The sequence below is a fragment of the Furipterus horrens genome, unplaced genomic scaffold, assembly GCF_987537825.1.
Source record: "Furipterus horrens unplaced genomic scaffold, mFurHor1.1.pri manual_scaffold_9, whole genome shotgun sequence".
NCBI classification, from domain to species: Eukaryota; Metazoa; Chordata; class Mammalia; order Chiroptera; family Furipteridae; genus Furipterus; species Furipterus horrens.
The window spans coordinates 93,278,735-93,336,500 of NW_028327179.1; the positions used below are offsets into that span (position 1 = coordinate 93,278,735).

At 45.3% G+C, this 57,766-nt stretch overlaps 1 protein-coding gene across 1 annotated transcript; it reads right to left on the reverse strand.

Moving 5' to 3' along the window:
• Positions 1-1,842: 1,842 nt before the first annotated feature.
• On the reverse strand, positions 1,843-43,170 carry ATP6V0A4 (ATPase H+ transporting V0 subunit a4). Its single transcript, XM_090287565.1, has 20 exons — positions 43,027-43,170; positions 41,581-41,659; positions 41,200-41,294; positions 37,737-37,862; positions 37,240-37,334; positions 35,923-36,049; positions 34,316-34,398; positions 33,410-33,503; positions 30,828-31,040; positions 27,852-28,002; positions 26,849-26,988; positions 24,544-24,701; positions 21,006-21,099; positions 16,582-16,700; positions 13,547-13,763; positions 10,308-10,409; positions 8,363-8,473; positions 5,510-5,627; positions 5,186-5,357; positions 1,843-4,166 (listed from the first exon to the last, which is right to left on the reverse strand). Exons 1-20 carry the CDS (start codon positions 43,141-43,143, stop codon positions 4,073-4,075), a joined length of 2,505 nt encoding a protein of 834 aa, XP_090143691.1. The 5' UTR covers positions 43,144-43,170; the 3' UTR covers positions 1,843-4,072.
• Between the last annotated feature and the right edge of the window lie 14,596 nt (positions 43,171-57,766).

The following is a 57,766-nucleotide window of genomic DNA, read 5'->3' on the forward strand; positions in this document are numbered from 1 at the left end:
AAATGCCTTCTAACCTAGAAGAGGATGGATGGATGGATGGATGGAGATCAGATCAATTTAAGAAAATAGGGAATAACATATGGAAGCCTGATTCACAACCCTATCAGTTCCTTAAAAACTGCAATGGGAAAGTAACCCATGACCTACCTTCAAAAAAATCTAATAAAGAACCGATACATTGGGAACCTACTCTGAAACTCAAAGCTCAGATGGAGCTCAAACTTCATTAAAATAAATTCTAGGGGACTGGCAAACATTTTCTAGTCCTTTTTGTTTTTAGCCAGAAATAATTGGGCCACTACAGAGTTTTTAAAACCAAACTTGTGTGTATGATGTAATTTGTTTTGCAATATCATCAATAAGAAGAAAGAAAGTTTTGCTCTGGCTGGTGTAGCTCAGCTGATTGAGCACCAGCCTACAAACCAAAGGATCTCTGGTTCAATTCCCAGTCAGGGCACATGCCTGGGTTTCAGGCCAGGTCCCCAGTGGGAGACATGCGAGAGGCAACCACACAGTGATGTTTCTCTCCCTTTCTCCCTCCCTTCCCCTCTTTCTAAAAATAAATAAAATCTTTATAAAAAGAGAGAGAGAAAGTTTCAAACTCCATTTGCCTTCAGCCAGGCACTCACGGTCCATCTGACCCAGCACCTCAGATCAGGAGAAATAAATCAAGAGCCACGTTGCCTGTTAGAATTTCTTACCTCTGTATGTTTCTTGGAAATTTTTTTTCAGTTTGGGGCTCTTTTGCTTCCCTTTTACAGCGGCCAAATCTCATGCAGAAGTTGGACCACCGATGGCTTCTGGACTTTCCTTCCCGAGAAACCTGGCCCCCAGGTCTTCCGCTCCCCTTTTGGCTCAGTTCCGTGAACAGGATTACTTAAGGAACCCCTTTGTATCCGGGACAAGTGAGTGACAACCAGGTCACGCCCCCTGCGCTCAGTCAGCCCCTTCACCCATCCCTTCATAAAGGGGAAACTACATCTCTTATGAACAGAAAGAGGTTGCCAGACCTTGGAGGATGCTGATATTTCTGAAAGCACAGGGGTCTAGGCCAGACACAGAGGGAAGTGCTGTCTTTTCCAACCGTTACTTGCAGCATCACTGCTTAGGATTAAAGGGCAAAAGGCTGGAGAGCCATCTAAGCGGAGCATATTTTCACACAGTTGTTGAGAAGAGTAGTAATAAGCCGAGAACGTTGACACTGTCCAGTGACCTTGGCAGTGTGGGGTCAAGGTCACTGATGGAGTGCCTTGCCCATGCCCAGTGCTTTGCAACCCCCTTTCACAGCCCAGAGGCGGCACTCACTACCCCCACTTTGGCAATAAAGGGAACAAGTGCATTTCCAGCCTGAGGGCCCACACAGCAAAGCACCGGCGTTGGAACTCAAGGATCGACATCTTCAGATTCCAAATGTCATTCTTAGGCTCAGCCCGTTTTAATCATTAAATGAATATTTGTTGAGTATATAACTCTGCCTTAAGTTGTGCTGGACAAGACATGACATGGACATGGAAGGTGACAGGGACGTCCCCTTGGGTATGAGCAATGACACTTCCATAAACACCAGTCACCCCAATACACACAGCAGCAGGTGGGGCTGAAATGAAGAGACCCGACCAAAGGGCTCTTATATTTTGTCAGGTCTTTTAGAATCTTATTTATATCAGGAAGTGCTTTGTAAAATGTAAAGATATAATTATAAATAAATAAATAAATATATATATATATATATATATATATATATATATATATATGAACTAGACTTCATTCTACCAGGATAGTTACCATAGATTGGAATTAACCTGGACAAAGGTCATTCAGACTAAACACTTGACGAAACAATCCTTTTTTAAATTAAGTTTATTGGGGTAACATTGGTAAATAACACATTTAGGTATACAAGTCCATAATATCATCTGTATATTGCATTGTATGCTCACCCCACCCCCCAAGTCGTTTCCTTCCACCACCACATATTTGACCCTCTTTGCCATCTTCATCCTCCGCCACTGCTACCCTCTAACCCTCTGGTCACCACCATACTGCTGTCTGTATCCATGAGTTAGTTTATTGGTTGCTTTCCATTTTATATCCAACATGAGTGAAATCATGTGGTTCTTGTTCTTTTCCATCTGACTTATTTCACTTAGCATGACACTCTCAAGACAACCATGTTGTCATGGCACTATTTCGTCATTTTTTATGGCTGAGTAGTATTCCATTGTGTATATATGTACCACATCTTCTTTATCCAATCATCCATTAAAGGACCCTTCTGTTGTTCCCTTGTCTTGGCCATTGTGAATAATACTGCAATAAATATAGGGGTGCATTTATCTTTGTGAATAAATGTTTTCAATATTTTGGGAGAAATACCCAGATGAGGGATTGCTGGGTCATGTGGTAGTTCTAGTCTTAATTTTCTGAGGAACTTTCATACTGTTTTCCCTAGTGGCTGCCCCAATTTGCATTCCCACCAGCAGGGCGCGAGGGTTCCCTTTTCTCCACATCTTCCCCAACACATTTCTTGTCTTATTGGTAATAGCCATTCCAACAGGTATGATCTGGTATCTCATTGTGGTTTTGATTTGCATTTCCCTTATAACTAGTGATGCTGTGCATCTTTTCATATATCTGTTGACCATTTGTATGTCTTCTTGGGAGAAGAGTCTGTTCAGGTCCTCAGTCCAGTTTTTAATTGGATTATTTCTTGTTGTTGAGTTTTATGATATTTTTATACATTTTAGATATTACCCCCTTTGAAGATATTGTTTACAAATATCTTCTCCCATTTGGTTGTTTGTCTTTCTGTTTTGTTGAATTTTTTTTTTTTTTTTTTTTTTTTTTTTTTTTTGCTGTGCAGAAGCTTTTTAGTTCAATGTAGTCCCATTCATTTATTTTTGCTTTTATTTCCCTTGCCTTTGGGCTTAAGTTCACAATAACACCTCTGAGACCAAGGTCCATATGTTTAGTACCTACGTTTTTTTTCTATGTATTCCATTGTTCCAGATCTTACATTCAAATCCCTAATCCATTTTGAGTTAATTCTTGGGTATGGTGTCAGATAGCAGTCTGGTTTCATTCTTTTGCATGTGGCTTCCTAATTTTCCCAGCAATATTTATTGAAGAGGCTTTTCTTTCTCCACTGTAGGAGTCTGACTCCTTGTCACTTCTGTTCTGTTATTCTGTGTGTCTATTTGGAACAATCTTATTCTATACCTGGCTCTTAGGAGTTTGCTAGTTCAGGTGCCCTAAGAAATTACTTTGGGCTGACTGACCCAGAGAGTGTCAGGGCAGACTGTCTGGCAGCCTCCTTTCTGGCTCCCCATCTCACAGAACTTGTCCAAGCCTACAAATCACCTTCTCCAGTTACTCCAGCATAATGTGCTTTCCGAGTAACTGAAGTCGCTGACAATGTCATGTTGTCCCACTTCATTTCACAGGATTTAGCAATGCAGAGAGCCTCATGGGGGCCAACCCTTATTATGTGTTCTACCTCACCCGGAGAGAAAAATCTATGAGAAAGTTCCTGAACTTGTAAGCTGAGCCTCAGATGAGGAAAAAGGGGCTTTGAGGAAGCAGGAAATGAAGGAATCAAATAAACATAATCCTTCTTTGGGAATAGTTTGTATAACTCTACTGTTTAACTGTGCCCTGAAATTATCAATACTAAATTCTATAGAAAACAAAATGTTGCCAAATAAGTAAATAAATTCTATGGAATAATTTCAAATAAAGACATCTTAAAGAAAAGTAAATGGCCCCAGGAGTTACTTTCTTAAATATAATACTTAAAATATTGCAAGAAAACATCAGTTTAGCAACCCCTCCCCAATTTCTCCATCATCTTAGTATTTAACAATTAAGTCTCCATATAAGGTTGAGATGATGTGCCAACATAGTCCCCCTATGACATGGGGAAGTCATACCAAATCCCAAGACTTGTAACTAAATAATACATGGCTTCCTGCCTCTGGCTAGCTGAGAACGATCATTCCGTTGACTGTCGTGTGGGGGCTGATGTTAAAGACAAGACCGATAGAGAAGGTGGTGTCAGCCATGGGACCTGCAGCTACTCCTCGGCTGTCCCATCCAGGATGTTTTTAAAGGAGAATGGAGAAAACTTGTACCCAGCCCCGACGTAGAACTTGTTCTGGAACTCCACCCTGTTTGGGGGGCAAAAAAAGGGGGGGATTACACACATGGCGAAAGGCTGGTGGTTGTAGGGAAGGAGCGTTTGTCAAATCAAGCTCAGAACCAGGGAGGCATGGGGGTTGGGATCCAAGCAGCTGCCCCAGGAACGCTCTGGGGCTTTTTACAGCCCTCTCTCGCCTCAGACCCTCAGACGGTCACCTTCCCCTCCGCTCCCCCTACTCCTGCAGGCCTCTGCTAGTGGCCTCACAGACCAGCATTACATCCCCGACCCCAGCGCCCACAAGCGAAGAAGCCCTCGCTGTGCCCCCTGCCCCAGTGCGCTAATGAGGAGAGCAGGGAGGATGCTGTGGCAGACCCACCAGAATCTTGGCTCACACATATGTTTATAACGTACAGAACAGATGTCATGTGTGATCATTTATGTTTATGACGTTGCCGAGTCACTTCCTAATGACATGGGCAGGGGACGCTGTGATGCTCAACCCAATACGAAACATATAAAGACTTTGTTTTACAAAGAGCAGGTGCAGGGAGATGGTAAAAGCTGAAGACAGGCTGTGTTGGGGACTCTTGTGTGAATGTGAAGGGCGTCCTGCGAGCAACTGCTCCCTTGGAGACACCCTCCTTCCGTTCCCACGTTCTGGAGCGCTCAGAAGCCTGTCCTATTGGCGTAACTCCTGCACTCCGAAACGAGGGCCAAAGGTCCCAGGTTCATTTAGCAGGCCTTCCGTGAGCCTGTATCAGATCTCTAAGTTTACCAATACTTGCAGGTGTCCCTTATTTTAAAGCCAATTGTAATACAACAAATGGAAATTTAAATGAGGAATACAAGGGAACTAACATTTATCATAGGGCAGATATTATGCATGTATACATATATGATATCATTGACAATTACGCCAACAGGTGCCTAAACTAAGGTGCCAGAAAGGTATGTTAGCTGCTCATGACACACAACAGGTCAGGATTCAGACCCCGTTGGCCGCCCAGCCTGGAGCACACAGAAGTCTCACAGCCCCGCCGTCCTCACCAGTGCAGCCGCAGGGCATGCAGGAAAGCGGAGAGGCCCTCCATGACCAGAAGGATGGCGACTGTCAGGACAGCAAATACAGCAAAGATGATAAAGACCCCGACGAGTCCTCCCCAGCCTCGCAGGCGAAGGCCGATATTCATCACCATGGTCCACAGCACTTCGGACAGTTCTGCAAGACGCAAGGGCAACACTGCAGGGTTTAGCTGGCAGATGCAGATGGTTCCCAAGAAAGGAGAGCCAGAGAGAACCCAGAGGAGGAGCTGCTCCCTACAATGACATGCTTCGGAGTGGGACCCCAGCCCTGATGGGGGGTTCACTCACCTGCGTGAGCCAGGCTGAGGGCCCAGAGCCGGAGGTAGGAGGCCGTGTTTGAGATGCAGCCCAGGCAGTACTCGATCGTGTGGATGGCCTGATGCACGAATATGTCTCCAAAGTTGAACTGAAAGAGGGAATTTAAGAAAAAAATTTTTTAATTTACTGATTTATTTAGATAGAAGAAGGGAGAGAAAGAAACATTGATTCATTGTTCCAGTTATTTATGCACTCATTGGTTGATACTTGTATGTGCCCTGACTGGGGATCGAACCCATAACCTTGACAGATCAGGATGATGCTCTAACTAACTGAGCTACCTGGCCAGGGCAAAAGGGAATTTTTTACTCTGTTCATTAAGTGCTTTCTGCACAAAAGGTAGTACAAATGATATACAGATGAATAAGACGTGGCCATCACTGTTAAGATATTTCCAGTTGAACTAGGGGAAAGTAAATATTAATATACTTATAGAAAGAGAATTACTAACACGAAGTAGTGCATGGTATATGTACAGTAACGTTTCCCAGAAATTGTTGAAAAGGTTCCAAAAGAAGAGAGCTTGGTTGGCAAGGGGAGCTGTCACAGTCATTGAGATTTGTGCCGGGCCATGAAGGATGGGGAGGGATTCAGAAGTCGAGAAGCAAGGTCATTTCTGGTGAGGAAATGACTCCTAGTAAGGAAGAGACAGATAGGTGGGAATGGCATGAAGGCAAGTTTTGGGGGGAAACTATTTGGCTGGACCTGGGAGCTTGCAAAGGTAACAAGTAAAAGAACAGAGGTGTTGACGTTTCAGGAGAGGCCAGCTAAGGACAGAGTTCAGAAAGTAGCCCGGAGTCCATGAGTAACCATACAAAGGATCTGGCCCTGGCTGGTGGCTCAGTGGATTGAGTGCAGGCCTGCGAACCAAAAGGTCACTGGTTCAATTCCCAGTTAGGGCACACGCCTGGGTTGTGGGCCAGGTCCCTGGTTGGGGGCATGTGAGAGGCAACTGATCAATGTTTCTCTCAAATATTTATGCTTCTCTCCCTTTCTCCCTCCCTTCCCCTCTCTACTAAAAATAAATAAAGTCTTAATAAAAAAATAGTAGCAGCAAAACATGCTCAGAAAAAAATGTCCGGGCTAGCAATGGACACCGAGGACCTTATCTGTGGGAGTGGGAGGTAGGAGGACTGAGAAGGTCAACAAGGAAAAGATCATAGGAAGAAGAGCTCTCGGCCCTGGGAAATATCTTCATTCAGAGATAAGAAGAAAAGAAACTGCAGATGAAAAGAAAAGTCACAGAACCAGGAGGAGCCATGTGGCAGCAGCCAAGGATGAAGAGACCCAGGAAGAAATGAGGGTGTGGTCAACCATGTCAGTTGCTATGGAGAAAAGACAAAAATCAATGCCTCTGAATTTCTCAATGAAAACAGCTAGGAGGGATGGAAGGGTGAGGTTAGGGAGAGATGGACAGAGCAGGTGGACAGAGCCAAGGAAAAGGCAGAATTAGTCCCACCCAAAGAGAGGCCCAGCTTTTTCCTGGCCCCCGGAAGGATTTCCCAAGTGAAAGAAATATCTTTGTTATTTTTGGTGAGGCCTCGGGACCCCAACTGGTCATTTACATGGGGGCCAGCCACCCCCGGAAAGACCAACCATGTGGTTAGAGAGTTGAGACTTGGAGGCACATGTGATCAGTCGAGTCTCCAGGACGGGGAGGGAGCTGGAGGTTGAGGACCAGCAGCTGGGCTGCCCTTGACCTGTCACGCCCACCTAACGAGACCCCAGTGACACTGCGGACACTGAAGTGCGGGAGAGCTTCCCGGGGTGCCAGGCTGCACACACATCACCGCACATCAAGAACACAGAAGCTTCTCGTTTGGAGCCCTCCCAGTGGACTCTGCCGGCGCGCCTCTCCCTCTGGCTGCTTCTGATTTGTGTGCTTTGCTACAATAAAACTGTAATGATAAGAAATGAGGCTGGTCTGGGGGAGGGGGGCGGATGGCTCAGATTTGTGGCTATTGGCAGAAAGAAGTCTTGGGCAGACTTGGCAGTCTCAAGAACTGTGTCCTTGACCTTGAGTTTGTTAACTCCCGGTGAGGAGAGAGGTGGGAGACGACTTTGAGAGGGAGGCAAGGTCAAGCCTATACCCACCTTTCAATGGGAGAACCATGCGTGACCGTACCTGGGGAGGAGTCTACACGTGAAGCCCAATGTTGCCCAAACAAGGGCAGCCGGTTCACGGCGGGGGTGGCAGGTGAACAGGGACCGGTGCACATTGAGGGCGTGAGAAGAATGCATGAGGGGGGTTGCATTGGACAGGCGGGGGCGTGGTGAGGCTCAGGACGTGTGGGTTGGATTCGCAAACATTCCAGCAGGTCTAACAAGCTTAGTGACATCAATAGCCACTAATACAGGTTACTCTCCATACCTGGAATCTTGTAGGGGCCCTGATTCGAAAACTCATATAAATGTCGCTGACAGCCAGTGGCCCAGTTCTGAGCTAAGGGGGCCTCAGCATCAATGGCCTCCTGTGTCACTAGATCTGAAGGCTGGCATTCACTTCATGCTCACAGAGGAGCAACATCATGGATATAAAATATTACAATGCTCCTACATTGGTTGGTAAGTAGCTGTTGTTCTGAGCCTGCAGGTGTCCCCCTCCCCCAGGATGTCCCCAAGTTCCCGTAACTCAGCTATTACAGGGCTTCCCCCAGAGAGTCCTTTTGACCCACCCAACCAGCTCTATTGCCTAAGTTCATTCTGATGGGCTGGTGCCCACGCCCTGGTGGCTCTCAAATATTTGATGGTCACTTCTGCCCAGATCTGCTTCTAGAATCTGTACCAATGGGAAGACTTCACAGGGTGTCAAGTCCCAAATACCTCTTCTTCGTGGTCGCCCTGGGCCCCGTGGACACCTGCTCTTCTGGGAGGGTTCAAATTGTCGCCTTCAATGTCTTCGGTGGCATGTTCTTGGATCATGGATGCCTGCAGCTGTCATCAAACAAGGAAATGAAGGGTTAAATTCATCCTCAGAATTAGAATCACAGCAATTCTACAGAAAATAAGGCTCTTCTTAAATATTAGCTACATACCGGACACTGTTCTAAACTCTTCCTACCTGATCTCATTTGGCCTTCATAACAATCTTTTTACGTAAGCACAGTCATCACCCCTTTCTACAGAGAGGTGAACTACAGCACAGAAAGGTCAAGGCATGTGCCCGAGAGCACACAGCTTGCAAGGAAGGCTCTTTAGCAGCAGAGCCGGGATTCAAACCCAAGCAGTCTGATTCTGGAACATGTGATTTTCTCCATGGTGTTCCAGAAGGTACCAAATGAATCATAGTCTTTCTAAAAATTTCTTTGATTTTAGAGAGAGAGGAAGGGAGAAAGAGAGAGAGAGAGAGAAACATTGATTCGTTGTTCCACTTACTTATGCAGTCATTGGTTGATTCTTGTATGTGCCCTAACTGGGGATCAAACCTGCAACCTTGACATACCAGGACAGTGCTCTAAGCAGCTGAGCTACCCAACCAGGGCTCGAGCAAATCAGCCTTTACAGTAAATCCATGCATATACAAGAGTGCCTTTGTATTTTAAAAAATGTATCTACACAGCAATAAAACCATCAGTCGCATCTCTGACATACTTAGCCTTGTGACCTCGACACCCAGGTTTCTATGAGCGAGACTAGGAGATCAGTGTCCACTATAGTGTGAATGTTCGAGTCTCTCTCCAAAATTTATGTTGAAATCTTAACCCCCCCAAAATGATAGTACTAGAAGGTGGGGCTTTTGGGAGGTGATTAGGTCACGAGGGTGGAGCCCTCAGGAATGGAATTAGTGCCCTTACAAATTACACCCCAGAGAGCTCCCCCACCCCTTCCACTGTGTGAGAACACAATAAGAAGGTATCATCTATGAATCAGGAGGGGGGCCCTCACCAGCAGGTGAACATGCTAGAGCTTTTAGACTTAGACTTCTCAGCCTCCAGGACTGTGAGCAATAAACTTCTGTTGTTTGAAAGCCACCCAGCCTGTGGTACTCTGTTATACCAGCCCAAACAGACTAAGACAATGACTTTTCCAACACAAACACACTTTTCTAAGTAAAAATATCCCTTTATAAAAATAGGTACTAAAAAATTCAAAGGGAGAAAAACCTAGGCGTAGTCACCATTCAGTTTGGCCTGGTTTTATCCCTGAGTTTCAACAGACTATTTCTTCCAGCTCACCGTGAAACTTAATGTCCCATTTCGTAAGTTGTTCCTGGAATGATTTCATGGATGGGGTATCGCAAATTTGGCATGGAAGTATCTATACCCTTCTTTCTTTAGTGAGTCTGCACCTAATAGTTGCAGGCCCCCATAGGCAAAGGTCAAAATGGAAGTCCACATGCCGTGTGTTTAAATATTTAAAAGTTATTAGTTAAACCAACATTGCACCTGTGATATTGCATGTTAGGGGTCAGTGCTTATTTTTATTAAGAGCGGTAAAGGTGTTAAGCACTGAACGTGGCCACCTTCCTGAACCCCTCCCTAGGGGATTGTAGGGTTGTGAGGAAGTTTCCCATCTAGACTTTTTAAGATTAGACAGGGCTTTGTGCCTGTGGACAAGCTAGCACCTCACTCGGAGGCAAGTTAATTCCTCAAAAGCCTCTCCAGATTAGTGCCTTAATCATAAAACACGTTTATAAAACTAAAATTTGTTTAGCATCATATCTCTGAAAACCCCTAGGAAAGGACAGGATAAGGTGAGCTGTTAACAAGAATCAGACGTTAATCCTGTTAAAATTTGAATGTTGTGTTGTGACGTATATTGTTCTTACCTGGGATTTCCGGTGATTGGCTCTAAGAATAAATGGCTTGATCAGGAGCATCCACGGAACGGAAATCAAAGCCAGGACAACAAAGAAACTCTGGACTTCTTGCTGCAAGACCGAAATGGCCAGATCTTGTCATTTGAAGGTAGCCTCACAAACATACGTTATATAATAAAAATGCTAAAATAAATAGAGGTCATTTCCGTTGCATTTTGAGAGATCTAAAGCATTTCAGTGAATGCATTCACCCTCACACCCTGGAATATTGCAACTGCAGACAGAGAAATGTCATCCCAGTGGTGCCCAGTGTCTGCTACTGGTGGGCAGCGGGGACTCACTCTCCTTGTCCCTTACTCTCTGACTAGCCCCTCGTACCCCTGTACCGTACGGCACCAGTCACCTGAACAAGAGACCCATCATAAGAACAACTGTATTCATCTCTGGTCCTTTAACTCTGGTCCACGGGCACAGCTAGTCCCTGGTCCTGGGAAAAGGTGTGACAGCCCCCAGGACTCCACTGCTCACTTGGGTCACTTTCAATGAACATGGAGGACCTTTCTATTCCCAGTAGGAGACAACCACCTCAGCCCTCTCGCTTTCCTCTCTTTCGGAAGAAACAGTTTTCCCTGTTATTAACCAACGGTATCCCACAGATTTAACTTTTAGAAAAGATTATGTATTATGTATGTTAATTTTTATTTCCCTAAGGTCTACCATGAACATGTGCTACTTTCGTATGATCATTGTTTAAGTAAAAAATGTTAACTAGTTTGAATTATTAAAAAAAAATTTTTTTCAATGACAGTTTACAGTGAATATTATTTTGTATTAGTTGCAGGTGTAGAGCATAGTGGTCAGAAAATCACATACTGTACAAAGTGACCCCCTGATTTTTCCAGTCCCCGCTGGCACCACTCACAGTTATTACAGTATTACTGACTCTGTTCCCTGGGCTGCACTCCGCATCCCTGTGACTGTTTTGTAACTAACAATCTGCACTTCTTAATCCCGCCACCTTTCCCACCCAGTTTCCCAACCTTCCTCCCAAATAGTTTGAATTTTTTAATAAATATATACTATACTGAACATTAAAAAGAAAAGCCATTGCTCACAAGCTCCCCCTGACTTGCATACTCATTATGGGTGAGTTGCCTAGTGGGTTCTGGGAAATCTATGTTGAACTCTTTCTTTTGTTCTTTCTTTTTTCTCTCTCTCTCTCTCTCTCTCTCTCACTCTCTCTCTCTCTCTCACACAGACACACAGACACACACACACAGACACACACACACACACACTTAACTTGGTCTCTGTGCCTCTGTGAAATGCAGGAGCCATCCGTTTAATCATCTCTGCTACATATTTCCTTTCGCACCCTCACGCCCCCACCGTTTTCCACCCCTCATAACCCCACCCCGCCTGCAGTCACCCCGTTTCAGAACTGCTACTGTCCACAGAACCACGAAGCTTCGGAGGGCTTGGTCAGAGCCATTGAAAAGAAGTGGTAACCCGGCGCTTGGAGTAAAAGGAACAAAACTATTCCTGAGCCTTCCCATTTCTTTAGCTGTCCGGCCAGGCTCTGAGTGAGACCGTTTATTACCCCAATGATAACAAGCTTTACCCTGATAACAGTGGGAACATCGTATCTGCTCAACCTTCCACACACACACATCCTGACTCTTAAATGCTCAAAAGAGAACGGGGACCCCAGAAATCCATTGTAAACCACGCGGTGCACAGAGCAACTGGAGATTTGTACCATCTGTTGCTCTTCTTCTCAGTTATTCGAACAGGCCAGTGAGACGGCCGGGGCAGTGCCGGGAAGGGGCTGGATTTATCAATGGACATGGTCTCTTCCAGCTGCGCGACCCCACAATGAGGTTACAGAAACTTCAAACTGTAAAGATAGTTCATCTTCCTACTAGGACTTGGGGAAACCAGCTAACTTCCAATAATGTTTTTAATGGAAAAAGCTGCAAACACCATTCACGATGCCATGCTCACTGCGTATTCCAGCCTAAGCAAGGACCTCAGTCTTCGTGAAAACGGTTATTAGCACATAAAATATGTCTGTGAATTTCAGCGTTTTGCCTAAAAGGGAAGACTTGTTTGGAAAATCCAAGGAAACTTTCACTTAGACTTGGGCAGTGAGTAAATGAACCTTCCAAACGCATTCATTTAGTGCTAACAGCTCAGAGTGGTGCAAGGTTACCATTGCGACGTAATAAACAGGGAGGAGACCACAAGGGGGCTTTCAGAAGTCTAGGTCTTCTCAGGTTATTATCTGAAATAGCTTCTTATTTTTTCATAAAAAGATGGCCTATCACAAGGCATTATCTTCCTTCGTATTTGCTGCTTCTGTGGGGAAGGAGAATACAACCAGGAATGACACGCATGAGGACGTGCATGGCCATGGGAGGAACAGGGCTTGAACTAGGACACTCAGGATGAGCAGTCACTGTCAAGTGCAGGTACACCACCATCACCTGGCATTGGAAAACTCGCCCGAGAGCTTGACCCAGAGGCATCAGGACCTATACACGGGTGCCTAGTGAAAAATCTACCTTCAAGCAATATTATCGGGTTCATCGCTGGGAGAGGCCAGAGGAGAACTATTTGTGTTGCCAAAGAATTACTCACTGGGTGATATTTATATCCAGCCCGCATGGGACATTAATGCTTCTTAAGCATCAAGTATTAAGTTGAGAATGAAGCCGAAAGAAATGGAAGGAATCAGAATGGCAACAGAGTCTAACTGTTGGGCAGTACTGTCCACGAAAGGAGAACCCAAAGGAAAATAAAAAAGCACTTCCAAAAGGCCACTCCAGTGTTTTCCAGAAACTCACTACCCAGAGGGACTCCACTTCTTGATCCTATCTCCCTTTCCTTACTTGTGAACCTTCACTGGAGTTTACTTTTAGAATAAAAGATTATTAAATATTAGCATGCTCCGTAGAGCATTCATGGTTCCAAGCCAGCAGTTTGAAGGACCGGTTTTCCTTTCTTCACAAAGGACAAGCCCATTTGCAACCCCACAGCAATAACCCCTCTCGTGTAGTAAGAACAGTCCTGTACACTCACCTAAGAAAAGCCTTCTGAAATTTAAAAAGCCTAACATTGGGTGCTTAGCTCCCCAGGCTGGGTGCAAAGATGGCCCAGTCTTGCAAATAACTGCTCTCTGCAATATTCAACAGTAGGAGAGATCTGTCATAATCAAGTGTGTAAAAGAATAAAGAAACCCGTACTACCTGATGTTTGTACAGGGGGGCGTTCGAGGCGTCGTTATAGTTGAACATAAACATGTTGATGAAGTGAATGAGGATGCTGGGGGCTTGCTGGGACACATGGACATCGTAGTGGCACCATTTGAAAATGATCATGAACACCAGGTAGCCAAAGAGACACAGCATAAAAATCATCTCCGGGATAAATTGCAGAAGGATGTTGAGCATATTTCTGAAGTATCTGGGGGTTGGAAAACACACACACACACACACACACACACACACACACATAAGATAGAACATTGAGAAAAAAATATGAGTAACTAATTATCCTCCCCAAAGCACAAGATGTTAACTGCATCCACTCCCCTTCATGCATGGAAGGAAAGGAAAGGGCTTTTGCGCAAAAGATTTGGAGAGAACCAAGGTCTAGAAGGTCAAGTCTGAGGCAAAGGTCATGCCCACACAGACAGTTGGTGACTTGTCCAAGGCTTGAAATGCAGGGCCTGCTCACATCACCCCACTCAAAGCACACAGACGTATAAGGGAAACGTGGAAGCTTCCCTCCTACGAACGCCGTAAGAGAGGGGTCAGCGAACTATGGCCCTTGGGCTACATCGAGCCCATCACCCATTCTTGTTCAGCCTGCAAGTTAAAAATAGTTTTCAAGCCCTGGCTGCTGTGGCTCAGTGGATTGAGCGTCGGCCTGCGAGCCAAGTGTCGCTGGTTCGATTCCCAGTCAGGGCACATTACTAGGTTGCAAGTCAGGTCCCCAGTTGTGGGCGCAAGTGAGAGGCAACCACACAGTTAAAAAAAAAAAAAAAAAAAAAAAAAAATATATATATATATATATATATATATATATAAAATAAAAATTAAAAAAATAAAAATAAAAATAGTTTTCATATGTTAAAATGGCTGGTGGGAAAATCAAGAGAATAATATTATATGACACATGAAAATTATATAAAATTGACATTTCAGCACTCATAAATAAAAGCTTTTTTTGAACATAACCACCCTCATCCCCTTACGTATTGTCAATGGCCGCTTTCACGTTACAACACCAGAATGGAGTAGTTGTGACCACAGACCATCTGGCCCAAAAACCTAAAATATTTACTACCTGGCCCTTTACAGACAAGGTGTGCGAACTCCAGCTCTAAGACACAGAGTCTCACAAGGCTAAGTTGGGGGCCCCCGAGTTAAAATGGCAGAAAGGGCCTCCATACTCATTGTTAACTGCAAGAGCTATAAAAGGAGATGCTATGAAAACAAAACAAAAAGACAGGATGACCAGAGATATTTGAGGCCAGCCTGACACATAATGATGCCAGATAAGGTCTAGTCCAGAAAATACTTTCTGGTAGTCTCTCTCGTTGGATTTCAACAAGACTTCCTGACAGGCAGTAGTACCAGGTGCTCATCATTTGTTTGCTCACTCAATAGCTCCCATTTTTCAGCAGAAGTGCACTTCTTCGGCCTTTCAGTTCAGAGGTCACCATGTGACTGGCTCTGGCCAATGAAATGGGAACAGAAGTGGAAGGTGTTACTCTGGGATAGAAGCTTAAGGGTCAGTGTGGCCCTGGCTGGTGTGGCTCAGTTGGCTGGAGCACCATCTCAGACACCAGAAAGTTATGGGCTCAATTCCAGTCAGAGCACATGCCTGGATTGTGGGTTTGATCTCCAGTCAGGGTGTGTGTGAGAGGTAACCGATCAATGCCTCTCTCGCACATTGATGTTTCTCTCCTCTCTTTCTCCCTTCCTCTCTCTCTAAAATCACTCAATATATATATAGTTGAAAAGAGTCAGTGTGGAACTGATCACTCTCTTTCTTCCATGGCAACTGGCAGTGTTCCAGCTGGTGGCTGCCCATCTGCCCAGGTCCCAGTGTGAGGATGACTGGAAGAGAGCCCCCAGGGGGCCCACAAAAAGAAAACCTTCTCAGCGACATTACGCGACATGTTCATGGTCACACGGCTATGAAGAGTTGGAACCAGTACTTAAAACTTCAGATTCCAAAGCCTGTGTCACTTCTGTGGCCACACGCTGCCCTCACTCAGTCCCAGACTATACACAGCAGTGCCTACAAGCTCCTGAGCCCATAGAGGTGCCTCTGAGCGGGAACTTCGGAAGCTGTTTTCAAATATTATACTTGCAGTGGAAATAAGTTGGAGAAGCTTTACAGAGATGGTTATTTTTTAAATTAATTTTATAGAGAGAGTAAGAAAAAAGTGAGTTGGTTGATTCTTGTATGTGCCCTGACCAGGGAATAAACTCTCAACCTTGGTGTATTGGGACAATGTTCTAACCAACTGAAGCTGAGCTACCTGGCCAGGGCCAGAGATGATCCTTTATATATATTTATATATATACTTTATATATATATATTTATATACACACACACATATATATATACATACACACACACACAAACATATATATATATTAGAGAGAGGGGAAGGGAGGAAGAAAAAGAGGGAAACATCGATGAGAGAGAAACACAGATCAGTTGCCTTTTGTCTGTACCCCAACCGAGGCATGTACCCTGACCAGGAATTGAACCAGCCACCTTTCACTTTGCGGAAAGATGCTCAACCAGCTGGGCCGTACTGGTCAGGGCACGGAGATGGTTCTTGATAGGAGAAAAGGAATAGGCGGAACAACATAAGAGCTGAAGAAGTGAGAGGGTGCTCCTGGAAGGAAGAAATTACAACAGAGGGAATTCAGAGTGTGAGGGCACTTTGGCCAAAATGCACTATGTCCCCACCTGCCCACTGGTGGGCGCTAAGCCCTGATATACATGAACAAGAGCCCTTCAGGTTGGGGGACAACCCAGATATTTCTGAGGTGCACTCAGCTTTGAGAGATTTAGCTGAGCAGAAAGAGAGGTGCCATTTTGGGCCACCAGCTTGTCCTGGCTCAAGCCAAGAGACACAGGGAAGCAATCCCGCAGGAAGGAACCTCACACAGAGGGGCACGGACCCAGCCAAGGGCCCCTTCACAGCTGATTGCCGACGGGGTCAGACCAGCAGGCAGCACATCCGTCGTAAACTCACATGTGATTGAAAAGGCTGAGAATGACGCCAAAAGTCATCTGGACGATTCCCAGGATCACCGACATCTTCATTTTATAGGAGTTCAAGAATGTCAGTTTGTTTGAAGCCAAGTTCCAAATCTGGGCGGGAAAGGCGAAGAAATGCATGAGAATCTAGAAGTTCCCCTGAGAACAGGACCTGTGGGAGCCAGTTTCCAATTTCAGTCCCGTTCCACTCACACATTTTTGGTTCAGAAAATGACCAAGCCCCTTAAAAACGCAACTCTGATGGCGAAGGTGTCAGAACCATTAGTGCCGCCAGCAAATTATCAAGTGGCTGAAAGGACACTGGGGAGGGAAATCCGACATAATGTTTCCCTTGCTGTAAGTGAAATTCTTAAATGTCATGGAGATCCCAAACTTGCCTCAGTTCCCTTAATCAAGGGGTAGATCTCTGGCCTGTGAATTCATCCAGTCCCTTCTTAATGATAAACACCATGTTTTACTTCGAAGTTCTACACTATAGCGCTTCACATCAGAAAGCATTTTCCAGGCCCTTCTCAAGAAGCCACCCCAGCAGCAAATATTTATTAGCACTGCTTTCTATGAGGTCCCTGTTTGTCAAAGTTGCGCCTGCCTGCCCACCAGAGAGCAACACAGAGTGAAAGCCCTCAAAGTGCGTGGGGGCTGGTCAGGGTCTCATGCTGGTTAATGACCTCATGTTCTTTCCAATTTCCACCTTCACGCAAATGATTCAAGTCCTCGCTACTACTGCTGATGTCTCTAGAACTTCAGGCACATCCCACGCTGCCTGCTAGACACATTGCCAGGGTTTGCCATAGGGCATCTCAAGGGTAACAAAGCCACAAAGCTCCTCTCCCCTCCCCTCCTAAAATGACTCAGGGTTGACATTCACCTGGGCACAGTCTCAGTGCAGCCACCTGCCCTCTCCCCTCTGCACACAGGGGCAGGGACCATATCTCACTCATTCTTCTTTTTGAAATTTTGTTAATCTATTGATTTGAGAGAGAGAGAGAGAACGAGGAAAGGGTGTGGGGGGGGGGGGAGAAAGAGAGAAAAAACATCAATTTGTTGTTCCACTTATTTATGTGTTCATTGGTTGGTTCTTATATGTGCCCTGACCAGGGATCAAACTGGTAACCTTGGCATATGGAGCACAGTGCTTTTTGTTTTTCAAATCGATTTTTTTTTTTTTTAGAGAGCGTGAGGGAGAGAGGAAGAAGAGAGGGGGAGAGGGAGAGAGAGAGAGAAATGGATTTGTTGTTCCACTTACTTATACATTCACTGGTTGATTCTTGTATGTGCCCTGATTGGGGATCGAACCCACAACCTTGGCATATCAGGACAGTGCTCTAACCAACTGAGCTACCCAGCCAGGGCTCACTGATTCTTTCTTTATAATGTCCCGAGTGGCTGACAGCTAGAGGAACACTAGGAGGCTGCTGGGAGGGGGAGGGACCCACACAGCAATGGCGCCCACATAGCAGAGGAACCTCCTCCATCCTCCCCATCAGCCTTGACATCTAAGCTGCGCCAGGCTTGACCCTCCACACTCTGCTCTTCCTTTGCCCACCTCGTTGGCCAACCACACAGGATCACTCACCAAGGTGAGGGCGGAGTAACAGCATGCTACAGCCCCAGCCAAACCTGATCAACTAAAAACATTCACGGTCAAGTACCCAGCACACACCAAGCTCCTGAAACGTATTTATCCCACTTAACTCTAACAAAAACCCTGAAACAGACAGAGCACCCCCACCCCCGCCCTTATCTGTGGTTTCACTTCTCCTGGTTTGAGTTGCCCCGGGTCAACTGTGGTCTGAAAATATTACATGGAACATTCCAGAAATAAAGAATTCATATGTTTTAAATTGTGCACCATTCTGAGCAATGTGATGAAATCTCCCACCGTCCCGTTCCGTCCCACCTGAGTGGCGAACCATCCCTGCGTCCAACGTCTCCACACTGTACACGCTCCCCATCCATGAGTCACTTAGCAACCGTTTTGGTCATCAGATCGACTGCCCTGGTACCACAGTGTTTGTGTTTCAGTCACCCTTATTTTACTTAATAACGACCCGAAGTGCAAGATAGCGATGCTGGCAATTAGAATATGTCAAAGAGAATCTATAAAGTGCTTCATTTAAGTAAAAAGGTGAGTATAGTACAATAAGATATTTTGAGAGAAAGACTATACCCGTGTAACTTTTATTACAGTACATTGTTACAATTGTTCTATTTTATTATTAGTTATTGTTCATCTTTTACCATACCTAATCTGTAAGTTAAACTTTATCATAGGTATGTATGTATAGGAAGAAACACAGTATACATAGATTCAGTACTATCCATGGTTTTAGGAACCCACTGGGGGAATCTTGGAACATGTCCCCGTGAATGAGGGAGGAAACTGTATAAATATTTCCATTTTACAGATAAAGGAATTTATCTTAATTTCCAGGAGATTAAGTTACTTAAACTCCTAGGAAGAAATAATATAATCGCAAGAGGAGCATTTACCTGATTTATGTACCAGACTCTATTCTGGGCATTTTACATGTAAAAATCATTTAATCTTCTGAGCAACCCTATGGGTTAGAGCTGTTATTATGTCTATTTCATAGCTGAAGAGACACACAGAGATGTTAACTTGCTCAAAATCACACTGCAAGGAATTAAAAGGCTGGGATTTAAACACAGGCTGCCTGATTCCAAAGTGTGAGCTTTTAGACATTGTCATGCTCATTACAAAATGTACACAAACACCTTTAGAAAGACCTCTCAGCTCTGGCAGCCAACTATTTCATGGTTTGATTCAAAATAAATGCTGCCCACTGTCCATAAATGCAGCTGTAGAAATTTACATTATATAAAAATCAAACCCTTTATTAATATATATACGTGCTCAATAGGCACAGAAATGTTCTGTTTAAGGGTTATCTCTGGGGAATAGGACTGCAGGAACAGAAGAGGTGGGAAAGACACCTCTTTCTTTTCATTTTTATAATATTTTGTATTATATGGATTTTTAATTACATGTATTTTTTTTTAAAGAGCAGAGATTTCCAGAAACCTACGTGTTACTTGGACAAAGACTGTTGTGAACATCCTACCCCCCTTTCAGCCTCATGTTTTCCTGTCTTTTCTGACTAGTGGGCAGATGACAAAATGGCAGGAAAGGACACACTCCACCCCGCTCAGTTCTGAAACGTAAAATGTGGGCGGATAGGACTTGCTGCTGAATTAGATGTGGGCTGTGTGAGGAAGAGTGAGGACAGCAGGAGCAGTGAGAGTCAAAGCAAGGTCAACCAGACCCTGAAACACACACACACACACACACACATACACACGCGCGCGCCTCCCCCACCCCCAACCCCTCTTCCACCTGCTCCCTAATCACGAAATTCCTGGGACCATAGAGAAGGCCTTTCTGTCTGCAAAAATAACAACGTGCATTTGTTTTCAGCACTTACAAACCAGCTTTCAAGGACTTTATCTCTTCAGATAAAACTTGGGCCACCAGTGCCCCTGGGCAGCAAGTTAAACAAATCCTGGGTAGGCCTTTCTGGGTTTATACGGAGCGAGAGGGCAGGCCCTGGTAGGACCCAGGAAAACAGGAGATGGACCCACGAGATAGGAGAGACCAGAGAACCAACGTGAGGGCCAGTACTGTTCTCCCAACTGTCAGCAGCTAGAACAGGTTTCAGGCTCTCTCCCACGAAGAGAGCGCTAAGGAGAAACACAGACCGCGTCTGCCAAGTTCAGCGCTAGCTCACTCGAGCTCATTCGGAGCCCAAGGCTGCCACCTGGTGGCGGAGAGCTCTGGGACATTCCGCGTGCGAGTCGTCTGGAAGCCCGTCCTATCTAAAGGCTGGGTGAGGAAGCACCTTTGGGTTGCTTGGCTCAAATCCCGTTGAGATCGATCTATAAAGAAATAAAGGGTGACGACCTTTTTTTTTTTTTTTCACTTGTATCAATGCTATGCAGTAAAATAAAACAAAAACAAAAGGGAATTTGTTTTTTTTCTAGGGAAAAAACAAAAAAGGATGTTACCCCACTGCAAGAAAACGCCCCAGTAGGGAACTTGATTAGGATGCTAAATTGCTGATCTAACACGCATCCTTCCCAGGCAACCCAGGGCCTCTTAAGGAAGTGGTCATTATTAACCAGAAGGGTGTACGTGATGGAGAAAGGGGCAGATGTCCGGGGAGCCACATGGAAAATGGCCCAGGGGCTGGGTAAAGGACTCGGTAGGACATTATTTGAACTCAATGCGTGGGTCACAGAAACCTTCAGTCCATGAAACTCTACCTCAGCATAAGATTGCTGATTTGCAGATCCTGGCCCTTTCTTCCCCTACGCCCAGAGATCTCCTCAGCAAGACATTTAACTAGGAAACGGTTTAGGCCAAGAGGACGTTGTTACCGGATCGATCCCGAACGGGTATGGGTTTCCAGAGTACACTCCCGGAATGGCGGGGTTCAGCTGTAGCAGCGGGTTTGTTTCCATCATTTCCACGCTACAGGGGGAGAAAGAAAACACAAAAACAGAGCTGGTGGTCATCCCAAGGCAGGAAGAAACAGTGCCATCGTCGCTTTCATCAAAGTCTCACTGTTGGTGTGGCTCATCCACGTGGCTCACTCAGTTATTCCACGAACGGGCACCGAGTCCCTACTGTGTGCCAAGGACTGTCCGCGGTGCTTAGCGAACCCCCAAGGAGTTCATAGCTGAGTTTTCAAATCGCTCTCAGCCTGATGGGGTGTATATAATAAATAAAGAAAAGTTACACTGCATCAGAAAAAAGGTAGGGGCGAGGATGAAGGAGCCTCCAGGAAATAAATCCCAGCCCAGGGCCAAGCCTGGGACATCTGTCCTTGGGAGCATGTGGGCTCATCCTGAAGGACTGAACTGGCTTCCACACAGGGACCCTGATCTCTGTGGAACTTGGCCCTCAACAGTTGGGGTCCACTGAATGTCTCTAAATCTCTGTCCCATTTTTACCTAGAAGCACAAAACAGAGTACACATCAATAGAGGGACCCCAAATGAAGACTTGAGAAGGCGAGGAGCAGAGTGCTGGCAAGTTTGACAGGCTGTCAGGAAATACATCCCCTCCCTTCTGCAGCGGAGGTGCCGAGGGTATTTGGTAACAGAAGGGAGACTTGGGGAGTCTGATCATGCCACCCAGGCCCTCACTGTGCAGTGCAAACAGCTGGCCCAAACCGGTCACCTTAGACACAGACCCCTGTCCTAACAACATGCCTCAGGGCAAACAGTTGGATTTAATCAGCAGAGAGACGTGATTGTGTGTCCACAAACCAGAAAGCCACCCCTGACGGGAGGGAACTGGCTTGGTAGCCACATCTAAGTCTGCTGTGGAGTATAAACAAGTTCACAGAACACGAACCTCAGACAAGGCAACCCTGTGACACGAGAGATCAGAACAAAAACAAGACCATTCCGCAACCATATCTGATATCAAAATACGGACATATCAATATAAGGACATTGTCCAAACCACAAAAATGACCAGAGATAACCTCTATCCTCTTAGTCAAATCCTCTAAGTCTATCCTTTCTGACACCCTCTTCTGAGATGCTCATGGTCCCCAGGGGGGTGCCATCTCCCTCACTGAGCCAATAAATCCAATACTGGATGATGACAGGCATGTGTCTGGTGCTGAATGTCTTTGTGACATTGTCCCTAGTCAATTGTCAGGGGAAGTGAGCCTAAGACCTAGCTTCTGGCTAATGACCAAAACCAGTTTGGCTGTCCTTGGCCACTCTGACGGATGCCTGCAGTTTTCTTTTGCCTCACTGTTAATGAGGTTCTGCTTTAGGCCATCGATCCCCAGGTGTGTGGCTGAGAATCCCTCAGACCGGGCTTGGCCTTGAAGAGCTTTGGATTGGGGCAGAGGTAACATGCACATGCCCAAAAGAACAGCATTCTGACCCACATTTGCAGTGACAACGGGCCAACTGACAGTCCTTTCATAATCACAATCTGGGGTAAATAAAATTTTGCGTTGGTAGTTCGGTGAAATTATGCTGATTTGACACGTTTCAAAAGTCCATCTCTGTGCTTATGAATTCCATTCTGAAGGGCAGACCTAAGTAATTTGTCTTTCAATTTTTTGAAGTTTTGTTCCTCTAGGTGTCTCTTCAGGATACTAATTGCAAAGCCAAAGAAACAAAATATCCAAAAAAGCAAAGAAAATCATATATATGTATGTATGTATGTGTATACACACACACACACACACACACACACACACATATGACTCTCTGTAATTCTATAAAATATTTTATTCTTTATTTTGTGGATCTATTTATTGTTTAACATTCCTGTCCTGTACCACAGGGAACTTGGACCCAGCAGAGCAATAACAGGGAATGCGCTGGAACTCCGTGGCCCACCCACTCTCTGGGCCTCCAGCAGCACCAAGCCCTTCAAATGCACTTGGGAAAGTTCAGTGTCAAAAAGAATCCAGATTGAATCTTTTCTACTGAAATATCCACTAATTGTTTATTCTTATTCTCTCCCCCATTGATGATGTGAGTAGGAATTTCAGGGAGCAGGTAAAACCCTTGAAGTACCCTGAAGAGAAATGTTAGTCCTACCCTGCTTGGGAGAGGAACTGTGGGAAGCAAGGTTGCAAAAACGTTTACACATCTCTGTCTCCGCCTTCTTCTGGTTCGTTCCTGTCCTATTTTCAGCTGGAAGTTCCAGAATGAGACATAGAAACCTCAAGCTGACCTGAAGAAGCTGGGCAGAGATGCGAGGAAACGTCACCTGTGATTTCTAGGCCTTGAGAATGAACCCTGAAGTTACTGTGGTTAGCATCTCCGGTGTGTGAAGCGGGCAGCCAAAGATCCCAGGGTCGTCACCATTTCTACTTGTGTCCTTTGCACTCCTCCACTGTTCCCTCTCCTCCACTGCCCTTCCTCCAAGTAACCTACCTCTCAGACTCAAAAGTCCCCTCCCCACCTCCCCCCTGCCACAAGCTTCCATTCCTGAAGTGAGGTGTTTCCATTCTAATGACTGTTCATCTGATTAGCTGCGCAGAAGACTCGGCCAATGCCTACGGAGAAGAAGTTTGTGGGGATGTGGAGAGCATCCAGGTCCCACTCTTACACAGCCAGCACATCTCGGGAGCCACCCCGCCCGCCCTTACAGCCTTACCAGTACCTGCCTCACTCCATCGCCCACGAGGCACATACAAGGGAACCGGGACTGCAAAACTGAACATCTCCTCCTTGGCTTTTAATGACCTGCCTGAGCAGTTAAAGAAAATACCCTTTTGGCGAGTATGGAGAGCCTTGCGTACTGGAAACCAATTAGTTCTATAGTTCAACACCTGCACCAGCCCTTCTTAGAGCAAAGTCCAAGTTCTATGTGCATGGATGTCAAGTAAATGGAAGTATGTACCGTACTCATGGACAGGAAGGATTAACATCATTAAAATGTCCATACCTCCCAAAGCAACCTATAGATTCAATGGAATCCCTGTCAAGATACCAAGGGCATTTTTTCACAAAACCACAATGAATAATCCTAAGTGCATGGGTACATCCCTTCACATTCTCTCCAGTTCCCTGCCAGAGTGTGGAGCATTTTATATGTCACCTTCTCCTCCAGGAAGCCCACTTCGATGACTGCTACTAGGATGCCCAGGTTACACCTGCCCGTCCTAGTTGTCACAATGCCTGGCACATGGCATGTGCTCCATGATATAGACTTAGTTGAGCTAAAGTTTAAAAACCTATTTCTATGCATGACAGTTGCCAGTAGTTACTGAGGACGTGGCACAAGGTTTCATGCTCAGCTGAGAACATGGAATTATTTGTTGACTTTGTAGGTGCACCTCCGAGCCAAGCCAGGCATAGACTCACCCAGCCATGAAAGCTGTCACTGAGGCCATCTGGATGGCCAGGGAACAACCCACCTCTGACTGTGAACTTACTTCCAGGTGCCATTTCTAAACATGGGTCGGACGCTCCAGGAAGAGCCGAAGATGTTGAAAGCCTTGGAGAAGCAGTCGTTGTAAATGAAGCCCGTGTAGATGGAGAAGATGCCCATGAGGAGGATGAGGTAGCGCCCATGGAAGAAGATGTTCCAGATCTGCCGTGAGGAGACAGAGGGGATGACGGTCAGTGAGCTCTGACCCAGACCCCAGGAGAGTGTGTGACAGGGTGTCTCCATAGCCAGGAACATGGGCCCTGTCCAGAGGGGACACGCGATGACACAGACATCAAAGTGAAGTGACCCAAATAGCAAGAGAGAACACACACCATGATTTTCCTGAGCTTCCACAGGTGAATCAGGAAAGTCCTAGACTAGTAGTTGCTACTGTAGAAGTAAAATATATAAGCTTCACATTCTTTTTCTTTAAATATGTTTATTGATTTTAAAGAAAGAAGAAGGGAGAGAGGGAGAGAAACACTGATATGAGAAACATCAATTGGTTGCCTCCCATACACGCTCTGACCAGGGATTGAACTGGAAGCTTTGGTATGTGCTCTTGCAGAGAACTGAACCCACAACCCTTTGGTATATGGGATGATACTCCAACCAACTGAGCCACACTGGGAAGAGCTTTCTTGGATTGAGTTTATAGAAAGAAAGAGAGAGAGAGAGAGAAAGAGAGAGAGAGAGAGAGAGAGAGAGAGAGAGAGATTGCTTTGTTTTTCTACTCATTCATGCATTCATTGGTTGATTCTTGTGTGTGCCCTGACTGGGGATTGAACCTGCAACCTTGATGCTCTAACCAACTGAGCTAGCCAGCCAGGGCCAACCTTGGTCTTTATGATCAAAACAGTTCTAAACCTCATATTCTTTAACTCAGCCTTGACTAGAAAATGTAACTCAAGCAGAAACTGAGGCCTCACCTATAAAAGAAGGGACTTGAAAACTGGGGGCTGTTGTCTCAAGTCCTTCCAGGCAGTAAGCACTGAGCTGGCCTCACAAGGCTACTAAATTTTATGGCAAGTCAAATCTATACTCATTTTGGGTCTTCATTATAAAATTGGGTTTCCCAGTCCATCCACTAAGAAGAGAATGTGCTTTCCCCTAATACTGGGTGATGCGCTGAGAACCGCTGAGTGTGACTTAAAGATTTCATATATTTATTACAGGAAATCACATCTATTAAAATGCATGTCGTGAAAAACTATATTGGTCATAGGTTGATTTATCACTAACCTGGCTTATAATTAACTCACTATGGCATCACTGAATTAGCTCTAGTTCAGTAAACCTGTAAAAAGAGATGGCAGGTAGTCTTAAAATTCAGAACATTGCTAAAGGCATGTTTCCACTTCATTAAATGTATTAACAGTGGCCATAAAGCGACGCTAGGTGATTAACTTGGACACAGTGTGGACTCCTGGCCTGTCTGAGCCTTCACATACATCACTCTGTGCAGGGACTTCAAGGAAGGCGTAGAGGCTTCAAGTGTACAAGTGAAAACACAGGATTCAAGATTTCTCAGTGCTTCATCAGGACACTGATCACAGGCTTGGGGGCAAAGGGCTCAGCCATGAAATATATATATATATATATATATTTGTAATATTTTAAGTAAAAAAAAAAAGGAGACTACAAATTAATATGCACTATTTGATCCCAACTTTTGAAATTTATATATTTTTGTATAAGCCCAGAAAAGAAACTGGAAAGATGATACAAAAACATTTTTCTCTACATAGATGGCTGTATTATCCCAATTATTTTTATTTTATTATTTTATTATTTTAAAAGATTTTATCTTTTTATTTATAGAGGGGGAGGAAGGGAGAAAGAGAGGGAGAGAAACTTCAATGTGTGATTGTCTCTTGCGCACCCCAAATTGGGGACCTGGAGAGCAACCCAGGCATGTGCCCTGACTGGGAATCGAACCAGCAACCCTTTGGTTTGCAGGCTGGCACTCAATCCACTGAACCACACCAGCCAGGGCCCCAATTTTCAAATGAGCACATATTGCTTTTATAATCAAAGAAAAAAGTCAATGTTACAAAAACAAAGGAGGGGAGGATCAACACCTTGCCAAGCAATATACAAAAAAAATGCTAAAAGAAACTGCACCAAACCATCAAAGGATATACCTTCGGCCAGAAGTTTTTATGTTGAGTTTTGGCCCTTTTTTACTTTCCATTTTCCCCTTACTTTTCACAAAAAACATGTTATTTCTGTGGTAAAGACAACACACACCTTTTAATATTTATGTATAATCTCAAGGAAATGAGGGGCTACATCTGATGGACACCCACCTCATTGTCTGTCTTCTGGGCGAGGAAGCGTCTCTCGTTGAGGACCATCCAGAGGGCTGCCAGCAGCATCACAGTCCCGTGACCACAGTCTCCAAACATCACAGCGAACAGGAAGGGGAAAGTGATGATGGTGTAGGGAGCTGCAGAGGTGAGGCCCACGACAGCCTGAGTTTTCCCAACAACCCCTTAGGCTCCCCATTAAAGATTCCTCTATCCGCTCCTCATGATATGCTGGCTCCCTTGTGTCTTTCCGATCCTGTCATCTCTCAACATCCACACCCCGGACACCGCTTAGCTCCCACGTACATTAGCTCATCACTGAGTAAACGTTATTATTCTCCACTTTACAGACGAGCTGAGTTTGGGAGCAGTTAAGTGACTTGCCCAAGATCACCAGGTTTAATGGGATTCAAAATCAGTTTTCTAAGTGCTTTCTATTTTCTTTCCACTACCGTCTTCTGTCAGTTTCCCTCCCGTGCACTTGTACCACATACCTCCAGCAGTCACTCACAGGACCCTCCACCTATGGGGCCCCTGCATTAGGGGTCATAAATTAGACTGGGACTCAGGCTGGGCAAGCACAGCACCATGAACGGCTTGGCTAATGGACATCTGGTCGACCCTTTTATTTTACAAACCAGGACACCAATATCAGTTTTTGTCACTAAGAATCCAGTCTTCTGGCTACAAGTTCTGTGTGTTCCCTCTCTCCCACACAACTAGGAGACTGAGAAGGTGCTTAGAGGTGACCCTCACTGAATTGTTAAGAAAACAAGAACCAAATCTGGCTGCCTGTGTAAGGGAGAACACGGAAAATCTTGACAAGGAACAAATCTTTCACTAACCACCTTTCCAGAAGACAACGCAGAGCATTCACAAACCAAAGATTTTAGGCAAGTCACCGTTTTAAGCAATTCACCTCCGAGGCTGCCACTGCAGGGGGAAATCTTGCCCAATTTTCATGTTCAAGCCGTTCGGGCGTGCAACGTATCAGGCCCTTTACCTGGGTTTATCTCCCGGTAATTGCCTACACCATAGGCATCTACAATATTCTGGAAGCCGGCTGTGAATTTATTGGTCCTGTTAAACGTGGGAGGAGCTGTTTTAGATTGCACCGCTGTCATGATGGGGGCCATGGAGGAGCCACTTAGTTCCTGCAAAAAAGAACATGGGACAAAGATGTCAGGAGGACAGCCCTGGGCTGGGCACCGGCCGGTGGATCACAGGGCCGACCCCTGCCATCACTTACCGGGTGAACGTGGGATAATTGCTGGACCCCTCTGAGACTCGTGATCTCTTCTGTAAAAGTTCATACCTTCCTAACACTTATCTAACTTACCTGACAGCAGAGTTGTCAAGAGAGGAGAGTTTCTCCGAACTCTGTGGCCATTCCCACTCTCCTGCTCCTGAAACGCATATTTACGCCTCAGCCCTGGGTCTCCACTCTTCATTTCTCTCCACTGACTCCCCTCAAGAGTTTATCCACTTTCCGAATTTCGTTTCAATCTTCCAAATGGCCCTGACATTCTCCCCAATTTCCTTTCTTTCTTCATTGCCTGCCTAGGCTTCCAGACTCCCCCGTCTGAGCGACCCCAGTAATCCAGGAGCCCAGACCTGAACAGCATTGACACGCCCTGAGGCCAGCCTGCTCCTTCGGCAGCCTGCATCTCCGGGTGCCTTAAACTTTGGAATTCGAAGACTTTTCCTTTCTCCTGATTGAATCAACCACTCTCCAAATCTTGCTAATTGTCCCTTTCAAATCCCGCTCCCTCCCATTGCCACAGCCACCAGCCAAGCCCTCCATCGCTTTCCTTTCCATTTACCTGACACGCCAGACCGTGCCTTCCTTATTAAAATGAAACGAACCAGAAGCACAACTGTAGTCACGTTACCCCCCTATTTGGAAATGCTCAAAGCCTTCCTATTACCTAAGAATGAAACCAGAATTCTTTTGCCTTGTAACCAAGACTTATTTTTATTTTAAAGATTTTATTTATTTATTTTTAGAGAGAGGGGAAGGTAGGGAGAAGAACGTCAATGTGTAGTTGCTTCTCAGGCGCCCCCAACTGGGGACCTGGCCCGCAACCCAGGCATGTGTCCTGACTGGGAATTGAACCAGCGACCCTTTGGTTCACAGGCCAGCGTTCAATCCACTGAGCCACACCCACCAGGGCCAAATTAAGACTTCTTTACACCACTGATTCAATCCTCCATTCACACCGGCACCCCTACTGCTTCTCCATGGAAATCAGTCACCTCCACAAAGCCACCTCCCTTGTTTGCTGACCCAAGTGACCTTCTTGGTCACTCCAAACTCCAACAGCATTTACCACCTGCACCCTCAGTGGGACTTAGCGCCAGCTCACTGCGTGCTCCTGCCTGTGCCACCTGGCAGGCATCACAAGCCCCACGCTAGAGATCAGGGAAGGAAGGCATAGAGAGGTTAAGTAACCTCCCCAAGAAGAGGTCTTCCTTCACTCCATGACTCTGTATCTTTCCTGTGTGTGGTTGTGACCTCCTTGAGATCGCAGACTATGGCTTCCTCCTTTTTTTTTCTAAGATGCCCCACAGTGGCAGCAGACATGATATGATTATAACCTAAAATTTTATGTATTGATTTGGGAGAGAGGGGGGAAGGAAGAAAGGGAGAGAGGGAGAAAGAGAGAGAGAAACATCGATTTGCTGTTCCACTTACTCATGCACTCATTGGTTGATTCTTGTATGTGCCCTGACCAGGGATCAAACCTGCAACCTTGGCATATCGGGATGACACTAACCAGCTGCGCTACCCGGCCATGGCTCTAAGTATTATATTGTTCTGCTTATTGGTGATCATAATAGCCATCCCCCTATATCTGTCTCCTCATCTCCTATCCACATAGGGCCTTCTACTCCTATCTGGGGAAATACTTTGATTATTTCAGAGGATGAAAATGCCCTAAGCAGCCTTGTAGCAGTTGATTACAGATGACACTGTTCAGTTAAATCCTTGCATTAGGACAACTCCTCCCCATGGTCCTATGGTCCTCTCCACAAAATGGATCATGTCACCCAACACGGGAATAAAATCAGCTCCCTGACACCGCCATTAGTCCTTCGGGACCTGCCCAGCAGCCTCTCCCTGGCCTTCTCCCCATCCCTGACACCGTCACGCCCTCTCTCGAGCCGCTGGTCTGCATGTGGGCCTGCTCTGCACACTCCTCCCACCTCTCTTCAGACACCTTTCCTCGGTTCAGCTCATGTGTCACCTCCTCCAGGAAGGCCTCTGCCCTTCCCAGTCTAAGTGAAATACCCTTAGTAAGTGCCCCACTTGGGTAGTTATTAGACCATAACATGAAGACATTCAAGTCCTGCCTCCTGGCTGCAGGACCGTAGCCAAGTTACTTCCCCACTCCATGCCTCAGTTTCCTGTCTATATTAGGGGGACAAAGATAGCTCCTATCTCTTTGTCCCACTCCACCCCAAAGCCTTTATCTTCAGACCCTTTCAGCCTAGAAGCTCTTTCTCCCACCCCAATCTCCCCACGACATTTAGGGAAGTCAGCTCCAATACCATCTGTTCAGAGTGGCCCCCTCTCCAGCAACAGCCTTATAACAGTACACACACAGGGAGCCCGCCCTCTGCTCCTTGTGGCTATTGTTACAGGTGCCTGGTTGACTGTGACCTTTACGAGGCAGGGAATGGTATCTACAGTCACACCGAACTGTGGGGTCTACAGTCAGAATGAGCAGGGTGGCTGGTACATCAGTGCTTACTATACACTCGCTGAAGATGAAAGGAATGGTGAGTACCTGTAGAAGGCTGAGAAGGAAAGGAGTTTCCGGTATGTGCCCCACCATATGGTTATAAACTGAAGGTACAAAGAACAAGGAGACAATCCTACCATCAAGTCCCTGGTGAAGTTCATGTGACTTAGGCAGGAGCTGCCAAGGCCGGACGTGACTCACCTCTCCCCTTCCCTGCGGCGCCTGCCACTCACCATGCCTTGCTCCAACGCCTTCTTGATGCGTCCGGTGTCTGCCACCGGGAACCAGATCTCGGCGATGACGCACTGCTGGGTGACGTCGATGTTGCACATGTTCAGGATGTGATAAATGGCCTTCATCTTCTGCACCTTGACGACCCAGGAGTGCCAGCTGGCAGCTACTTCTTGCAGGAGCCTCTGTCGGTGAGACTCTGTTTGTGTTATAACCTGGGCAAAAAAAAAAAAAAGGAACACTCATGGAAACGTCTGGCAAAGCTGCAAACGGGGCTTTGTCAGCCCTGGCAGCTTCCTTTGCGGCGGACCCCCTGCTCTGGCCTTAACCTTCATGAGCAGCATGGCTGCCCCATGAGTTTCAAACTCTTAGGCCAAATTCTTCTTTTTCTAAATCCCTTCCAGTACAATTGTAATGTGTTGGATCCTGTCTCCCCATCAAATAGGTTCAAGTCCTAATCCCCAGTACCTACGCATGTGACCTTATCTGGAAACAGGGTCTTCACAGATGTCATCAAGCTAAGATCAGGCCAGACCAGAGTAGAGTGGGCTGCCTCCACTATGACAGGTGTCCTTATAAGAAATCTGGACACGGGGGCACAGAGGGAGAACACCTGTGTAATGGAGGCAAGACTGGAGTGACCCATCTGCAAACCGAGGAAGTCCAAGAATCGAAGATGCCCGCATCCGTTTGGGATGCTGTAATAAAGTAGCACAGATGGGGAGGCTTCTAACCAACTGAAACCTATTCTCACAGCTCTGGAGGCGGGAAGAGAGCAGGGTGCCAGCGTGGTCAGTGAGGGCCCGTTTCTGGGTTGCACACTTTAAATTCTATCCTCCCACGGGGGGTGGGCAAGCCAGCTCTCACAAATCCTGTTCATAAGGGCTTTGCCCTCTGACCTAATTGCCTCCCAAAGGCCCCACAGCCTCATACAAACTCCTTCAGCACTGCGTTTTCAACACATGGATTTGGGGGGAACCCAGAGATTGAGATCACAGCAGAACAGGCAAGGAAGGATCTTATCCCCACGACTCCAGAGGAAGCAGGGCTCTGCCGACACCCTGATCTCAGACGTCCAGCCTCCAGAATCGTGAGAATAGACTTTTGTTGTTTTAAGCCACCCAGTTTATGGTAGTTTGTTACGGCAGCCCCAGAAAACTGATGCGCTTGTTAAAATGCTTTACATACATAATCTCTCCCAAAAATGGCACTGGATTAATGAATGGAGTGATGAATGGATGATATGGCCCACATGGAATTTATTTACAATGGAGTTTGTTTTTGTCTGGGTGAAACTATCAGTAACCTTTATCCATGGCTACCCACATCATGCTGAGCATAGCAGAACGTCAGCATAGCTTCTGTCCCATTCTCTACGGAGGCATTTGGGGGAGAGGGTCTCATGGGAAACTGCTTCAGGGCAATACAGTCTCCTTGACAAGTGACAAAGGGGGAATAAAGAGGATTAAGGAAATCAAGCACAGGTTTTTCTGGGGGCAGTTAGGATATCTGTTAGCCTAAGAGTTTTGAGACACGCACACATAATTTCTAAAGACAGTCAGTCATTGAGGACCTAGACTGTGCTGATCAAGACACCAGCCACATGGAGCTACTAGATTTTAAATTTAATTAAAATCAAATAAGAATAGCTCTGGCCAGGTGACTTCGTTGGTTGGAACATCATCCCATACACCAAAAGGTTCGGGTTCGGTTCCCGGTCAGGGCATATACCTAAGTTGTGGGCTTGATCCCCAGTTGGGGTGCGTTTGGGAGGCAACAAATTTATGTTTCTTTCTCACATCGATGTTTTACTCTCTTTCCCTCCTCTCCCTGTCCCCACACTTTCTCTAGAATCAATAAACATAACCTCAGGTGAGGATTTTTTTTAATTAAATAAAACTTTGGTTTCTCAGTTGCCCACCCATGTTCCAAATGCACAATGGTCAGATGTGGCGCACGGCTATCCCATCGGACTCGCAAGTTCTGTGACATCTCCGCCACCACAGACAGTTCTGGACGGTACCGCTGTAGAATTCACAACATGAGAGGGACCAGCTGCTCTTCGTGAGCATGTCCAAAGCTTGTTAAAGAAAGTGTTCTCATCGTGTAAGTACAGAGCGCCACCCTGGGTGACGGTGGACTTTACAAGAAGATCTGAACCTGGGGTGTGTTCACACAGCGAAACCAGACTGACTGTTTTTGCAGAATAATTGGTCAAGTCAAACAACTGGGCAATTCAGCAGAAAAAGGATCAGTCACACTGGTTGTTCCCCTTAATTGGCTCGTTAGTTATATCACAGATGAGGCCAGGCTGGCGATAAAGGGCTGCTTCTGTCAGACCCGCAGGGGCCTCGGGCTGTGGTTAGTTCTAACCCCAGCCAAAGCATGACTGACAGGAAGAATCATCACCTCCAGCCTACGGAACTGTTTCTTAATTATGAAATCTGCCCCTCAAGCTGCAAGGGCAGAGCAAGCATCCCAGCCAGTTTCCAGCAAGCGCCCCAGAGGACGGGACTCACTCAGCAACACAGAGGTAGCCCAGCGGCAGCCCCTCTCAGATCACGCGCCTAACCCCCACACTCACGGTGATCAAATCTTCCAGCCGCATGTTGACACCAGCCAGCATCTCTTTGCGCTCAGCCGCAGGCTCTGGGCAGGGGTAGATGGTGGCTCGGAACCTGGGTTTGATGCATTCCAGAGGGACATGTGGTTATTGCTCAAAAGCGTTCTGCACGTCTGCTTCTGCTAAGCCACTATTTGCTGGCTTTGGTGAGGTGGCCACCTTTTCCTAGAACAACCCTCTCTGTGGTCATCAATAAAGGAACCCCATTATAAGGGTTTCCACCACATGGCTTGTACAAGTTGAATTAAAGCTGGGGTTCTATCATAGGAAAGAGCTTCATTCAAACCGCCAAGGCTGTGAGCTGTTCTGTAAATAAGGCTGCAAGCTTACCTTGTCCCTTCTTCCCCCTCACCCCGAATTTATTAATGCCTTAATGTCCTTCTTTACTGAGTGATTTCTGCCTCTAAGAAGCTGGGTATAAGATGATTTATGTTAACACTAAACACAGCCTAGCATGAGGTTTGCCTATGAGCAGGGATGAAATGAAATGGTTAAAATGTCCACTTTTCAGTTACCTTTAAATGTTGCCTATTTAAGTCCTCTCCGTTCCTACTCCTACAGCTATTAAAAGTCAGCTGCAAAAAGAAACAGGACTCATGGACAGGGACAGCGGCGTGGTGATTGCTGAGGGGAGGGGCGTGGGGGGAGGTGGAAGAAGGTATAAGGGAGCTAAATGGCCATGGGAACAAATAAAATAAACAATAAATTTTTAAAAAGTCAGCGGCATCTTTCACACTTTCTTGTCACATGCAGGAAAGTTATTCTAAATCCCTAAGGAAGTGGCCCCAATCGCGCACTTTGCATGGCACACCTGCTGACCCAACCCTGCCCCAGTCACTGATGGAAGAGCCACGGAGTCTCGCTTACCCCTCACAGATCTTCTTGATCTTCTGTCTGAGCTGCTCTCCTTGATAAAATATGATGAACATGTTCTTTTTAATTTCTTCTTTCTGGAAAATCAGAACAAGCACACAAAAATTTTTTCTTTCTAGTTAGACTACATTCAAAATGTACAATTCTGTTTTTAGGTTTAAAAATATATATTTATACATATTAAAATATACTTTATATATTTATTATATATTTAATATAAAATATATATTATATACATATAGTTGTGTGTATATGTGTGTGTGTGTATATATATATACATACATATAGATATAAATTTAAAACTGGAAAACTTCAACTTTTCCAGGTTGATCTGAGTTCATAATGCATGAAGGCGGAGGTCAAGGCCACCAAGGCAGGCTATGTGGGACCAGCAGGGAGGCCAGTGCAGGCTAACTAGTTCCATCACAGCTGGGGCTTGGATTCAGCTCTAAGGCCAATACTTGAGATGTATGAATAAACAAGTAAACACCCAGAAGAGGTTCACCAGGCCACTGTGAGGCTTAAAATGAAAAGAGCCGACCCTGCTCCCCAGGGTTAATGCCCACGTGCAGACATTTCAGGGGTGAGCAGGTGTTTGATGTTTAACACAGGAAAGGCTCTGTCTAATGTTTCACTCACACAGCTACTCAATGCACATTCCTACGAGCACTGATTAAATTGTATCGTGAAAGTCCCAGTTCTTACAATTCACAAGAAAGGGAGAATGTATATTTCATAGGTCTATATAAAAATGTTCAACTTTTACTTTAAGGAAAGAAATGTGCTGTTTTTCTCTTCTTTTGTTTGGGGTGGAGGGTAGTCAAGGTACAATGATGAAACCCATTGTTGGAAAAGTTACAATAAATCCAACAGACTCATCCCATAACCCCACGGGGCACTGGAATCAGGTCTGACCCCACTGAGAAACCCTTTGTCATCACAAAAATGCCCCACGCCCTTTAAGCCAGCAATCGTTTTTCCTTGAATTCCTATCATGGAAGTAAATCAAAATAAAATAAAAATCCACCTGCATGATGCTGGTCGTCATAGGGTCTATACTCTGGAGAGAAACTGGAAACAAGGTGTCCAGAAACAGATAGTTCAGGTTGCATCGATTCAATGGAAATTATAAGAATTGACTGAAAATGATACCAAAATGAATCATCTCCTTGGCAGTTGCTCATTGGAGCAAGGAAAGGGTGTTTTAAGAATTGGGGAGCGGCCTGCTTTACATTATTTCCCAAGGTTCCTTCACCCATGAAGTCCCCCCCGGGTCTTTCTGAATCTCTCAGGTCATTCCCGTGCTCATGTGCACACTGCAGGCTGGGGCACACTGGCCTAAATCGGTTTAGCTCCTTGTGATAACGACCCAGCTGCTGCCTAGTGTGGAAGGAGTGTAGCTACGTTTCCCGAAGGAATGAGGTGTTAATAAGAATCAGTCCTTGAATTGACCTTTCAAAGAGATTTAAAAAAAAAAAAAAAAGGGAAAAAAGAGGAAGCTAGGGAACTTAAGACTCAGTACCTGCAGGAACGAGGCCCCGGCAGCGAGGGCCCCAGGAAATCTAAGAGAAAGTCAGTCCCCTGCGGCCTGAGATACCCACCGTGACGGGATCCTCCAGAACCACGTCCATCTCACTGAACTTCAGGTAGATGTTCCCCCGGCAAGCTCGCCACAGCAGCTTCTCAAAGGAAGCCATCCTCTCCCTGTTTATCACACCAGCCGTGAACCTGGGGTCAACGGGAAGAAGAGGAGACATGACTGAGGTACAGGCAGCGGGGTGCAGGGAGAAGGTTATGGAAGGCGCCACTGAAGGACCACTTCCTCCTGAGCAGATGATGAGCCACATCCACCTGGCAGGGGGCACGAGGCCACTCCCAGCCCTAATTTGCCCCAAGTCCCTCCGTGACCTCCTGTTTTCTTTGACATGGTGAGGTTTCCTTAATCACCCCAAAACTATGTATTCAATTATCTGCAATTACAAATATGGCAGACCATTCATTATAGAATTGCAGCTGAAGTAAATATTCAAAATGCTTAGCAATGGTCTCTGGGTATTTTTTCAAATAATGTACTAAGAGCAAAACATACATATGGATTTGTATACATCTTTACTTCACCATCATCCAGGTATCTAGGTAATTTCTGACCCAAACCTTACACATTAACCTTAAAGATGGTAACTTTCATTGGTCTATTATTTTAAATGTATGTGGATCCTGTATTACTTTCTGGTCAAATATTTTCAATAGGTATTTTTTCTCTCCATTTCATATTCAATGCCTAGTGCCTCAAATAGCAGGCCATCCAGTATCTGTTGAATAAAAAACTAGAATTGCAAAACTCAGCACATTGGTCAACTCATCAATTTTACTTGGACACGGTGTGAAATCCCACCCTTTTGAATCACCACACATTTTGATGGAAATAATCACATAGTATCATCACCACTTGTGAATGAATTGATTATGTAACTATCCCATTTCTAACTGCACTTCAACTTCAAAGTCCAAATCTATTTTATTATCAAATCAACATTTCAAAATTAAAGAAAAAAACACATATCCCCTAAGCCTTGTTCCAAAGCCAGACAACAGTTCAAAAAGAAAACAAACCTCAAAATGATTATCCCCACATCTTTCCCATGTGGCGACAATCCAAACATTGTGCTCTCCTGGCTCAAGAATTTTAGTGTCACCATTAACAAGGTAACACAACCTGCAACTCCAATAACCCAATAAGGTTACTCTTGGGTTCACTACTGTGTGGAGTAATTCATGTGAATTTGTTCGCGTTCCAGTGGCTATTGGTTTGTTCATCCATTCATTCAAACACTCAGGGAAATGTATCCACATGCCACGCACTGAGCTACCAACCAAGGACCCATTTCTGCCTAACACGCAGAGCAGAATTACACTACCCCAGCTTTCCAGTCATGTATGCAGGCATAGCTCTTAACTCCAGGAGACCAGAAGTGTCTTCAGTAAAGAAATCATCAGGTAAGTTGGTTTCCGTCTGAAAGTTAAATGATCAATATTTGCATTTAGTAAATGCATTTAAACTACCTTAAAAGCACCCCATACCTCAAGGTGTTTTTCTGCTTTTAAGGAAGCTTTAATTTTAAAAAGTAGAGTGCTCCTTGCCAGATCCAAAAGCTTCCCTGATCTCTTCCTTCTGAAATCCCACTGTTCTGCTTTGTCCTGATTTCCACTTCCATCCGGACCATTTGGGGGCACATGCTTTTTAATAACATCGTATTGTTATGTTTGGGTTTACTCTCCCGTTCACCAAGGGCCTACCCATGGGACAGAAACAGGGATCTGTTCATATTCCAAACCAGCCAATTTTCAAAATAAAAATTTAAGGCTCTGGGTGTGGGAGAAAGGGCCCTTTACTCAATGATCCCCAAATAATGACCTCAAAAAAGTCCTGGGTTTTCTTCAGGAGATATTTGAGTTCAGTTAGTTCTAGGAAGCTTTTCTTCAATGCCTGATGGTTCTGGTTGGCTTCCTGTAACTCTCCTTCCAGTTTTTCTAGAACAGTCTATAACGTGGGAGGAAAAAGACAATGCAGGCAGAAAGCGCTATGAGGTTTACTGTACATGAACCACAAGAGAGAAGTAAACAGGAAAGAAATATTCGATGCGCCACAATACAGCTTGGCGCGAGCAGCCTGCTCAGTCATCAGCTCAGCGTGATTGTACAGCTGGAGGCAGAGCTAGGCACACACTCTGGAGCCCGGTCACCATGGGGAGGGTTAGAAAATACCCCCCTGGGAGAAGAAAGAAGGCAGTGAGGCACTTTGGCAGCCTGCATGTCTCTTCCCCATTTAAACACTGAACAGGGATCTGAAGGGAATTGATATGGTGAGGATTCCTTCCGCCCAAACACACTGTAATAATGAATAAAATACAGAAAGAGAAACCTAGTGTGTCACCTCCCCGCCTCCACAAACCGCCGCCAGTTACGGGCTGGGGTCTGGAGAACCGGATACAAGCTAGTGAAGAAAAGGGACGGAGAAGGGCAGGCACAGACGCAAGGAGACAGAAGCAGAGAAAAGGACAATCGCCCTCCTAGACTGAGCGCACAAGAGAAAAGGGCTGGTGAAGGAAGCCAGGGCCTGTCCTGTCTCAGCGGCTGTCAGCCGTCAGGCCACGAGCCATCGGCTCCTCCAGGGCAGCTCGTAGGACCACACAACTCTCACCCAGGCACCAAGCACACTAGGCACCATGGGACAGTGTCGGTCAGCCAATGCCGAGGATGCCCAGGAATTCAGTGACGAGGACAGGGCCACTGAGACCCTCATCCAGAACTTCCACCAGTATTCGGTGGAGGGCCAGAAGGAGACGCTGACCCTGTCTGGGCTACAGGACCTGCTGACCCAGCATCTCCCGCGCTGACCACCTGGAGGCTGGAAGAGGGAGTCGCCAGCCAGGGCAGCTGCAATGATGAAACCGGAGCTCAGAAGTTTCTGGGAGCTGGCTGGAGAAGCAGCCCAGAGCGCTAGAGAGACCTGGGGTGCTGAGAGCCTTCCCCAAGGAGTCTCAGGAGGCTGTTGGGGAAAGGGGACCTTAGGGACCCTGGGCCTGGAAATGAAACTTCTCTCCTTACCATCACCTGTCCCTGTCTCACCTCTGTAAGGGTCAGGGTCATAACAGCCTTTCCCGGGGTATCTTGCACTGTCTCCCTGGGAGCTTCGTGAGGCTAATGGGTCTGGGAACCCCCACCAGGGGGCAGGCTGGAGCCAGAGATGGATGTGGAGTAAGGATGGTGTTAGGGCCCCGCCATTCGGTAGTGGGTGCGGGGCAGAGAGGAGGTGGGCTATGGAGAATGGTTTGAACAGGGCTGGGAACAGGGCTGGGGATGTGGCAGTAAACAGGTTCTCTAAGAACCTGCCCCCCTCATCTCTACCCCAGCCCACCCAAACTGCATGTCCAAGGCTCTGCAGGCGACTGCAGCTCTGCCCCAGCCTCCTCCCAGGACTGTCCTTGGACTGGGACAGGGGACGTGAGAAAATGGGGTGAGGGACAGGCTCCAGGGGTGTGACTCTGGAAGTGAGAGGACCAGCTGTGCGCTTGCGTATTTAAAGAATGACAGCTGTTCTGTATCATTTGTTTAATACAAATGGAAAGAGTGGGAAAAAACGTAACAATAAGAAAAATTACCAGCAAAATCAATAATCAGAACACAAAATCGCATTGGATGGAATGATTTTTGTAGAATAGTTTGCAAGAGTGCAAAGTTTTTAAGAAAGGCTCAAGGAAATAAATGAAGGTCTTACTTTCACCAAAAGGAAAAATAAGAAATCATTAAACAACTATGTTCTAAAATATAAGAATAGGTAGATTTTTTTAAAAAATTATTTGGGGCAGGGTGGGGGGAGCAATGGGGGAAAAAGTGGGACAACTGTAATAAAAAAAAATAATTTTAAAAAAAAGAATTATTTAGAAATCTTGGCAATATAAAATATAGCTATTGAAATTCAAAATTCAACAGATGAGATTTGTGAATGCACTATTGAGATATAGTAAATAATTTTAAAATGTGAAGGCTCATTCCTCATTTATCCAAATGCCCAGGAACAACGGAATGAATAAAGTGTGGTACGTTTAACCAAAGGAACCCCACCCAGCAGTGGGAATGAATTTCTTTCAGAAACATGAAACAACATGATGTCTTACAAAGTGAAATGATGAAAGAAAACAGCAAGTTGCACAAACCATGTGGTTCCATTTATGTAAAATGTAAGAAGGTGCAAAGCTAAACCATAAGCTACTTAGAAGACTAAATAAAACTTGGAAGAAACAAGAGAAAGAAAGGACCCAAATTCAGGGTGGTAATAATCTCCAAGGGGGGAGGGGTGGGGTGGGGTGGGGGCACCACAGTGTTTACCTTATTATACAAGGTGGAGTTTGCTGTATTGTTATCCTTTATCCCTTGTACATTTTTATTTTTTTTTCTAAAAAGTCTACTATATCAATTCAATATTTAATAAAAACAATTAAGAATAAATCCATACTTAAACACATTATAGCGAAACCATAGAACAAAGACAAAACCTTAAAGGCTACCCACAAAGGAATGGTCATGGAACCAGCAGCGGATTTTACAGGAAAAATATACTCAGTGTGTATCTTGAGAGGTTAAACGTAACTACAATCTACAGCTTTTAAACCAAGAGGAGCAGGGAAAGTGTGGAAGGGCATTACGGAAAGGCAGAAGAGGAGAGGGGAAACAGCCAAAGGAATGGTGTGCCAGAAAGCCTGCAAATCAATAATCTCGATAAATGAAAGTGGACTAAGGTCACCTATTATTAAAAGACAGAGATGATCGTGCTAGATGCTTTCTTTTAATCTATCTGAAAGACACCCTTACCACAGAGATTTTTTAAGATAAACAGTAAAATATACCCATGCAATGCTAGTCCGCCCTCCACCCCCCAAAAGAGCATTTTAATAGCAGGTAAATTTGAATATTCAGCATTTTGTAAAACCGCAAACAGGAGTGGAGAGAGCCTCGTAATGAACGCCGCACGCTCATCGCGCAGCTTCACGCTCCCTCCCCTCCGAGACCATCGCCACCCTGGATTCCGAGCGCTGGCTACAGTGGCACGCTGTTGGGGGAAAAACCAAAATCCTCATGTCTCACCATCTGCTCTGTCCACTTAATGATCCCATTAAAATCACAGAAAAACTACAGTGTCTATGATGGATCCGTCGTTCTATAAAAATACAGCTTATCAGAATAAAGCCGGAAAACAGAAAAGTTGGCGCAGTTTTTGCTGAGATGATGGATTTGCGGGTAGGTTGTTTTTTTCTGAATTAATATTTCCTCTGGGACGGACTTCCTGACTGTCCTTAGCAAAGGAGGGAAGAACCTACCTCCAGGGTAATCATTTCCCGCGGGAGAGGCGTCTGCGGGAACTTCTCCAGCAACTGAACCTCGATTTCATTTTTTATCTCATCTTCCAGAAAACCTGAGTGAAGAAACACCACCAGAGAGCCCAAGATGATTATATACATATTCTCGTATCTAAGGAATGGGGTCAGGCAGGACAGGGCGCTTTCCGCAGCTGCCCGAATTGCCCCGGGGACCTGCCACAAACACCAGCTCCCAGATCCCACCTCTGTAACCTCCCCCACCCTGCCTCCAGGGTCACTTTGAAAAGTGTTCCCCAGAGGGACAGGTCTGTTCATCAAGACCTGCCCGCCATCGACTTCCCCGCCCGTTCCCCGTGAGACCGTCGGCAGAAAACGGCTTACGGAGGATCCGCTCCATAGACTCGCACCTCCTGACTTCATTCACGAATTTCCTTTGGAAGCTGTTCACATTCGCATTTAACTAGAGGCGGGAAAACACCACACGGCACACGTTAGTAGCGACAGATGCCATCACACCCCCTTTGGTTATTTTATATATTTGTTGAATGCTGGAGAATGTCACTCGTCTTAGAAATAGATTATTTCCATACGCAAGATATTACAGGCAAAACACACCTTGATGTTCTTACATTCAATTGCCCCAAAGCTTCAGCTCTGGCCTTCTTATCCTTCTAAAACAGCGGTTCTCAACCTTCCTAATGCCGCGACCCTTTAATACAGTTCCTCATGCTGTGGTGACCCCCAACCATAAAATTATTTTCATTGCTACTTCATAACTGTAATTTTGCTACTGTTAGGAATCGTAATGTAAATATCTGATAGGCAGGATGTATTTTCATTGTTACAAATTGAACATAATTAAAGCATAGCGATTAATCACAAAAACAATATGTAATTATATATGTGTTTCCTGATGGTCTTAGGCGACCCCTGTGAAAGGGTCGTTCGACCCCCAAAGGGGTCGCAGCCCACAGGTTGAGAACCGCTGTTTTAAGAAAAACAAAGTCGTCCCACAGTTAATGTGGCCTTACTGTAGCTGCATGTATTATCCAAACGAGCCTTAAACTCCTCAATGGAAGTCATGAATACGATGGGACCTTGAAAACTGCACAGCTCCATGCAATATATCATGGTCATTAACAAAAACTCAGGGTTCTTGGGCTGGCGACCCCTCAGCTCAGCCCCATAAATGGCAGCGAGGAAGTGCTTCACATCAGGTCCTATGCTAGCAATGAGGAACACAAAGAACAGGACAAGACCCTTCCATGCAGGAGCTTAGTTTTGACCTTGACTTCGGTGGGGAAGTAAAGAAGAGTAGAAACTAATTTTCTAAATCAGATTCAAAACAGCTTGATGGGGGTCTAAAGTGCCTCTGGGAAATAACACCCCAAAATCACACTCCAGGCAGTAGTCCCAGGATGTCACTCTGGACACTGGAGGCTCCAGGACACTTTGTCCTCAGACAGACGAGTCAGAAAGAATTCTCCTCAGAGCAATGTCTGGTCATTCACATGCGGCTGGATATAACCAATGCTATGAGGTTGCTCCACAGGAAATAAAACGCGATGCATCTAACATGGAGTGATTACCGTAGAGCTGCAAAACATTCCTGTAGGGGACATACATGTGGAAGACGGGAAGACATGTTTGCAAGCCCCCTGCCCAACGATACTGCAAGTCCTCATCAGAGGACCAGAACCATGAAATTCCACCTCTTCCAGCCCGGGGCTCTTCTTCCTGCGATTTGTCCACCGCCAAGAAACGGAAGGAAAGACCTGCCAACGCCCACCGCACCTCCCTCTGGCCTCTGAAGAATGCGGCACTCACATCTTTGAACTGAACCAACCCCAGCTCTCCCAGCTCCGCGACACAGCAATACGCAGCCTCCACCTGGAGGAACAGTTGGGACAAGCACATCTCCTCGCTGCGAAACACAGACGCCATCTTGCCCCCGCCTGGGTCTGCAGGAGACAAGGAGGTCTGAGATAGCAACCTTCGGTGAAAACACTTGTTGAGCTAAATGAAACCCAACGGTGGGGGGGGGGGGGGGGGGATCCAACAGGAATCACTCACAATTTAAAAAACAGAACTTGGGAGTCATGGGTACGGGGATCACTTGGAAGGTTATCAGCTGGGAGGGGGAGGGGGGAATGGGGAAATGGTGCGGGGATTAAGAAGCATAATTTGTTGGTACAAAATAGACAGGGGGAAGTTAAGAATAATATAGGAAAGGGTGAAGCCGAAGAACTTATATGCACGACCCATGGACACGAACTTAGAGGCGTGGGATTGCTGGAGGGAAAGGGGGCACTGGGTGGAGAGGAGCAAAGGGAAAAATAAATTGGGACTACTGTAACAACATAATCAATAAAATATACTTAAAAAAAATAGAACTTGGGCGGTGAACACACAATACGATAGACAGATGATGTGTTATAGAATTGTACACCAGAAACCTAGATAATTTTATTAACCCATATCACCCCAATAAATTCAATAAAATTATTATATTACATTCATGACCCAAGATCTCCATAAGGAAGTTTCAATAACCCTGTATATAATAATTACAACATATGGATCTAACCTAGATACCCATCAATAGGGGAATGATTAAACTGATACAACAGAACCCTGTATAGTCGGTAAAAATGAAATAAATCTGTACATCCTCTATACGGAATAAGGATATTTACCTAGAATCCATTTTCATGAAAGACCCCCTGAGATGGCACTACTGCTGCCAAACCAAATTGTTTTCCCCAACCTCCTGGAAGAACTAGCTCCCTTCCAGAGTGGGCCCCTTTGCCTCGCATCATCTGATAACATGGACAGCATCTGCCAGTTGCCAGACGCTGGGTTCACCCTTCCTGTTCTAACCCTTCCGTTGTTCCATTTTCCCACAGGAAACAGTGCGGCATAGTCTGGCCCCCGCCTCCCCTCCAGCCTCATCATTCCTCACACTGCTGTGCAGACACATGGACTTGGCCCCTGCCCCAAGCTCCCTCCTGCCACAGGACCTTGGTCCATGCTTTCCCCTACATGTAGAACCTCAGCCCCTTCCTCCCCACTGCATGTGCCCTGCGCCCCGGGTGACCCTGTCATTCCTCGGGATTCAGTCTAAGGAGCCTCTTCTCCCACAAACCTTTGCAGACCACCACCAACCGCCCCAGGAACTAAGCCACAGAATATCCATCACCCACAGTTACTTGTTTACTGTCTGTACTGCCCACTAGCCAGAAAAAAATCCATGAGGTGAGAAATGTGTATGTTCTTCTCTACCACCAGCCTAGCTCAGCCATTTTGGTGCTCCGAAAATGTTTCCTTATTTACCGACTAGAAGCTGAACATCTCTCCTCCCTCCAGAATGCACAGTCCGGTCCCCTATTTTTGCCTTTTGACCCCAAAATAAATCGACTTTTCATACTGCGCTTTCTGATAAATGAAGCAGTGTTTTCATAGAAAGACAGAGAAGACATTGCTTCCTGCAGAGCAAAAAGCTTCCTACCCCGGCTTCCTCCGAGCAGGTCCTGGACAGGGGGCTGGAGCTGGTGGGGGTTGCGGCTCTCCGGTGATTTCCTTCCACTGGCCCCTGAGCAGGGAGCCTTTGGCTGCCTCGGTGGGACCAGCCTGGCTGGGGATTCCACGGGCGTCCTTCCTGCGGTGAGAGTGACGCATCCCCTCCTGGTGCTTCTCCTTCCCAGGCTCACCCGCAGAGCCCGGAGGCAGCTCTTGTTGTATCAACACAGGCCTGGCTGAGGACACACCTGCCCCGTCATCTGCTCAAACCCCCTCCCCCTGCCCCCGGCCCTCCGGTGACCAGGAAGCGCTGTCTTCTCCAAGGAAAGTGACAGAATGTCCCCACCCAACCCTTGAGTGCAGGGCTTGGGTAGACAGCTTTCTGATGCATCTACTAAGCACAACGAAGCACCCCTTTCCGTGGTAACAATGAAATCACATTTAAAAAATAGTTTGGGAAGAAAAAAAAAAATCACAGTCATCATCCTATCAACAATGATTTTCAAAAACACTTGGAAAGGAGAACAAACAGACAAAACTTGATAAACACCCGATGGCTAAAGGTCTTATCTCACTGAGGATTACTGTCTCCTGGTTATTGGGAGGGGGAGTAAAGAGCAGAAGGATGAGTCACTTAGGGGTACCTCTATCACTCAGCCCATGGGGTGCTCTGCTGGGGCCACCGGGGTTCGCATCAACCAGGTGGGGTGGACAGATTGATCCCCCACGTGCACATACCTTGGGGTACCTGTAAAGGGTACCCCAGACTGAGGAGTGCTTTCTGGGTTGTTGTTTTTACTTTTTATTATGGAAAAATTAAAGGAGCTGCAAAAGGAGAGGGAACAGTATAAAGATGTACAGACCACTTAGCATCAGCAATTATTCAATTTTATGTCACTGACATGTTTCTAACTGCCCCCAGATTATTTTGAAGCAAATCCCATACATCATAGTATTTCTTTCAAAATATTTGAGTATGTGTCTCTAAAAGATAAGGCTTATTTCACATAAGTATGTGTATACACACACACACACAGAGTTGACTCTTAAACAGCTTGGGGGTTGGGGCAATGACCCCTCTCCCACTCTCCTGCTCTCTTCTCCCATCCACCTGCAGTTGACAATCTACATAGAACTTTTTAAAATTAATTACCTAATTAATTAACAAGAGAGAGAGAAACATCAGTTTGTTGTTCCACTTCTTTATGCACTCATGTGTTGATTCTTGTACGTGCCCTGACCATGGATGGAACCCCAAACCTTGGCATATTGGGACGACACTCCAACCAATGAAACTACCTGGCCAGGGCTATATATAAATTTTGACTCCCTCAAAACTACTACTAACAGTCTGCTGTTGAAATGAAGCCTTACCAATAAGGTGAACAGTTGATTAACCCATATCTTGTTATATGTATTATACGTTACCTTCTTACAATAAGCTAGAGAAAAGAAGATGTTCTGTGTAACCACTATGCTGTATGCCTGAAACTAATACAAAATAGTAATGAATGTAAAAAGAAAATAAATGTAATTTTGATTAAGTTTAAAATAATGTTAAGAACATCATAAAGAAAATACATTTACAGTCCTGTATGTATTGACTTAAATAAATCTGCATACAGATGGACCCCTGTAGTTCAGACCCATATCACTCAAGGGTCAAATCTATATATAACACCATGGTCACATCTAAAACTACACAATAAATCCTTAATATCAAATATCCCATCCATGTTCAGATTTCCCAGCTTGTCTGAGATCTGCCTTTTCAATAAGTCCCTGGAGTGATCCTTATGTGTGATCAAATGAGAACCATTGCTTTGAGAACACAGGGTGGAAAATCAAACTTGAACCTGGGGGCAACAGGGAAGAGTGGGGTGTAGGCATGTGGGAATCATCAGCTCTGAAGTTGCAGGATTTTGAACCTGGGGCAGGAGAGGCCGGGCCTCCAATGGCCTCCAAGCAGAGCTGGTCTGCACCCACCCGTCCCGCAGGGCAGATCCACTCAAAAGTTCAGACTCACCAGGGCGAATTTCCAAAAACTGAACTCAGGATTTGCAGAGCAGAGCCTGAGATTAGCACTGGGACCTGAAGAAGGAAACACACAAGGTCAGATGAGCTCTGGAGGCAGGAGGAGCCCCTGCCCCATATAGTGCCTCCCTCTTCCTTCCTCCCTGCTACCCCACCCAGCCTACAGCTCTGGCACCTCTTTGCACTGGCGGGGGTTGGCTGTGTCTTCCCTCCACTGTGGAGCCGTACTTCTCAAAGTCCGGCTGCCCAGGAATCACAGAGGAGCGTACAGAGAAAAAGTGTCCGTCTTGACGGTCAAGAGCAGAGTCCAGAGCAGAACTGCCTGAGTCAGGATCCCAGCTCTGCTGTTTACCGCATGTGACCTCGGGGAAGCCACTTAACTCCAGGGCCTCAGTGTCCTTATCAGCAAAATACAATAGAATCTTAGATATTTGTTTAGAATGTGGCAGCAGAAGGGAGAGATTATTTGAAAGTTTGCCTTTTCCTCTCCTAAAGCCCCAAGTCAAGGTGCAAAAGGCCAGCACGCTGCTGGGACCCAGGCAAGACTAGAAAGGAGGACAGTCTTTCTGAAGTGCAATTGACATGTCCTTTGACCTGATCATCCCACTTGAGGAAGTTCACACTACAGAAAAAGTGTTAAGAATATAAACCAAAATTTAACTCCACTAATGTCTATTGCAGCACTGTTTGGAATAAGTGTGTAGTTGTAAACAATCTGAATTCTTTCATCTGTTCCATGTTTATCGAGTATCTATGTGCCACTGGGCCCTGGGCTCTGAGGACAGGGCCGTAAATAAGACATACGGCCTTCAGCTTCATGATGCTTCTGCCCAATGGAAGGAGACAGCAGTAAACAGGGAATCAGTGAGCCCGATATTGCGGGTTATGAAAAGTGCGATTGTAGAAATATCGGCTTCAGGGAAATGGAAGCTACTTTAGGTCAGTGGTCAGGGAAGGCATCGCTCAGAGGCAGCAGTTGAGCTGAGGCGCAGAGGATTAAAATGAGTCACTCCTGCGGATGAGAAGCTGCAGGAACAGCAAAGCAAAGCAGAGGAGGGACAGCCTTGCTTTAGCTCATATTATCTACTGAGTGTTTGCCATGTGCGGGACGCTGTTCTCATGACTTCAGAATACATTTAACAACTTTGCATAGGATGGAGTAGAAATACTGAAGATTCTATATGCAACAATTCTTTAACTTATTCATTTGAGAGAGGGGGGCGGGCTAGCAGGGTCAGGTACAATAATCCTAATAGCAACAGCTAAGACACAGATGATGCTTACTGTGGGCTAATCTAAAACAAAACCCCAAGAAAGAGGCACTATTAGGATCCTTGGTGTGTGTGTGTGTTACAGATTAGGAGACTGGGGCAGAGAGAGGTGACCTGTTCAAGATCACTCAGCCAGCCCTGGCCAGGTAGTCAGGGTTGTGGGTTCGATCCCCAGTCAGGGCACATACAAGAAGCAACCAATGAGTGCATGAATAAGTGGAACATCCAATCAGTGAATCAATGTTTCTGTGTGTGTGTGTGTCTCTTTCTCTTCCTTCCTCCCCTCTCTAACATCAGTAAATTTAAAACATTTAAAACAAAAAAAATTTTTTAAAGGTTACTCAGCTAGTAAGTGGAGAGCAAGGACCTGAACCTAGGCAGTGTGGCTCCAGAGCTGAGACACTCTAGTCTCAGTAATAAAATCACTAAATAACCATAGGGACAAATGTGACATAACTGGAACGGGTGCAATGAAAGAAGGAAGGCAGCTCTCTGCGCTGCAGAGCTCGCCACCGCCCAGGTTCAGGGGAGGCTTTCTTGGGCAGAGAGGGTAAGGGAGGTCTGTGGCGCTGGGCTGGGGAAGTGGGCAGGCTGTGGAAATCCAGGACCTCGCAGACTGATGAAGATCGTGGCTTTATCATAAGAGCACAAGAAGCCCCCAGTAGGTATGAAGGCCAGTGGGTAAATGATACAACTTTGAGGACATATTTCTAATCAGAGTGGGTGGGGAAGTCGGGGTGCAGAGCAACAGCTGCAGACCAGCAATGAGACTAGGGCAGTGGTCCAAGCAAGAGATGGAATTTCTTTTTACTTTTAATATACTGTGTGACCAAATGGAAAGTACTCGTAGAGCGCCTCTGTGGCATCATATCGTTAAGAAAGGCGACTGTGTGAATCGCAAGCTGATGAGCTGCTGTGTTCGCGGACACCAGCTTCGGTTGTGCTGACGTGGCTCTTACGTGGCAGGTGTTGTCTCAGAAATGATCCACATGACGCCGTCACGTCAAAGGAAAACAACTGGGAGCATTGGTTGCTGGTGAGAAAATTCTAGCTTTCAAGCAGCAATTAAAATTTGGCAAAACTTCTTTCTGCCACCATGAACTTGACTCCAAAAGCTTTTCTGATGAGGATATTTCTGTGGGGATGTTTATAAATGTGACTTTTAAAATGTGTTGTATAATGAAATGTGACAACATCGGGAAGGTCAGCATAACTCAGTGAACCAATATTTTCCAAATGAGCAATGCGTGTTATAAAATGACGCGTGGCCAAGTGATTCATCAAGAGTTCATGATGAAGCAAAGGATTTAAATTAAAAGGTCACTGATCTGGTTTCAGATTCCATATGGCAACTATGCTTTTTAAAATGACTGCTTGTTAAGTTTGTGTGTAGTATCAAAGAAAAATATACACAACCATCTGAAAAGGCCAAACATCTTTCCCTTTTTAAAACTACGTATCTGTGTGAGGCCAGATTTTCTTCTTATACTTCAACAAAAATGACACAGAGCAACAGATGGGATGCAAAACCAGGTTTGCAAAACTCAGCCAGCAGGAATTCTAAGTGAGACATGAAAGAGATTTGCAAAATAAAGCAATGCCTCTCTTCTTATTAAATTGCTGTTTGTTTCAGAAAGTAATTTGCATAAAAACATGTATTTATATCAACATAGAACAGGCTTAGTGCTATTTTTAATGGGTTAATATATAACTATTTTTAAGCTTTCCAAGTTTTAATTTCTAGTGTGGTAAATATTCATATATAGACTCCACATAAACCAAAGCTCTTTGGGGTTCTCGATAATTTTTAAGAGTATGAAGGGAGCCCTAGACCAAAACGTTGGAGCGGCACTGGCCTGGGGAGAGACTAGAGGGGTGTACACGCTTGCTAGGGCTGGCTGCCTTCACAAAGAGCCACAAACTGGGGACTTTAAACAACAGGATTTATCGTCTAACAATTCTGGAGGCTACGAGTCTAGGATTCAGGTGTGAGGAGGGCTGGTGCCTTCCACGGACTGTGAGAGAGAATCTATTCCACGCCTCTCCCTGAGCTTCTGCTGGTTTGCTGGCCATCTTTGGGGCTCCTTGGCTGACAGAAGTATCATGTTTCCATGTGTGTGTCTGCATCCAAATCTCCCCTTTTATAAGGACACCGCTCCTACTGCATTAGGGACGCGGCCCGCTTCAGTACAGTGTGAGCTCATCTTACCTAATTACCTCTGCAAAAGTCCTGTTTCCAAATAAGGATTCATGTCCTGAGCTCCTTCACCATATGAATTTAGAGGCAGCGGGAGACACAGTTCAGCCCATAACAAGGGGAAGCAATAAAGTCAGGTCTGAGCGTGGGAGAGCTCAAAGGTTCCAAGGCAGAGGTGGTGAACAAGGAACAGGAAGGGTGAGGACAGTCAGAGAATGAGAAATCAAGAGAAGAAAGCGACTCCTCAAGAATTGTGGAGTGGTCACGCATGAGGAGGCCCCAGCCCTGGCTGCTATGGCTCCATGGCTTGGGCATCATCCCCAACTGAAAGGTCACAGGTTCAATTCCCAGGCAGGGCACATGCCTGGGTCGCAGGTTTGGTCCCCAGTTGGGGTGTGTGCAGAAGGCAACCTCTCACATCCATATTTTTCTCCCTTTTATTTTCCCCTCCTTCCCCTTTCTCTAAAAAAAAAAAAAAAAAAAAGGGAATAGGACCTAGAAGCATCTGGAGGTTACTGATGACGCCAGAGGACTTCCTTGAGAGGAATGAAAGGGCAGAATTAAAAGTAAAGCCTGGAACTGGGAAGTCAAAATATAGGCAAGGAGGGCGCAGGGCACCAGCTGATGAGGAAATGAGGCATCGTGGGAGGGTTTTATTTATTCTCTCAAAGGAAGAGACAGTCGCACAGCACAACGAGAGAATGTCAGCTTCCATGTTTCCTTCCCATGATGTACATTTGAGACAAGCACCTGGAACCATTCAAAGATATCTTTTCTATTTTTCTGGAAGTTGCCTGACGGAGCTCAATATTTTGTACACAGCACCTTATAGTGTTGACTTTCTCAAAGCCAGATAATACACTCACATTTCTTTAATTGTTTGTGCCACTGGCTTTTTTTTATAGCAAGTAATTCTCCTAGTCATCATTAAGTATATCTATATATAGTCTATATCTTCTCAAAATCCACAACTCAACCTGTTGAAGGAAACAGCAGTTAAATTTGGCATTTGGTCTTGAGAGAAACGACCTGCTTTGAACAGAATCCATTCCCTATCCACAAGAACACTGTTCTTGACATTTAGTGTTTAATGCCACGGTTCCCATGCTTGGGACAAGTCTGGGGCACAGTGCCAGCGGCAGCCTCCACGCAGGTCCGCGCACATCTCCGGGAGGCACTTTTGTGCCCCGAGGGCTTTCTGTAATATGGCTCCTGTGGATTGAAGAGGTAAGCGCTCCACTTACACCCCTTCAAACAGGACATTCCTTTACACAAAAGGCCTTCTTTGTCCTCATGCCCCTGTACCTGGGATCAGGACAATACCATGCAAAACATGCCCAGCTGTACAAGATCAATTTACAGGAGATCAGCACAATTTAAAAAGTGAAAGGGTAAGTGGAGAGCAAGCCAAGATGCCTGCAAGGGATTAAATCCAAAAATAATAATCTAACCGCAAAAGTGACAACCTGATTTTTTTTTTTAAGTGGCTGATTTTTCTGAACTGAATTCCAGCCAGATCATCCTCATTCAAGTCATTGGTTTCACTGCCCACCTGCCGAGCAGCCCGCCACCACTGGCCAGACACCGAGCCCACCATCCATACTCCTTCCCAACGCACACTAATAAAGTGCTAGAGACAGAAAGAAAATGGTTTGAGGTTGCTACAAAAGGGAGTGAGTTGTATGTCTTGGCCATGTAGCTCAGTTGGTTAGAGCATTGTCCGGATACGCCAAGGTTGCCAGTTCGATCCCCAGTCAGGGCACATACAAGAATCAACCAATAAATGCATAAATAAGTGGAAAAACAAATCTCTCTCTCAATCTCTCTCTCTCTCTCTCTCTCTCTCTCTCTCCCTCTCTCCATTCTCCTCTCTCTCTCTCAAATCAATGAAAAATAGGAAAACATAGGCAGGAAAATTTCAGATATCCCATGTAACAATATTTTCACTGATATATCTCCTAAGGCAAGGGAAATAAAGGAAAAAAAAATAAAGAAATGGGACTACATCAAACTAAAGAGTTTATGCTCAGCAAAAAAAAAAAAAGAAAAGAAAAGAAAACATCAGCAAGATGAAAAGGGAACCAACCGTATGGGAAAACACATTTGCCAATGATACCTCAGACAAGGGATTGATCTGCAAAATATATAAAGAACTTACACATCTCAACACCAAGAAGACAGACAGCCCAATTAAAAAATGGGCAGAGGACCTGAACAAACACTTCTCCAAGGAGGCTATACAGAGCATCCACAGGCATATGAAAGAATGTTCAACATCACTAGCCATCAGAGTGATGCAAATAAAAACCACAATGAGATACCACCTCACACCAGTCAGAATGGCCATCATCAACACATCAACAAACAACTTGTGCTGGCGAGGATGTGGAGAAATGGGAACCCTGGTGCATTGCTGGTGGGAATGCAGACTGGTGCAGCCACTGTGGGAAACAGTTTGGAATTCCCTCAAAAAACTAAAAATGGAACTGCCTTTTGAACCAGCAATTCCACTACTAGGATTATACCCAAAGAATCCTGAAACCCCAATTCAAAAGAACCTATGCACCCCTATGTTCATAGCAGCACTGTTTACAATAGCCAAGTGCTGGAAACAGCCTAAGTGCCCATCTGTAGATGAGTGGATCCAAAAACTGTGGTACATTTACACAATGGAGTACTATGCAGCAGAGAGAAAGAAGGCACTCCTACTGTTTGCGACAACATGGATGGAACTGGAGAGAATTATGCTTAGCGAAATAAGCCAGGCAACGAAAGAAAAATACCATGTGATATCACCTGATACAGGAGACTAATGAACAACACAAACAAATGAACGAAACTGAACAAGGAACAGAGTAACAGTTATCGGGGGGCAGGGAGAAGGAGGTAAGTAAGGGAAGGGTTTAGTAAAGGAACGAGTATAAATAACCCACGGACATGGACAACGGGGTGGGGACTGACTACGGGAGAAGGGGTGGGCTGGGTGGGGGGAGCAATGAGGGAAAAAGTGGGACAGCTGTAATAGAATAACAATAAAAATAAAATTAAAAAAATTAAAAAGATGTGTTAGAGAGAAAAAAATCAATAAAAATAAATGTAAAAAAATATTTTAAAAAAGAGAGAGCAAGTTGTATATTCAACTTCACATACACAGAATTAGGTTTGATTCGTCAACAGTAACATCCCAGAGGTCACGTTATCAGCACCCTGAGGTCCACGGCATCCTGCTTGAACCAGCATCACCCCCTGCCATGCCCCCCTCCCTCCTGGCCACTGATCTTCTCCAGTGATGACACTCCGTGCACACTGGTGCCGTCTGACACCCGTTTGGCCCTCTCTGTTGCTCTGTGGCTCCCTGTCCTCGAGATCACACACTGAGAGAAGGAGCCTCCCCGCGGCTCTCACCTGCAACTACATCCCCCTCGAGCCCCCATCTCGTCCCACGGTGTCCCCCTCAGCTCATGGCCCCCTCGTTCCTTAGGAGGCCCGCAGCTTCCTCCTTCTCCGCCTCCACGTAGCCTGGTCTGGTCTCTCTGTTTCTCTTCTCCCCAGAGCACAGCTACTTTACATCTTTCTTCCCCTTCGTCACTGGCCAAGTCACAGACCGACTGGGAGTGAGACTGCGGAAAAGAAAATTCCATCATGAAGGAGACAGAATGCCTCAAAGGGCATCATGGTTTTTCACTTGGGAGCCTCTCTCAGTTAGTACGTGATTTCTACTGGTACTTCCTCTCTATGTACACAAAAGCCTGTATTAGTCTGTTCTTCTTCTTTCTCCATGTAAATCATGTATTGAGCACAGTCACAGAATTCCACCACGAGAGGAGAACTTCCAGATCATCTAATCCAATCCCTTTACTTGAGAGAAGCAGACACAGCCCCAAGGAGGGTGGCTGCAGCCACTTAGTGGCAGAGCGGAACAGGACGCAAGGGTCCTGGCTCACAGGGTCTTTTTACGGCTTCTCTCAAGTCCTCACATCCCTTCCCTCTCAGTGGGAGTCCCAAGGACGCCAAACAAAGGTCTTCCCCACAGACCTAAAAACCAGCATCTCCCTGGATTTGCCCCTTGTGTCTCCCTCCCAGGGATTCTCTGCGTCATCGCTGAGGTTTTGTGACTTCCCCCAAGGTCACACAAGAAGTGATAACAGGACAACTGGAATCCTGAATTCCTGACTCAGAGTGGTTGTTTTGACTCCCATGGGGCTATGGGCAGCCAGGACAAGAGAGAGGAGAGACAGACAGACAGAGAGTGAAGGGAAGGTACAGAAGAGGCCAGAAAGGCACAGTAGGAGGCAGGTAGGTGCTGGGAAGAGAGGGCCAACAATCTCTGGCTCAGCTATCTGGTCCTTTTTAGTCTCATGTGGTCAAAACTGGAAAAAAAAATTGGCTGTTTACCACAACCAAGCAGCTCATTTCCCACAAACCTTAGCTTAAAATTACCCTCTTGAGAACACACATCTCTGTTTATTAAACAAAACATAAATCTGACCACAGCACTGTTGTGCCAACAGAAATATTTTGCACAAATGGTAAGACTAGACACTGAAGGGAGCCAGAAATTGCCAATCAAAGCATCGTGGAGGTGAACAGATCCGCCCCTCCATTGTGTATTAACTTCACCTTAAAATGCCCTTACTTGTTTGATGCTAGTAACTCAGTGACTTCACTAACAGTTAGAGCTATCCCACAGTGGAACTGATCACCTTAAAGTAGTAAGGCATCAGCCCTGGCCGGGTGGCTCAGTGGGTTGGAGTGTCATCCCATACATCAAAAGGTTGAGGGTTCGATTCCCAGTCAAGGCACATACCTAGGTTGTAGGTTCAATCCCCAGTCAGGGTGCATATGAGAGGCAACCAATCAGTGTTTCTCTCTCATGTCAATCTTTCTCTCCCCTTCTCTCTCTCTCTCCCCTACCCCACACTCTCTCTCCATTCCTTTCTGTAAAATCAATTTAAAAAAAAAAAAAACATATCCTTGACTGAGGATTAAAAAAATTTTGTAAGACACCTATTACTTGAGCTATTATAGCAGAAGTCCAAGTGACAACCTTGAAAGGCAGGAGAGGTCAAATGTAGCTATACGAGACTCTTTAACATAATGCTTTCTGTGTGGGAGAGCATTTTTACTAGGTTCAGGATTGGGCCTGATGGCCTCTAGATCACTTTCCAACACTGAGATTCTGTGGTTTTTCCTGTCTTATTTCCAGGCTTTTTTATGTCTTGGCCATTCTTGGGAGTGTCTGTACATCCTGTTGTGCACCCTGGGCACCCCAAGAGCAAAGGCTGTTAATAAGCAGTTCTCTGTACTATATACAACTTAAACCAAATTAAGATTTTTTTTTTTTAATGGGAAAGAAGTTTCCTTAACATTGAAAATTTTCTCCAGGCAACCAGACAGATACTGTAAAATGTAATCTATCTGCTCCATTGTGATGTATTGCTTTCCTGTGAAATATTCTTTTTATAAAATGTATTAACATTAACTGTATTTCCTGATTTTAAGGCTCATATACATTCATTATAGAGAATCTGAAAGACATAAAAAATTTTAAGAAGAAAATAAAATCATCCCAGATTGTACAGTCTAGATATGACCACTGCTGACATCTGGGTAGGATGCTTTTCACTTTTTCTTTGCATATGTGTGTGTATTACAAAACTGGAACCACGCTAAGTATATGGGTTTTTTAAAATTCTCACCCAAGGGTCTGTTTTTGTTTTTTTAACAGATTCTTAGAGAGAGAGAGAGAGGGGAAGAGAGAGAGAGAGAGAGAGAGAGAGAGAGAGAGAGAGAGAGAGAGAGAGATGGCGATTTGAGAGAGAAACATCAATTGGCTGCCTCCTGCGTTCACCCCGAACAGGCACATCCAGACGATGCTCTAACCAACTGCAGCCTAGATATGTGTCCTGACTGGGACTCGAACCCACAACTTTTCTTTTTGTTTGGGATGATGCTCTAACCAACCAAGCCACCCGGCCAGGGCCTGAGTCTATAGTTCTATGGCCTGCTTTTTCTGTTTGTATTATATGGCAAATGTTATTCTAAATAATTAAATGTTATTTTAAAACTTCATTTTAATAGCTATCATCTATTTCATTATATGCTGCCTCTAAGTTTTCATTTTTACAAATATTGTAACGTTGAGATGGAGAATGCTAGATATACATTTTTGTGCCCATCCAATGATTTTCTCGAGGAAAGAAAAAATTTTTTAAAGAACTACACCATAGGTGGAAAGGTAACCAAAATCAATAGACCTTTACAAAGTCTTCAGCTTGGCTATAAATCAATTACTAAGACTGGGCTGACATGATGGCAGATTGTTGTTGCCCCAAGCACTTGATTAAAACAACCAAAAAAAAAAAAAAAAAAAAATCATGCCTAGAGGAAGATAACATCATCCTAGGTCTCAAGTTATTTCTACAAACAATTGTGTGTAATTATAATTTTGCACACAATAAACAATGACCAGGTACACAAGGAAACACAATGACACGAACGAAAACCAGCAGAAATAATAAACATCAGGAACAGACCCAGATTTTAAAATAATTATGTTCCCTCTATTCACAAAAACAGAAGGCTATTAAAAAGAACCAAAATAGTAATTCTGGAACTAAAATTACACAGTTGAACCCAATGAGTAGTTGTTGTTGAAATAAATTTCAGGCCCAAGATGGAGCTACTCCAGCCCACAGTGCAAACCATAATTTAGATAACCTCTGTGTCCCTGTAAGTAAATGCTCTACTTGACCAGAAATGCAGTGTATTCAGTCAGCAAATCTCCAAATGTCAGGCCAACTCTGGGTCTTCTCAGCTTAAACAAGGTTGTCTATGTCACTCCAACCAATCAGATATTTTCTGTTTGTCTCTTCCTTGTTCTTTATCCTATAAAAGCTTCTTTTCATTATTTTTTGCAGTTCTCCAAAAGGAGACTGTCCAGTTCACGAAGTGTTAAAGTCTGTTTATATCACCTAAGTTATCTTCTTTAATTATTTTTTATTAGTCACAGATGTCAAGAGATTTAATAAAAGATACGGCAGAAAAAAATATCCAGAATGAAGCACATAAAAACAAAAGGGTGGATAATAAAGAAGAGGGCAGGGGATCAGAGGACACAGTGGGTGACTGAAGTCCCAGAAGGAGAGAAAAGAATGGGACAGAAGTAGTGTTTGATGGCTGAGAACATTTCGAAAATGATGAAAGACATCAAACTCCATATTCAATAGCCTACAAACCCCAAGCAAGACAAATAAAAACAAATCTGTACCTGAGCATATCAGAATAAAAGTGCTAAAAACTAAAGAGAAAGCAAAACTCTTAGAAACAAGCAAAGGGGAAAAAAAGAGGCAAATTACCTGCATGGAGTACCAATTAGATGAACAGAAACAATGGAAGTCAAATGAAATAGAATGATACCTTTAGCACTGGAAAGAAATGTCTGTCACCCTAGAATTATATACCCAAGGAAAATGTCCTTCAAGAATGAAGAACAAAAACATACCCACAAGAGACCTGAGAGCATTCATTATTCACTGAGGGAATA

What these genes read in the sequence shown, in the direction of transcription:
- ATP6V0A4 (XM_090287565.1), bottom strand. Translation starts at nt 43,143, where the DNA reads ATGGCGTCTGTGTTTCGCAGCGAGGAGATGTGCTTGTCCCAACTGTTC. An exon ending in GGGAAATGATTACCCTGGAG is followed by an intron (nt 37,863 to 41,199) that starts GTAGGTTCTTCC and finishes CCCACGTTATAG; the next exon opens with ACTGTTCTAGAAAAACTGGA. An exon ending in CCTCAGCCTGGCTCACGCAG is followed by an intron (nt 5,358 to 5,509) that starts GTGAGTGAACCC and finishes TGCGTCTTGCAG; the next exon opens with AACTGTCCGAAGTGCTGTGG.